This window comes from Benincasa hispida, chromosome 1 (genome assembly GCF_027475165.1).
Source record: "Benincasa hispida cultivar pf3 chromosome 1, pf3_genome.v1.1, whole genome shotgun sequence".
NCBI classification, from domain to species: domain Eukaryota; kingdom Viridiplantae; phylum Streptophyta; class Magnoliopsida; order Cucurbitales; family Cucurbitaceae; genus Benincasa; species Benincasa hispida.
Window position 1 is genome coordinate 59,321,198 of NC_143478.1, and position 72,089 is coordinate 59,393,286.

General features: G+C 37.4%; 1 protein-coding gene across 11 annotated transcripts; it reads right to left on the reverse strand.

The window, feature by feature from the left end:
• Window positions 1–8,864: 8,864 nt before the first annotated feature.
• Window positions 8,865–23,356, reverse strand: LOC120072248 (Sept9 (DUF616)). Of its 11 annotated transcripts, none has more exons than XM_090316886.1 (12): window positions 22,539–23,344; window positions 21,734–21,847; window positions 17,279–17,351; window positions 17,115–17,185; window positions 16,933–17,003; window positions 11,727–11,960; window positions 11,283–11,462; window positions 11,090–11,161; window positions 10,761–10,960; window positions 10,230–10,645; window positions 9,735–9,919; window positions 8,865–9,426 (listed from the first exon to the last, which is right to left on the reverse strand). In XM_090316886.1, exons 6-12 carry the CDS (start codon window positions 11,806–11,808, stop codon window positions 9,008–9,010), a joined length of 1,554 nt encoding a protein of 517 aa, XP_090173012.1. In that variant the 5' UTR covers window positions 11,809–11,960; window positions 16,933–17,003; window positions 17,115–17,185; window positions 17,279–17,351; window positions 21,734–21,847; window positions 22,539–23,344; the 3' UTR covers window positions 8,865–9,007. The 11 variants fall into 11 exon arrangements, with proteins under 11 accessions (XP_090173012.1, XP_090173017.1, XP_038880627.1 ...); XM_090316891.1 differs by having other exon boundaries at window positions 22,569–23,243; XM_039024699.2 differs by lacking the exons at window positions 21,734–21,847; window positions 22,539–23,344 and adding exons at window positions 17,429–17,456; window positions 17,545–19,002.
• Window positions 23,357–72,089: the final 48,733 nt, after the last annotated feature.

Consider the following 72,089-nt stretch of genomic DNA (forward strand, 5'->3'; position numbering starts at 1 on the left):
TTCGAATGAGGCGTTCAGGCTACTCTCACTCTCCCCGCTCTCGCTCTCTCCCACTTTCTCACTGGTCTCGCTCTTTCCACTCTCGCTCTCTCCCACTCTCGCTCAATCTCGCTCTCTCTAACTTTCTCGCTCAAACTCTCGCTCTCTCCCACTTTCTCCCTCACAATCTCGCTCTCTCCACTCTCGCTCTCTCCAACTTTCTCGTTCAAACTCTCGCTCTCTCCAAAAACTCTCGCTCTCTCCACTCTCGCTCAAACTCTCAACTTTCTCGCTCAAACTACTCTCTCCAATCTCATTCTTTTCAATCTCGCCAGTGTCGCTCTCTCCTTCTTTCTCTCCACCCTTTCTCTCCAACTTCGTCCTCTCCCAGTCTCTTGCTCAGCCAATCTCGCTCTCTCCCATTCTCTCACTGCTCCACTCTCCTGGTCTCGCTCTCTCCACTCTCATTCTCTCTCGTTAGCTACTGTGAATATGGTTTATCTCCGTGCAACTTCCACTTTTCCCAAATAATTTTCTATATTTTCCTCAGTTCTTCAATCCTTTCTTCACTATTCAAGATTTAAGTCTTTAAGGTTTTCTCTTCTTTTTATCCTTTTAGGGTCCTCTCTACTCGTACTCCAGAATCAAATATGGTTATCGTAACTATAATACCTAACCATTATAGTTTACATTCACTCTTACTAATTGTTGATCCACAGAAGGTGACAATTATTACAGTTATTATGAAAATTTTAAAATTATTAGATTATTTACATAACATAGGATTTAACTTTCTCCTAATTAACCCCTTAATCACTTACTTAAGTAGGAAAATGGAGATCCGAGTTTCACAATTACTTCCCCCTTAAGAAATTTCGTCCTCGAAATTTACTCGAACTAACTCCGGTTTAAATTTCATAACAACCACTGTTGTAACCTCCTATACCCTCGTCTATTACCACGCTTCCACTGCGCTACTCTAATATCAACTTTCTCAGTTTGTCCAACAATACCTCACCTAGCCATCTCTAAGCTAGATGTTGAACCAAATTATTTACAACATAAACATTTCTATCTCAATTACAAAATAAGAATAACTTAATTTCATACTTACCTTCCTCGGTAGGTCTTCAGGTAGCGTTGTGAGTTCAAACTCCGGTTGCCTGCTAGGTCATGCCACATCTACCATTCTTCTTAGTCCCACTTCGACTAATTTTTAGGTTTCTCTTTTCACACTTCCCTCTGGTTTTACTAAACTCAACCCTCATGTTTTTTTTTTCAAGACCATATACTTTGATACCAAACTAGTATCAACTCACCTATAACTTTCCCAGAAACTTATACTCTAGTACTTAACTCAAACCTTCCCCAGGTTTACGATACACCTATGTTCTGATACCACTCTGGTATTAGCTAACTCTTTAACCTTTCCTAAAACTTATACTGGATACTAAACTGGTATAAACTAATTCCTCAATTATCCCAGGACTTATGTTCTCGACTTAAACTTTATACTCAACCTCCTCCCAGATTTTACGTATACCTATGCTCTGATACCACTCTGTCACACCCCGCCCCCAGACCACCTTCTTAACCATTATAGTTTACATTCACTCTTACTAATTGTTGATCCACAGAAGGTGACAATTATTACAATTATTATGACAATTGTAAAATTATTAGATTATTTACATAACATAGGATTTAACTTTCTCCTAATTAACCCCTTAATCACTTAATTAAGTAGGAAAATGGAGATCCAGGTTTCACAAATATTCACTCCACCATTTCAGGAACTGCCTTAACAGTAAAGTGAGGACCATAAAGTAGGGAATCAAAGTTGAGCCTATAAATAGCTCTGGAAATTCCACTGAAAGGATATATAGGATGCTTGAATACAGAAAAACGTGTATATACTGATCTGAGAGAGAGACTGGTTGAGCGACTAATCAGAGTAGATCCGAGAAGAATTAAGAGATAAGGCCGTGAGGTGATTCTCCAGGAAAAGAATCCTTCCGATCCCTACCATCAAAGCTCTATACGAAGGTCACCTCTACCAGACAAACAAGCCTGAGAGGGAAGCTCTTCTGTTCATCCATTCCACACGCCGGTAAGCAAAACCTCTGTTCAGATCTGTGTCAAGGCGTTGACACTCTTATGTATTTGTTTCTATCTCTTTATCATCACTTGTACTCATCTTCTTAGTCTATCATTCACACCATGTATCAGACGCTTAATCTTAGTATTGAATGTTATGATCATTTCCTATCATTTCTCTATCTATTTCCGTTCACCCATAATCCATTTTCTCCATGACGTTTCCTTAATCCCGTGTGTAATTAGCAAGAATTAAGCAAGTAAATTAATTGGGTTAAATAAATAATTAAGTTTAGTCAAGGCATGCTAGACGACATCTTCACCTGTGAGAGCAGAAGTGAAGATGCCATTCCGCCTATCGAGAGAGGGTTGGAAGAATGTGTTAACTCAAGCAAGAAGTACTTCTAGAGATGGAAGCAACCTTGCATTCACCACGTTCATCCCTGTTTCACCATAGAGATATGGGAACGCGGCCGATCACCGAGAGGTGTACGCCAAGGGAAAGCGGAACCTTAGTTACATCTTCAACGCAATTAACAAACTTGCGACGTTATCCTTTCCCCTTCTGATTCATCCATAAAGACTTGTTCTCGCAAACCACGATCCTTTGTATAAACTTCACAGTCATCCTCGAATTCAGCATCATGTATATCATGTATCTTGTATCTTGTATCACATTAGCTTAGGTTTATTTTCATCGCAGTTTATTTTATTAATGCAACTTTAGTTTATTTGCACAATTTTACTTTACCGTAATTTACTTCCTATACAAACACACAATCTTTATTAATTGTAAAAATTGGTCGCATATATCACGAATGTAACACATTGACGACAATAATCCCTATGTTCGACCTCAGATTAATTGTAAAAATCGGTCGCATATATCAATAGATGGTGGATCCATTGGCTAAAGAGTTTAGTCAGTTATTCACATACTGTTAGAGCTTCAAGCTATAGGTCCATAAGGTTCCCTTGGTAACTCAATGGATTCAAATTGAGAATCAATTCTTGGGGTTGATTTGAAATGTTCAAATTGACAAGAGGAAATTCAATTATGTATGATATAATCCGTGTGATGTATGAGATACATCAAGTGGAGTATTAATGTATATATGATTTACATTAAGTAAAACTAGTCATAAATGACTTTCTCTTTAAAGTAAAACTAGTCATAAATGACTTTCTCTTTAAAGCATGTAAAGTATAACTCATATAAAAAACATGGCTTTAAAGGTACTAATGCATGCTGAGTATATTTAACACATATAAATCGTTTTTCAACAATTTCTCACACATGCATACATTTAAAACATAACTCATGATTTGCTTGGAATTCACTTTGTAAAACTAGCTAGCATGAGAATAATCTTCTTTAAAACATGCTTTTTATAACACGTTGTAATCAAACATTTTAAGCAAATGTTTTAGTCAAAACGTTTTAGCCACTCACCTTGATTGCTTAGGAGCTTTTCACTCTAGTAGCTCTTTTTTCTACCTCGGGCTCCCTTTTCATCCTTAGAATTCATATTCAAATTACAGCTTAAATTACTCATAGTTCTAAATCTTATTTTGAGATTCTTCCTTCTACAAACATATTCTAAAATGTCTCAGGAAGCTTACCCTAAAATTTGAGCTAGAACTCCTCGTGGTTTGGCCGGAATCACGGAATCTTCAAGACTGGCCCAAACTGATCCAACAACCTGACCCTTCTATTTTCTTCTCAGTTTCCATCCCGATCTCTTCGAGCTTTTCTTTTGGCAGCCCTACCCTGAAAACTAGACTTTCAGAGATTTCAGGTGGCTTTAAAATCACTCCAAACGCACGAGTAAATTGGGAGAACTCCTCGTCCCAAGTTGATGTGTCCTCTTCAGACCTCATTGTCCAATGTGTCCTCTATGACTAACGCATGGATTTGGCTCCAACACAAGGTTTGCTTCACTCTCCCACTCTTTTTACGGTATTTCTGAATTGTGATCTAAAAATGAAGTCTCATGGCTCTATTTATAGGCGTCCAAACCTTCTCCGGAGTTGACATCACCTACTTGGCTGCATGGCCAAGTGTCTTCTTCTCACCTCATCAACGCAATGATGTGATCATCGCAAGCTAAGTGTCTTACTCCCATGTTGCCAACACATGAGCCTCCAATCTGATGCCACCACCTCAAATTCTTAAGGCTTAAGGCTTTCCTCCCAAGAAGACATATGGTTTTGATGATGTTTTCTATGTGACCTCACCCTTGTATGCGTCCAACTCTTGGATGCTCAACGCCTAGTCCATAAACAATGCATAGCCTCTACTCAACGCATAGCAAGCCAATTCACTATCATTATAATTCAACTTAGCTATCGCAAGGAGCTAACCATCACCAACGCATAGGGTGACCGTCCATCCCCGACGCATGGCTCACTCGCACGACTTGCTTGGCATGGGCGCATGGTGCTAGCCACCAATGCATAGGCGCGCTGCATGAGCTGGCCACTCGACGCATGGGCGTGCTGGCCGCTCGATGCATGGGCGTGCTACTTCGACGCATGGGCGTGCAGCGTGTGCTGGCCATCGCTTGCTCGCTCGACTGCATGGGCGCATGGCATGGGTTGAGCACTTGGCTGCATGGCAGGGACCTCTACAAACGGCATAGCTACTCAGCAGGGCGCTCAATGCATGGGCGTGCCCGCTTGATGCATTGGCAAGGTGTCCGGCTGAGGCTGCTCGATGCATGGGCAGGGCATTTGGCCAAGGCTGCTCGACGCATGGCATGGGTGCTGGCCGAGGCTGCTCGACACATGGCTAAGCATTTGGCTGAGGTTGCTTGACGCATACCACCTTCTAGCCCTCGTGCCATCCCAATGCCTCACTCCTATTTTCCTTCCTTCACCAACTCATCCATCATCCAATGCATCCAATGTAAAATTCTATACTTAGCCAAATTTTCCAAATTTTCCCCAAGAGTTAAACTTCCAAATTTCCTCTTTTCTTCAAATCTCCACTTTTTCCTCTACCATTACACACTAGTTTCCACATCAACCTACTCATCACACTAGTCTTAGTAGGAAACATACTCAAGTAGAGAAATTAGGATTCAGGGTTCACAAGCCCTATGCGCGCCAGCTGTCGACAAAGTATCCAACCCAGTTTGCCCGCGCGCCTCCCGTCACTCGCAACCCGTGCATCCATGCATCGACCCGATTCGCCACCCGCCTGCGTGCGCCCACGATTTTCGTTCGACCTGACCCACCCGCGCTTTCTTTGACTGCACCAACGCGCATTGACCAGCCGGTCCAGACAGTCTGGACCGGTCTATTTGACCTGATTGAGCCGGTTTGACCGGTTCAACTTGGTTTTTGGTGTTTTTGGGCCGATTCAAGTGGTTTCTGATCGGTTCCAGATAGTTTAAAGTGTTTGAAGCCGGTTCTAGGAAGCTGATTGCTGATTTTTGCAATAAATTAGTTATTTGTTTGTTTTTAATGCCAAAATCGGTCCACTTTAGTGTTGTTTACCTATTATGCATGTGATGTATAATGTTGTTTGATTATGTGTGCATATAGTATACCATATAGTTTTAAAACCCCATCATAGGAAAAGTATGTGACATGCATTTGTTAATGTTATAAGTGTTATAAAATATATACTATGCATGCTTAGTTTTAATATAAGTGTTATATTAAAGCATCTTTGTTTGAAGGAAGAATGTTATAGATGAATGCTCTAAGGTTATAATTGTTATAATTTATTTTATAATTATTATAAAATAACCTAGACTTCTAAAATCTATAATAAAGATAAGATGCATGCTCACTTAGGGTTAACCATCGAGCAATCCCAATTTTCATAAAAAATAGGTCGATATCTTGTAAAACCGAAGTTACAAGAAAACTTATCCGGCAAGATCTTGGCAAAAATTCAGATAAGATGACTAAGGTTGAAGGTTTTTAAGTTGACGGTTCATGGAACACCTACTACCTGGAGATCGAGCCGACGTCTAAGTTAGGTTAAACCGATTTTATGAGCATGCGTGAGCAGTGTGAGGCAATAAAATTTGTTTATCACCTAGACATCGTAGGTTAAAAATCCAGTATAAAAGTTATACTCAGATGAATCACCTAGACTTAGGCCATCGTCATGACCCTTCCTCAACACTTTGAGTAATGTTGCCGCAGCATTGCAATGCTCTTCCTAGTGTTATGATGTTGCGACAAACCTATAAATTGGTGATCTTGGTTCCATCAAAGGTGTGAAGAAAATTCTGATCTAAGTACGGTTTTGAGAGCCAATTGAGTCGATTTTTTGTGAAATTTTCATCATAGTCAGCCTCGTTTCTATATCTTTGATTGTATTGTCGATATGCCTATGTGAGGCTAGGTAAATATTCTTGGGATTAATTGTATGTCTTAATTCTTGAAGGATATCTAGTTAATTGTGCTTAATTGTTGTGAACTCTTTGGGTGGATTTGATTGAGTCTCAATCGAATTTTTATGAATGGATCTGACAAATTAGTTTATCAAAATTCTTGTTTGTAAAATCGTCATAGCCTATGCAATGTTGATTGATTTAGTTACGTATATTAGGATCGCATGTGTAGGGCCTAGACTTTTTCTGACCAAACTCGTGTATGCCCTAATATAATCTTTTCCAATAAATCATGCTATGAGATATGGCTTTTCCTGTTTGTAGTATGTCTCAACAATTGAACCCTTCGTAATGCAATTCAATTTTAACTTGTATGTCGCTAAGAAGGAAAAGTTGTAAAGTGAATTAGGGCTCATTTGGTTTATTATCAAATTTGGCTAATTGGGCTATTAGATTCTTTAATAGGTTGAGGGGTTCATAGAAGTAGTACGATTAACTAGTGTCTGATGATAGAAATATAAAACATACATACTAATCCCATGGTTTTTCCATCGATTTAATTCAACCCTTTTTTCTGCCCTCATTCTTGTTTCTCTATTTTTCTTGTCATTTGTTTCACAAAACCAACCAACCCCCCACTACATAGAATTTTTAAATTAACTTGGCTAGCCATTAGTCTCTCTGTGGATTCGGCCCCATTCTTACTGCTTTACTGCGTTTGTGGTATAAGTATTGGATCGGTGACTCTATTTCTTTGTACATATATGGATATATATATTTATATACATATATATACGTATATGTACATATATAGATATATGTATTTATATGTGTGTGTGTATATGTACATATATGTGTGTGTCAACTGTCACAATTGCACTTTCGAAAGCTTTACTAAACGATTGTGCAACACTTGTTTCCACTCACGAACAAGTCAACCAATTCGAATACCGTACGCTAATGGCACACCGGGTACCTCTTGCAACCTCTACCCCCATTTTAGATAAAACGGTTTTAGAAAACGGGTTTAGAGAAAAGATTTTCGCAAACGTTTGAGTATATGAATAGAGAAGAGAAAGATTATAGTAGACTAGAAAACAATAAGCAACGAAGACTTTATAGCATACCACTCTAGATATGAGGAAGTGATGGTTATACATGTGTGTGCGTGTGCGTGTGTGCGTGTGCGTGTGCGTGTGTGTGTGAACACCCCTTTTCCTTTCCTTTCCTTTTCTAATTTCCAAAAAAAAAAACTCCAAATTAAATTTCAAAAATCAAATCTCAACCATCTCCCAATTAAAAAAATAATTCTATTCCAATTGTTCAATTCCAAATATAATTTCACCAATTGATTTAAATAAAAAAAAAAAATCAATTGTCATACTAATTTACAATTGAATTATTTAAGCACAATAACTCCATTTTTAAGCACAATAAAATTTTCCTAAAAACTTGCCACATATTTTTGCATCAACCATGTAATATGACATTAATAGAACCATTATAATACAATTACATTTTGAGAATATTTCACTTGCAATGTAAATCTAAATTTGTTGCCCTAATGAATCCAATATAATTTTTTCCAACTTAACTAGAAATATTACATGCACAAAATTGTAAAATGATGGCTTAAAATAAAAAGACTGAAATGCATGATGCACAAAAGTAAACTCTAAACCCCATTTTTCAAAACCCTATGCAATATGTGTATTTAAAAAAAAAAAAAAAAATTAGTGTAATCCATAGTTTATTAAAAAAATATATAGAATTATTGAATTAAAAAATATCCAAACAAAAATAATCATTATAAAAACAGATTTTGTCAGAAAAAACTACATCAAGTACTCCAGACATGAACTTAACTCAACATTTGAAATACCCAAAATACAGACATGAACTCCAATCATATCTCATCTCAATACCCCATCACAATCCCTAATATCAAATTATCAACAATACATGTACATCAATTATATGAATGAACTAAGTGTCACTATTGCATTTTTTACAATGATCATCATATATCAATGGTAGGTAAATCAATGATATATAAATTATGGATATACCAATTAATTTTATTTGCCTATTAATGATAGTCTAAGTCAATCGAGATGTAACTGGTGTATATCATGAGTTGTATTAAATTGTTAATGTATACAAGTAGCCTACACATTAATTCTAGGCTTTATCTTTTTCTTACCATTCAAATTGATGCAACCAAATTGATGAAAATATGCCACAATCATAGATGGCAATTATTTCTAATTCCATTGACCTGACACTACATGATTCCTCAAAATCTTTTGATATTCCACAAAATGGGTGCAGAATATCAACCTTCTTCAGTAGTTGACCTCAAAGGTTGTGAATCATGAGAGATTAGATTAGAATAGACCTTCAAAGTTAAACTGAAAAAGTTCACTCAGCCACAAATAGAGGTAGCAAGTCTATAAATATATGGGAAGGAACTATCATGACAAAATTTCTTCATCCTTTCCTTGAGAATAGTCAGGTAAATAATACAGAGAAGTGGAAGATGCTTTTCCAGGAAGGATTGCACAATTTAAAAGCAATGTTCAGCCTGCTTTTGATGATCTTACTACAGTTGGAAGGACAACTGAATCAAGGTTTCCAGGGTAAGGAGTCCACAGACCTAATCCTCCCTTAGTCTCTATCAAACTAGTCGACGAATTACGCTTCTTCCATTGTTTATACTCTTTCATATCGCTCATATTCCCCTTGAGTTGATCCCAATCTTTAACCCACTCTATGAGAGAAGAATGCTCTCTTGTATGTGGGTGCAAAATAAAAAGTGAGTAATACTCGCAATTTGGAAACATGAAAAACTTGAAAGAATCCCCTAGCCTGTATACCACATAGCCAAAACTCAATTGGTCTCTTGGTGTGAACATGTGGACTTCATTGAACCACAAGCAGCTAAACAAATTACTCATTGCTGTATGCTCCCTTATAATGATGGCTCCCTCTGGAACATCTGCATTTTTTCATGAAGTTTGATCAATACAACATTTTATGCACATAAACGTCGAGTTAAAAAGCATGATCCGGTGGAAACACCCACAATTCTAGAGTTAAGTAGTTCATTTTAGGAATTATTAAAATGGAACCGTGTGACAACAATTAGAACTCTTCCAAATCTTGTCACAGAGTTCTCTCATTTAATATATGTCAAGAATGGTGATTATTGAGGAACTGAAGTTTTTCAGATGCACAATTTCACATATTATATAAGAAGGCATGCATCGACAATAATAAAATCTGATAAAGATAACCTTGGCTTACCACTGACAGTTTTCTTCTCTGGACTCCATGGCTCCATTCCTTCATATCGGTAAATTTTCATGTGAAGATCAATAAGAGGACGGGCATATCGTTTCCTTCGCTTATTAGAATCGGCCTCTTCATAGATACTACGGTGATGCTTATGTTGAGCAATGGCAAAGGTATGCTTCCCACGCCACAAGTATCTGCAGGTTAGCAAGAAAAAGTAATTACCAAGAACATTGAGAAGATTTTAGAAGGTATTTGCAGAAGTTCGATCACCCTGATCATCAACAGAATCCGTGAAAATTAGCACAACATCTCACAGTCCCAGTTGGAATATAGACTCCCCTCCCCTCACTGACAGTAACTAGAAAAAACTGGCTTCACCTAGTTAAGTCAAATGATACCTTCGTAGGTATATTTTGCAAAGAAATGGGAAGATATTTTTTAACTATAATTAAAAATTACATATATGTGGAATCATAAGGCTAACAAGTTCATAAAAAGTAATACCTTTCTAAAATGAGCAAAGGGTCTACTATCAACTCCATTTTACCATCAATCCAGATACTATATTGTGCTTGAGGGAATAACCGATGAGTTAATATCTTTGGAACCTTTCCATTTCTTCTTGGCTCATCATAGGGTGGATACTTCAGTAAAACAAGGCGCCAGATACCAACCCATTTTCCTCCATCATTATCCTCCTCAATAGTAACATTTTCTCTTATAAATTGCATTGATATCTCATCCACCACCATAAGAAAACAGAATAGATCCTTAGAGCGGACGCTTATATTCGAAGGCTGACGAGGAACATCATATCCATCGAAAATTCCTGAGGCAACCACAAACCTGCACTTCTTGACATACTTGATATCAGCAGGAATCATTTCAGCCCCACCATTTCGCATAAAACCACAATGCACCTGATTCGAAAACAAAAATAGTGACAAACTAGCTTACAATCAACTCTGAAAAACCCAGGAAAAACATTCAAGCTAACTGGGTGAGGATATGGACAAAAAAGACATTTTGTCCCACCTTCATGGTTGGTTTTAGTTTAAAGCTTTCCTCTCTTTGAGTCCAGTTCTGATGTCCTCCAAACAGTGGGGATGTTTGAGATCCATTTAATGAGTACTCCGCTTCAGTGATGTAGACAAGTCTTTTGACAATTTTATCTGGAGTTCTTCCTTTCGGAATGACTACTCTATCGGCTTCATCCATCAACGGAATTGAACAACCTAAGTAAATAACAAGATAAATATCAGTATCTAAACACTACACTAAAGTTTTCTCCACTTCATCTTTAGTTATGACAACTACAAACCAAGTTCAAAACTATAAAAGAAAGGTCGAAAGAATAATCTTACGGTGTTGTGCCTTTGCCATTAATCCCATTGAGTTTAAGATCGTGAAAACCTTACTTTCTTTATTACAAATAGCTGTATATCAAGAAAACAAAAGAAATCACATTCAACATCGAGTCACAAATTAAATGATCTTGAAACAAGACTCAAAAACACTAAAGACATAAATACAGGATAATGTTTTCTCTACAAATACCGGAGAAAAAAGTGATAGAAGAGCGGCAAGACCAAACATGAAAGAGGGAGGCAATGAGAATCAGCAACATCCATAAAATTCCACCCACAAGAAATAATCGAATGAACCCCTTCTTCCAAACAATCTTCATTGGGTAATCGGAAGGCAACTTTTCAGATGAAACGAAACCTCCTTCAACATCTGCAACCATAACAACCAAATATCTTCATTTTTCTTGAATAATATCAATTTTATCTATCATGCAACAGAAAATATCCCATACAAGACATTCAAAATCTCTGAAACGAACAGAAAGAAAGAAAAATAAATAAAAAAAAAAAAAAAAACCAAGAGACAAAAATCTTAATCTTCAACAAAACCCCAACCCCAACCCCAATCCATAACGTAGCTGGCAGGTCAAATTGCATAAAGTAGACCAGAAAAGGTCTAAACGTTTCCAAGTACCTTTAGCAGGCTGATTTTGAATATTTCGCTCTCCCCTACGATTTACTCGTGAAGAAAATGATCTCTGTAAATCCCTATCCATAAGTACTATCTCAACTTCCCATTTGTGGAATAACAAGACAAGCAGCAAGAAGAAAAATCAACATTTATATAGCGTCCTCAAAATGAAGATCTCTCCGTTCAACTAATCTTCTGGTCCAATATCTATCATGTCTTCTGTGCTATCATCTCATTCTGAAAATCAAAGCATACAATGAAATAAAACTCAGATTTGGGGAACACATGGAATTAACAAAAAGTGACAGTGCTGAATGTCGAGTAGCAAGTGCCACCATCTCAAATCTGAAGCACAGAAAAGAAGTAGGAATTTGAAGAAAACATTACTCACTAGATTGACATAGTGAAATGAATTGAAAAGGTACACCAGAGAGAATTAAAAAAGGCTAGGCCATTGGGATATGAGCGTGGATAAATTGTAGTTACAAAAAGGTTGTTTTAATTTGCTCCATGACAAACCTAAAATAGTACTACTAAGAAGCACAAACACTTTAATCTGGCTAGCATGTAAGCGTCTAACATGCATCAGGTACTTGGACACTTATTAGTGCAAAAGATGTGTTGGACATTAGTTGTACAAAGTCAAAGTAGGTCCAACATTCGCAAACATGCATCAAACACTCGTTATGTATGCTCAAATGGACACATGGGAAAAATAATAAATGTTGCTGCTGCTTCTGCCACATAGACTGACACAAGACCGTTCATGACTTGCCCTTACTCTTATGGAATATGGGTATATTTTCAATCAGCTTAAAAAAAAACAATAAGTCTCTTTGATGAAATAAAAAGAGTTTAATACTCAAAGTACAATGAAACAAAACCAGCAATATAAAGCAAATACAACGAAATGTAGCCCTTAACTGGACTAAGCCAGAAAGTCCAGAAAAATAAAGCAAGTACGATTAAAAATTACCCATAACATAACAACTTTGTGTGAGACCTATCATGAAAGTCTATGAGAGGAAGAAGGGCAAGAAAGGAATTATGCAAACAAGAGAGGGGGAGGGGACCAGTAGTGAGACCATTTGATCACCTGACCGTTGGGAGAGGCGCGTTTTGAAGGAAATGGTGGAACGGGGACCCGCTGAAGGGCATTAGTAGGGTTTTGGGAATGAAGGAAGGGTAGGATGATTTTTGAGAGCAATAGCTCATATAGGAGATACTACTCTCTCAAACAGCTGGAGTATCTTTCTTTGCTATTTTTCTTCCTCAGTTATTCTTCTTTTATTTCTCTGAACTTGTGACCTCTGTTGGCTTTGTAATATCCTTGAGACTTTGGGATATTTGTTTATATATAATAGTCACCTTGGGGGAGAAGGGTATACTCTATTTTGGCTTGGTTATTTAGAAGGAAGAGATTGAACGTTTGGTGAACGATATGTTGACGTCCGGGATAATCCGACCAAGTAACAGCCTGTTCTCTAGTCCAGTCCTATTGGTTAGAAAGAAGGATGGAGGATGGTGATTCTGCGTGGATTATAGACGTATGAATAATGCCACCATACCAGACAAGTTCCCGATACCGATTATTGAAAAGTTGATAGATGAGTTATATGGTTAGACAGTGTACTCTAAGCTGGATTTGAGGTCGGGTTATCATCGAATTAGAATGGAGGAAGATGTGCCCAAAACTGCTTTTCGTACACACGAGGGACACTATGAATTCCTGGTCATGCCTTGGATTAACGAACGCCTCAACCACATTCCAAGCGCTGATGAATCAAGTATCCAAACCTTTCCTTAGGAGATGCATCCTGGTATTCTTCTATGACATCCTGGTTTATGGTTCAGATCGGGATACTCACATTAAACATTTGAGAATGGTTTTTAATGTGCTCAGAGACAACAAGTTGTTCGCAAACAACAAGTGTGTCTTCGGCCAAACCAAGATCCAATATTTGGATCATTGGATTTCCAAACAAGGAGTCGAGGCAAAGCAAGAGAATATTCAAGCGGTGGTCAATTGGGGTAAGCCTAAAAACCCAAGGAAACTTCGGGGTTTTCTAGGGCTCACCAGATATTATCGAAGATTTGTGGAAAATTATGGCAGGATTACACAACCCCTTCACCAATTTGGTTTTTAATGTGCTCGGAGACAACCAAGTTGTTCGCAAACAACAAGTGTGTCTTCGGCCAAGCCAAGATCCAATATTTGGATCATTGGATTTCCGAAGGAATCGAGGCAAAGCAAGAGAAAATTCAGGCGATGGTCAATTGGGGCAAGCCTAAAAACCCAAGGAACCTTCAGGGTTTTCTAGGGCTCACCGGATATTATCGAAGGTTCGTGGAAAATTATGGCAAGATTACACAACCCCTTCACCAATTACTGCACAAAAACGCTTTTCAATGGAATTTGGAAGCCGATCAAGCATTTGAAACACTCAAGAAGATAATGACCACTCTACCCGTCCTTGCCTTACCTTATTTTAACCAACCATTTGTAATTGAAACTGATGCATCAGGCACAGGATTGAGGGCAGTGTTAACACAGAACAACCGTCTCATTGTGTATTTCAATCAACCCTTATCTTTAAGACACAAGCTAATCAGTGTATGAGAGGGAACTGATGGCAGTGGTGTTAGCAATGCAAAAGTGGAGACATTATCTATTGGGGAGGCGTTTCCGATCAGCAAGCATTGAAATATTTACTACAACAGAGGGAGGTTTAATCGAATTTTCAGCGGTGGTTGACCAAACTAATGGGGTAAGACTTCAAAATTTTATATCAACCAGGCTTGAACAAGAAAGCGGCAGATGCCTTATCTAGAATGCCCGAACCTAAAGAACAGAGCACGGAAGAAGTTACAAGCTTGAATATGTTGTCAACTCATAGCATCTTAGACGTGGACCTCATTCAGAAGTATAACAAGATCAAACCCTGTAGAAGATTATTCAAGACTTGAAACCAGATACGGATAGCCACCCCAAATACTCATGGATGCAGGGGAAGTTGTTATATAAAAATCGGCTCGTAAATTCAAAATCCTTTACTCTGATACCCACTCTATTACATATTTTTCATGAATATGTGATGGGAGGGACACTCTAGATTCCTACGAGCATATAAGCGAATAATAGGAGAACTATATTGGCAAGGCATGAAGCAAGATGTAAAAGGTTACGTGGAGAAGTACGTAATCGGCCAAAAGAACAAGTACAAAGCAATGATACCCGCTGGTTTGCTACAACCCCTACCAATTCTGGATCGAGTATGGGAAGATTTATCAATGGATTTTATTGAGGGTCTACCTAAATCGACAGGGAAGGATGTGATTGTTGTGGTCATGGATCGATTAAGTATAGTCACTTCATAGCTCTAAGTCATCTATTCTCAGCAAAACAAGTGGCAATGGAATTTATCAAAGAAGTCATTTGGCACCATGGGTTTCCAAGATCGATCATTTCTGACACGGACAAAATTTTTGTGAGCTTATTATGGTGTGAATGTTTGCAACTCAAGGAACCAAATTAAGGAAAGCACCGCGTTCCACCCCCAAATTGATGGTCTGACAGAAATCATTAACAAATGTCTCAAAACCTACTTAAGATGTTTCTGCAATCAACAACCAAGGAAATGGGAGAAGTAGTTGCCCAGGGCAGAGTTATGGTATAACACCAACTTTCATATATCGATCAACACTATCCCGTTCAGCATAGTTTTTGGGCACACTCCCCCCTCCCCCCCATCATTTCGTATAGTGACTGGAAAACCGTGCACAACACGTTGGAACAACAACTAATCGAACAGGATCAAGCTCTCTTGAAATTAAAAGACCAGCTGGTAATGGCTCAGAATCGAATGCATAAGTTCGCGAATAGATAAAGAAAGGAAGTGGGATTTGAAACAGGAGACTTTGTATACCTTAAGATCAGGCCTTACAGACAGAAATCTCTAGCAAAAAAAGATGTGAAAAGCTATCACCACGGTTCAATGGTCCCTACAAAGTGGTGGAAAAGATTGGGACAGTGGCATATGGTCTGGAGCTTCCTTCCTGAGCCACGATATATGGTGTTTTTCACGTCTCACAATTAAAGAAAGCAATGTCTTATGAGCGCATAGTACAAACGGAAGCACCACAGTTGTCAGAAGATTTTCGATGGGAAGCAAAACCGAAACAGGTATTGGGAGTTAGGTGGAATGCTGAAACGAATTGTCAAGAATGACAGATTCAATGGGATAAACAACCAGAATCAGAGGCTACTTGGGAACTAGTGGAAGTCATGAAGAGGCAACTTCCAAATGCTCACCTTGAGGACAAGGTGATTCAACAAGGGAGTAACGTGAGACTTCCTATCGTGAAAGTCTATGAGAGGAAGAAAGGCAAGAAAGAAATTATGTAAACAAGAGAGAGGGAGGGGATCAGCTGTAACGACCCAACTTTCTATTCTACTTCTAGGACGCTACTATATGCATGCATACGCTTGACAATAAATTTCTCGAGAAAAACTAAACAAAAGAAATAAAAAAAAATTGCATTAAGTAAAGCTCAAATAACAAAATCCTGAAAACTCCGTTTAGGGTTCCCCAATGTTAATTTAAAAATAAATTGAATAAATAAATAAATTAGCAAATGAATAAATGAAATAACCAAGAGTTTTAAATACTAGACTCCTAAACCAAAACATATCACATAAATAAAAACATGAGTTGATGTGATGTCCCAATGGCCAGGTTTTGAATTCCTCCGGTCATTTGCCGATCTATCCCACTATTGGGCCCACAAGGTGAATTGTTAGTCTTCCTATTGGGACTTGAGTGCAAAAAACGCATCGTAGGCATAGGCATAGGCATAAGCATAAGGGGTGAACCCGAAGGCATGCTTTCATAGGTAGTGACCCTGGAGGGCACAGTCATAAACATAAGTGGTGATCCCAAGGGAACACCGTACATAGGCCTAAGGTGTGCGCCCAAAGGCTCACAACATGTGATGTGCATAGCCCGATAGAAGTGCTCACAGTCATTATCAATCTCACATAGGCATAAGCATACAATCAAAGTCTTAAATCATGATGGCATAACATATTAGGCTTGGCTTCCAAAATTCCAACTGACCAACAAGGATGTCATAATATTCCAAGCCAACATAGGAACCAATACTTAACACATACTTGGGTTCGAGGGCGAACCCACGATAGGTAACTTACCTTTATAATAAGCCCAAGTATGTTCAAGGAAACCTATATCTTGTAAGTCCAGTAAGATCTTGAATCAAGTCCTATCACATCAGCCAGATTTAAAATTAACCATCAAGGCCAAAACTTAGTGGGTAATCAAGATTAAATGAAACCCACACCAAACATCTACAACATCTTGCCCAGAAGTATACCAAAAAGGCCCAAAACCACCATTGAAGCTGCTGGACAGTGACGACAAATGCCTCCAAAACGCCAAACTAACCTTCAAATGCCAAGAAAAAAATATTATTATAAAATCCAACATTATTGGGCATTCAAGAACCAGCCAAGAACTTAACCAAAAACTCAACCTTACCCACACTGAAACTCCGACGAGTGGTGGCAACCAAAACACGATGCAGAGGCAGTGGAAGCTTCACAGGTTGGGTCTGTTGCAAACAGCTAGATGTGAGAGAGAGAGACTGAGATCGAAGGAAAGATGCTAGAGAGAGAAAGAAACACCCACCGACAGCACCACTGTCAACTTCCCTTTCCTACCAAACCTCAGAACACCTTTCATAAGTGCTACTATATACAAAAAAAAAAAAAAAAAAAAAAAAAAAAAAACATGTTATCACCCACCTCAAACTCCAAATCTTTGCTTCTAACATCGGCGTAGCTTTTCTGTCTACTCTATGCTATTTGCATACGTGCTCTGATCTTCTGGATTGCCTCGACCCAACAATTTTTGTTCTCTAACTCTAATCCAGTAGACAAGAGACCTATAACTCTTCCAATATAGAACTTCAAACGATGTCATGCCAATAGTAATTTGGTAACTGTTGTTATAAGCAAATTCCATAAGATGCAAATAGGGTCTCAACTGCCTGCAAAAGTATATCCCACAAGCGCATAACATGTCCTCTAATGTTTGGTTCCAACACTCGGTTTGACCATCAATACGCAAATGAAAAGTTGTACTGAACTGTAGTCACACTCGGTTTGACCTCAATATGCGAGTGAAAAGTTGTACTGAAATGTAGTCGAATACCTTATGCTTTCTCATGAAGTGTGATAATGTCTTCCATATATATAACTATGAAACTTTGAGATGTTGAAAATCAACAATGCTTTACATGTGGTAGAGCAACTGTCCATATACATCATAACCCAATATAAATAGCAGAGCATATCTGAACAACTGGAAATTGCTTCTACAATTGATGCCCCATTTAGTAGCTATATGCCTGAGAAACAACTTTGTCCAATTAAATCTCATATCATTAGAAACTTAGCATCCTATTGCCAAGGGATGTAAAACTTACTCGAGCCCAAACATCATGTTACTCTTTAGTCTTAAAACAATCGCATTTCATTATTCAGACCCTGCACGAATGAGTCTAGAAATCTATTTCATAATAAGGTTTATGAAGTTATTAGATACTATAGAGTATCAGTCCATCTAAAACACATCACCATAACCCCATAATAACTATATCTATTCCTTGAAGATAGTTTGTAAGATGGAAACCTTCTTGATTCATAAGTCTACCTCGAGCGTATCCATCTCCCTGAAGTTGATCAACTCGTCGTCCATATTAGAAGGACATACTACTTGTGGCGCTCGAAGTCCAAGATTCGGAATTCGGATTCACACCTAACGGCACGGGCATTCCCCTGTGTCCCCTGCAACCTGGCGACACTACCATACTCAACTCTTAATGGTTGATGCATAGTTGCATGGATCCACCTTTCTTCTTGACAACCAAAACTGATGTTCTCAAAGGCACAACATTAGGGCATAACACGAACTTTGTTGAATAGTTCATGTTTCTGGGACTTGAGCTACTTCATCCCATCTACAACAATTTCTTGCTATCAACTCAAGCTCTACTCTCAAGTCCACCTCTTGTACTAGTGATGATCTTAGAAAATCTAACTTTCTTACTTTAATACATATATAACTTTCTATCTTCTTCAAACTAGATCAGTTTCCCCTTTCAATCAAATTAACGGCTTCATTAGTTTCTATATAAATTGTTCCCAAAATCAAAATCTCCTACTCCTTGCTAACACTTTCAATTATGTACCTGTTGACTAATAAAGTCTCGATATCCCATGTCAATAGTTTCAAAACAATCCTTGCTACTAACAACTCCACCTTAGATTATATCTCTTTAACCTTTTATTTTGGAAAAGACTTTGATGTTGGAATTGAGCTTTACAACCAACACTTTACGCAATTTCCTTCAACCACACATAGTAAGGTCCAAAGTTCCAAATGGTAATTAGGGACTCTTCCTTTACACCAAAGCCTACACCTTGTAACCAATTATACCACATCTTAACATCCAAACCACACTCAAATACTTGGGAATCTTGAACATATTAATTTCTTTTATCTTCCCAAAATATTAAAACCTTTCTTAGATGCTTTTATTTTCCTCACACTTATCCTTGTTAAGGCCGATAAATTCAAGGTGTACTTTTCACTTTTTAAGTGAAAAATAATCTCTATACCAAGACATGTGACCATTAATAACCCCTCCAAAATCTACAATTTAATTCAAAACTTTAAACTATGGCAGGGTACTCTCCACAATTTAGCTTTTTTTTCCCAAAAAAAAAAAAAAAAAAAAATCTAAATGCTTTACCATTCCTCTTGTTATAGTTTAGTTCTTCCATCACAACAAGAAGATAAAAAAAATCCAAGTACCTAAAGAACGATAACTCAATCCAACTTTTTTCCCCTATTTTTTAAGCCAAAGCTATTTTCAACCATCTTGGCTTCCTTGCCAAACTCATTTTATCAAGGTCCTATATGGAGGTCTTCATATTATCACCTACACGTACTAATTTTTTTCCCCTTTTTAGGCACGATACATAAAGAAACAAAACATGATACCTTACCCAATCCACCAATCTTCAATAATACAAAAGCGACTATGACCTATTAATCCTTTCTCAATTCCTCTCGGAAACATTTGACTTTAATATCCAATAACCCTAATAAAACTAGTCTCTTCTTCTTTTCCTTATCTATAAAGAAATTTTAATCTCATACCTATGTACGTGACTTGTTTTCATAGAGTTTCTTGTAGTTTCACTAATCTCATTCTCCATTACAAAACGTAACATTGTTCCTTGGTGAATTCTCAACTTGACTACTTTATTCTATGGCTTAGACAGATAAATACTTTACTATTTTCACTGTCATATCATAACACGACCTAGCTTCATTAGGTTTTAAATATCTTTGAACTATCTATTCTTTCTTAACAGTCCGTTCATAAGATAAAATAGTGTCAGGTGACTTTTGACATCCATCTATTTTTCATTAAATCATAGTTGCATATCCAATCCATTATAACTTCCATAAAGACATTAACCAAGCAGTAAAACATAATTTGTGCTATTAAATTGATCAAATACTTGCATGTCTTTTACTTATCAAACGTACCTAGCGATGACAAGGAATTCGTTGATGGGCCATAAGGGACATTTTGGTCTTATGATGTAAGTTAGTCTACAGAACCTAAAAACTTAGGCTCTGATACCAATTGTAACGACCCAACTTTCTATTATACTTCTAGGACACTACTATATGCATGCATAGGCATGACAATAAATTTCTCGAGTAAAATTAAACAAAAGAAATAAAATTTTTATTTCATTAAATAAAGCTCAAATGACAAAATCCTGAAAACTCCGTTCGGGGTTCCTCGATGCTAATTTAAAAATAAATTGAGTAAATAAATAAATTAACAAATAAATAAATGAAATAACCAAGAGTTTTAAATACTAGACTCCTAAACCAAAACATATCACATAACTTTATACTACCAATTACATCTTGGATGTGTCTTACGATGATAGAAGAAAATAAAGATGGTATAAAAATGGAAGAAACAAACCTACTAATATCTAAAAGCAAAATCCGTAAAGTAATTTTCAACCAATTTCAAGTGCATAATATCTATCTAAACAAATCATAAATATAGTTACAACATAACAGTATCCTTAAGTCATTTTTAACCAAATACACCTATTATATAATCAAAAGATCACAAAAGTGTCATATAAGATCTTGCACACCTCTTGAAATTCGTGAACTAAAATGATAGAAAGAAATTTGTTGTAGTGTTACTTACATTAACCAAACAAATAAAGATTAGAAAATAAATGATAGAAAGAAATCATATAAGATCTTGCACACCTATTGAAACTCATGGAGTAAAATGAAACCCATAGAAACCACAAAATTCACAAAGGCTAGCATCTGAAAGGGGATGGGCAAAGTGAAAGAACAAAACCATATGAAAATTGAAAAACGTACAAAGGTCAAGAATCCATTCAATATAACATATAAATTTAAATTGGGTGGGGGTAACTCCACAGCTATACAAAAACAAGAATTTAACATTATAATCAATCAAATAGTAAATTAATTAACTGTATACTTCTATTAAAGTGTATCCCTTCATCGAAAATCACTAAAAATCAATGACATGTGCACAACTCTTGACCTCTTCTATTTGCGGAAGATCACAAGAACACAACAATGCTATCAAGTCACCTAATTTATTATAAGCAAATTAATTAAGCAAAACATCTTCAAGAAGAAAAATAACAACTACACAAATATTTATTAATAGAATCAACAAACAAAAGAATCAACACTCGTTAAAAGAGGAAAAGACAATAAGTAAAAGATGGTAAGTAATGAAATATTAAAGAAAAGAATATCGGCTACATTACAATTAATCACAAAGACACAATCCAATTATACTTTTCTATATACCATAGCTCCCATGAGAATTGAAGAACTTACCACTCTTAAATCATGGCGCATGTGTAAGGTAGAAAATACCATAACAATTGGTTTTACTTTTGGAGTCCTTTGTATTGCAACTATCTTACCATTGTGATTGTTAAAGACAAGCCCCTGTAAGAGTTTGTAAGCAATAAATTGGAAATGATATATAGAATGAGGTAATGTATGTGATTAAGTTGTTAACCAACAAAGAAAAAAAATTAAAATGGTTGTCCCCCATCCACACAAGTAACTGCATGCAAACTAGAGAAAAACCAGAAGATGAAAAACATATACTTGGCTTCCTAGTGAACTCAAAAATTCACATCTCATAGTGCATAAAATAATCGTCTCCAATTGAATTAAGAAAAATTAATAAATTGATGAGCAAAACATGTACATCTCATAGTGCATAAAATAACTCATGCCTACACGAAAGCTTATGACACACACATATATATCACTAATTATTGCTACTGATATTAGTGCAATAACTAGAGGGCATTATTTGATACTCGGCTTAAAATGGAATGATTATGTAAAAAAACATAAAGAGCTTGCAGAGATTTGGGGTTTGGGGTTTGTGGTGATCAACAACTAATATGGTAAAAGAAACACACCCCACACCCCCCTACCAATACACTTTTCTATAACTTCAAACTAGTTCAAAAACATGAGAATAAGATATTGTATTACACATACAATAGATTTGTTTACGTATCTGATACAAATAGGCAGAGTCGGTGCACATATCTAAAATAGCTTATAACAGAATAACAAACTGATAAAAGGTTAAAAATATGTATAGAAAATTAATCATTACCTGATATAATAGAAAACTTATCTAACTCACCAGAACACATCAAACTCTAAAATCTGGCAATTTAAAGCGATGATTCAGTGACAGCGACCAGCGGCCGGCGGTAATGAACACGACGAATCGAACGGCGGATGTTGCAGCGAACGGACGACTCGACAAAAACCCACACGCATGGCCACGCTGAGCACCGGCTACGGACGCCTGTGGACGGCGGCGCGGCTTCAGATCTGGCGGCTAGACTCCAGCGGCGGCGGCGGCAAGCGAGCGAGACGGCAGGAGATCGTGGCTAGAGATCAGGTGGGCTGCAGCTGGATCACGACGCGATCTGAAGCTCTAGCGGAATGAGCGGCGCTGAGTCACGGCTGAGAGAACCAGCAGTTGGCGTGGTCAGAGTGGCGCGGGACGGGCGGATTTGGAGCTTCTCGTGTGGGCGTCGGATCTGGCGGCGGAGGATTGCGCACGATTGCGAACGGGAGAGAAGAAAAAGTTGTGGATTGGAGGGAGGGGAGATTCACGGCTGCAGGCGTGGAGAAGAGGGACAGAAAACTAAATTTCTTTCTTTTTTTTTTATAATCGAGTTTGGAAGGCTCTTCTTGAGCAATGACTCTTAAGGATGTGCATGGAATTTCTCTTTGCTCTCATATTCCTGAACCGACATCTGACCCATTTTAGGACCAGCTCTTTGTCTTCTCTGCCTCTTCTTATACTAATGATGTTCCCAGGGTTTTCAAAAGAATTTCCCATTCTTCCATCAAATATTCTGCTAGCTGCCTAAACTCAACAGCCAAGAACAGAAAACTAAATTTCTTTCTTTTTTTTTTCAACCTTATTTATATATATATATATATAAAAGATTAGTTTAAATCCTAATTTGACTAGTCAACACCCAATATACATATATATATTTTCCCTTTTCTTTTAACCTCTCAATCTCCCAAAAAAAAAAATATCCATAAATCCAAATCAACAAATATAACCTTAATAATCTTATCACATTTAGTTCCATGTCCAACTCCAAAAATCAAAAATATATTTCAAATAGTTTGAGATAATTAATTAAAAATCATTCAAAAATTCGGGATGTTACATTTTCTTCCTCTGCTATTCTTCTTTAATTTCTCTAAACTTGTGACCTATGTTACTTTATAATATCCTCGAGACTTTGTGATATTTATTTATATATAATAGCCACCTCAAGGGAGAAGGTTATACTATGTTTTGGCCTGGTTATTGGATCTGGTTAGGTGTTCTTGTGTGTCTTTCTATGTGGAGGGATTTTGATACCTAACACTTTGCTCTTGGACAAAACCACTAAACATGAATTTATAAGAACAAACAACCATGTAATGAACACAAATAACAAGTGACAAACCAGAGAGAAAACTAAGTCCTACTTTGAAAATTCTGATAAGAAATCTAACAACCCATAAAATCAAAACCATATAAGGAACCCAACTTGACTTGTAAACCAGCAAAATCATTAAATTAGATGTAGCCAAAAACTTGGAGTGGGAGCAAAAACAGAAAAACCAGAACAATCCATCCACCAACTTTGACAGCATGGAAATAAGGCCACTCTTAATCTGAAACTATCAGATTTGTCACCAACTAAAGACACCACGTCAACAAACTGAGAATGATCCAAAATTCCATATTTTTAGCAAAATTCACCCACCCAAAAGAAACAAACTCAAACCCACATGGAGCTATCCTTGAAATGAAGGAAAAAGAATTTGGAAGAAGCCTTTACCAGGGGAGACAACACAAACCATACACCCAACAACAACACTTCTCAAAGCCAAAGTGCCAATTACATTTTTGGCTCTCACTCCAGATACCCCAATCACCTTAATAGACTTGGACTTCATGGGCTTTCAAAAATTGGTGTTGGGTGAAAATTTAGATTTCAAAATAAAAGGGAACCAACCTTTGGTTGCAGAATCCCACATTAGAAAATTTTGATTTGGAAGTCTCCCCTTTGTACTCTAACCTTGGGCTTTGGGTTTGGGCCCCAAGGGGTACCCATGTTTTGGAGGAAGTGAAGAGATAGACCAATGTGGGTTTGATGGACGTCCCACACGCGCGCCGCCGTCGTCCGTCTAGTCAGGCGAGTGTGCGATTATTATTATTCTCTTTAATAAAAATATTATTTTTTATTTTATTTTAAAACCAAAAAAAAAAAAAGTCTTCAGCAGATCATTCACTCCTCCCGGCGTGGCAGTATTCCTGATCTACTTACACACTTGGGCAGAGTCACGAAACGTCTTAAAGAGAACGAGCTCCACAATTCAGCCTATAATGAGTTTCTGTTTTGAAGGTTTTCTTCTTTGCTTGACTGTTTGCTATTCTTCGTCTGAGGGTCTTGCCATTTCCAACAATTTTAAGACGGGTTTACTGCCACATCACTAATGGCCCTCACTAACAACAACGACGTTATGACATCTGACCTCAACTATCCATTCTGGTTCGAAGGAGAGAATTTCAAATGGTGGAAGTAAAAGATGTTGTTCTTTCTCACCATCAAGAAAGTTTCCGAAACTTGTACCAGAGATAAGTCGATTGTCCCTTTAGAAGAACCAATTGAACAACAGATAAAAGAAGTTACTAACTGAGAGGAGAAAGACTTTCTTTGTTAGAACTTTATTTTAAATGGTTTGAATGATGATCTATATGACTACTACAATATAATGAAGACAACGAATGAGGTCTATGATGCCCTGCAAAAGAAGTACAACACCAAAGAGGCCAGGTCGAAGAAATATGTTGTTAGCCGTTATCTCAAGTTCCAGATGACGGATGAAAAATCCATGGAGGCCCAGTCCCATGAACTCCAGAAGATAGTCCACGAGATAATTACTGAAGGTATGCCTCTAAATGAACAATTCCAAGTTGCTGTTTTTATTGATAAACTACCCCCTTTGTGGAAGGATTTTAAGAACACTTTGAGGCATAAGACCAAGGAATTCTCCTTGGAGAGTCTTATCACCTAGCTAAGGATTGAGGAGGAAGCTCGAAAGCAGGACCAGAGGGAAGAGGTGAACCTAGTACCTGGGAAATCCCTTCTGCCGTGGTAAAACCTGACAAAAAATCTAAGAGGACAAAGTGGAAAAGTCAGAACCATGGCTCTAGCAACCAGAACCAATAGAAAAAATAGAAGACCCTTTCAGGAGAAACGGTACAGTTCCTCTATTTTAATTGTAATAAACCTGGGCACATGACTAGAAACTGTAGGAATAGGCGTCGTCCTGCTGGTCAGGCGAATCTGACAGAAGAACTGTTAGTCACCATGATCATGAAAGTAAATTTGATCGGTGGTTATGAAGGGTGGTGGATAGACACTGGCGCTTTGTCGCGACCTTAGTCTATTTAAAACTTGTATTGAAACTAAGAATAAGAATATTTTGTTGAGGGATCACCATTCCACGAAAGTTGCTGGAACCGGCAAGGTGGAACTGAAGTTTACCTTTGGAAAGACCCTCACGTTGAAGGACGTCCTACACACTCCAGAGATAAGAAAGAATTTGGTCTCGAGCTATCTCCTCAACAAAGTCGGGTTTACTCAAACTATAGGGGCAGACCTATATACCCTTACCAAAAATAATGTATTTGTAGGGAAAGAATATGCAACTTAGGGAATGTTCAAATTAAATTTATACCTCAATAAAATGAAATCTTCTATGTATATATTGTGTTCTATGAATTTTTGGCATGCTAGACTCTGTCATGTGAATAAGAATTTAATTAGTAACATGATTAGGTTGGAAATGATATCTAAAGTTATCCATGAATGATTTTAATAAATGCGAGTATTGTAGTCAGGCTAAAATTACTAAAACTCCACATAAATCTATACTTAGGATTTCTGAGCCTCTAGATTTAATTCATTCTGATTTATGTGAATTTGATGGCATCTTGACTACGAACAGTAAAATATATTTCATAACTTTTATTGACGACTACTTTGATTTTACTTTTGTATATTTGCTGAAAAACAAAAGTGATGCTTTTGATACCTTCAAACTTTTTGTTTCTGAATTAGAGAATCAGTTTAATAGAAAGGTTAAAAGACTTTGTAGTGATAGAGGAATCGAGTACGACTCTGACAGTTTTAATGAGTTCTTTAACTCACATGGAATAATACATGAAAAGATCACACCTTATTCTCTTGAAATGAACGGAAAAGCCGAAAGGAAAAATAGAACTTTAGCTGAGCTAGTAGTTACTATTTTACTTAGTTCAGGAGCCGCATCATATTGGTGGAGTGAAATCATCCTTACCGTGTGTTATGTCCTAAATAGAATCCCAAAGTCTAGAAATAAAACTTCACCTTACAAAATTCTCAAGAATAAGAAACCAAACTTGTCCTACTTTAGAACATGGGGTTGTCTAGTCTTTGTGAGGATTCCAGACCCAAAAAGGAGAAAGTTGGCTAGTAGAGCTTACGAGTGCGTCTTTATAGGTTATGCCTTAAATAGTAAAGCCTATAGGTTCTATGATCTAGTGAACCAAATGATCATTGAGTCAAATGATGATGACTTCTTTGAAGATAGATTTCCTTTTAAATCAAGAAATAGTGGGAGCTCAGGATCAAGTGGTCAAACCCTAGTTAGAAATCCTAACACTAGAGAGGAAACCGACCTAGAACCTAGAAGAAGCAAAAAAAGCTAGATGTAAACCCTGTACTCCATACATAAGTGAGTAACAGGCGTGCTAAGTAAAGTTGTGAAAGGAGGTAAAGAAAGTAGGAAGATGGAGGAAAAAAATTCTAAATGTTAGAAATACCTAGTCATGGGTGAGTTTTAGATAGTATAACAAGTGAAAATTGGTTAAGTATGGAAGCCAAGTGTAAGCATGCGTTGATGGAAAAGTGTGGACGCATGAGGTTGCGTGTGTAGCAACCAAGGCTGGTAAAAGCTAAGTGTTAAAGACAAGAATAAACTATGTGTTGGTACTAAGAAAGAACGAATGAGTTGAAAGGCATGATGCATTGATAAGGCTTGCGACATCCAAGAGGCTTGCGAGGTTATTTGGGTGTTGAAGAAAGCCAAAGTGTGGCCAGGAGAAAAGCTATGCATAACAAAGCATACGACAACCTCCTCAAGTGTGCGCGAGCATGGGTGTTGGGTATTGGAGATGCACACTTTGGACGATCATGTAGCAAATGAGTGGCGCTATCACTTTCAGTTGATGATAACCCGATCTCAAGTATATCTTCGAAAACATCGTGGCTCCTCTTAGCTGATCAAACAAATCATCAATGTGTGGTAACGGATATTTATTCTTAATCGTTACCTTATTCAGCTGCCTATAGTCGATACACAATCTAAGTGTAATGTCTTTCTTCCTCACAAACAATACCGAAGCTCTCTAAGGCGATACACTAGGTTGAATGTATCCCTTGTCAATTAACTCTTGTAACTGAACCTTTAATTCTTTCAACTCAGTCGGCGCCATTCTATACAGTGCCTGCGATATGGGAGTTATTCCTAGAACTAAGTCAATAGTAAACTCCACCTCCCTGTTGAGTGGTAATCTCGATAGTTCTTCAGGAAATACATCCCGAAATTCATTTACCACTAGGACATCTTCTAGATTCAACTCTTTCCCTTGAGCAACCATCACATGAGCCAGATAGGCTTTACATCCTTTGCTCAATAGCTTCTGAGCTTTCACCGTCGATATCAAATTCCCCGCGACTAATCATTTGCTTTCTGTCAACATTGCATCTTGGCCATTTGATTTTCTGAGCACTACCTCCCTCTTGTAACAATCTATTGAAGTATGATACTTACTTAGAAAATCCATCCCCAGGATAACATCAAACTCCAATAGTTCTAAAGGAAGTAAATCAGCATAGAAGTTCTGACTATTGATCAGTATCTCACAATGATTATAGCATCTATCTACTACTATCACATCTCCCAAAGGGGTAGAGATAAATAATTCTTCAGGCATAGGTTCAACTAACCTATCTATACCAGATGTATACATATTAGATATAAATAAATGTGTGGCACCAGAATCAAATAAAACATAAGCAGACTGCCCACATAACGTAACATTACCGTTCACAATATCTGGAGACTCCGCTGCCTCCTAGTGTGTCACGGCATGCACTTGCCCCTGCTGCTGGGGTCGACCTACGACATTCTTCTGCTTGGCACCACTTGACCCTTCGCCCCGATTTCTAACACTCTTTGATTGGTTAACTGTCTGGGAGGTTGGTTGTTGTGCTGTTAGAACGTCCCTGTTCATCTGGGGACAGTCCCTCTCGAAATGCCCTGTTTGTCTGCATTGGAAACATGCACCTCTGCCACTATAGCATGCCCCAAAATGCCTCTTGCCATAACTAGGGCATGTCGGTCTCCTGTCTATGTTGGATACCGACCAGCTCATGGCATCTCAGATCGGCTAACTGCACCGGTCGAGGGTCTCGTTTTCCTTTTCTTGGATCCCTGCCATCTGGTTCCCCTGAAATGGCTTCCACTAGTCTGGGTTGCCACTGAAGATCAGAATCCCTTGTCTCTAGGCCCTACTACGGTCTCACTGCCTCTTGGCAACTGCTCAACATCTGCCAAACTCCACTCGACTCGTATTACTGTTTCTACTAACTGGTTAAAATCTAGCCAATTAGCCATAGACGTCACCAGAGTTCTGATTTCCTTCTTCAAACCTTGTTCAAATTTCTTGCATCTATCTCTTTCCTCAGCAATAATCGGTAGGGCATACTGTGATAACTCTGTAAATTTCTGCTCATATTCTGCCACCGACATCGTTCCCTATGTTAATCTGAGGAACTCATCCCTTTTTGCATCCCGAAACAAGCTGGGGTAATACTTATCCTCAAAGGCCTTCCTAAACTCGGGCCATAACATCACATCTGTACTGGCTCGTCTTGCGGATATCACTTTCCACCATTTCTCTGTTCCTTTCTGTAGTAGAAAGATGGCTAATCCTACTTTCCTGTCCTCTGGACAACTCATAATGAAACATTTTTCAACTACATCCAACCACAACTCAGCTTCAGCTGGATCTGTTGTACCTTCAAATGTCACAGCCCTTAGGGATTTAAACCTCCCAATACCATATTTCTTTTCTGGGTCGGCTCGTGCAGAGCCCACACTGGCTGCTAACCTCTGCATTATCATGTCAAACACTACATCTTCTAGTTGCGAATCTGCCCTTGCTTGGGGAGTACTAGACTCTCCCTCGGACATCGTTTCCTGACCCACTAGATCATTCACCTTCTTTTTGCCACCCGATAGGTTCTCCCCAACCTCCAGGCCCCTATTGGTAGGGTCAGTGTTCCTGCTACCTGTCTGTTTACCCGGTCTGCCACGTTGCCTTGGCATTTCACCTAATACAATGTACACATGTTAGGGACTCACACTTCGGGACTTAGACTTATGCATAAACTTCCCTCTCATTCCCAAAACTTTATGCTCTGATACCAACTTGTCAAACCCCCTCCCAAATTACCCTTTTATTCTGGAAAAGGATATGACCGTGGTAGTTACTAACCCTACCGCCATAACCTAATCTAAATACCAACCTATTCAACTCATTAGTAATATACGCAAACAGCTAACCTCCCTTAAGGTTCTACAAAGATTACATAAATACATGCATACAGCCAAGACATTACTTTTATAGAAAAATATTCTCAGGTGGCCCAAACATTCCTACAGAAGCCCTAGTCCCTCACAAAATATGTGTACATGAATAGATCATCAACCTAAGTCTTTTAATAAGCCGAGTCTTTCGGTGGCAAGCACCAGCAGGATCAACCTTGAGAAAACTAACCGCTACCTGAGAAGGGAAAACACATAAATTCTGTGAGCTAGAAGCTTAGTGAGTGACTATAGAATCGTAAAGCAACAAGCGTAGCATCACTATAAACATGTAAATATACCAATGAGTAAACTCAAGCAATTGTCTCTAAATGTAGTTGTTCCATTGCCACTCATTTACACAAGAACTCACCCTCTCATAGCCTTCCTCTAAGAAGCATATATCAAAATCAGAAACATAGCTTTTGTAATGGTTACATGACATACCTTGGCCTGTGTTAGACACATACAAATCGGGAAACATACATTAAGTTATTCTCCAACCATTTGTTGCTTGAGGAAGTATAAATACATCATTAATGTCACTGTGCTTTACTTGATTATATATGCATGAGTATTGGAAACCTTAAGTTTACTTAGTCACTCACAGTTCGTCAGGCTTTTATTGGTTTATACGCTTCCCCTAGCTCTTCTTGGCCTGAAAAGATATAATTCCCTATTAAACTACTTAGAATTCCTAGTAAAATACCTCAAATAATTCATTTATTAAAGGAACTTTCATCAATACAGACAGCTTTACTGGCGAGATCCCCTTGAGTGATGCTAGCAAGATCCCCCTAGCGAGATCCTCTAGAACGATGCCAGCGAGATCAAGCTTTTCCTATCAAATCTTAGCGATACTCATCTCAATTCCTAGCAAGATTTCCCCCTAAAGCGAGATCCTCCTTACAAAATCAGCGAGATTTCCTTTATAAGCGAGATCCTCATGCCCAACTCTCACTATAATTCTCCACGATGAACTGCTTGCTTGTTCTTCACAAGCAGCTGTCTGTTTATGCACCAATTCCCTGTTATAACTTCAAAAATTCATAACTCAAAATCCATAGCTCTTTTCAAGAAACTTCCTTCTACAAACTTGTTTAGATTTGAGCTACTTTTTTACTTTAAAATTTCAGCCCAAAATTCTTTATAGTTTGGCTTAGAACTTCCAAATTTCACCTCGAGCCTTGATTAATCTGTGGTTCTGCCTCTTCTGTAAATTCTCCACTTTTGTTCTTCTCCTCTTGCAATCTTTCTCCAGAAGGACAACCTTCAAAACTAGATTCTCCCAGCTTTCAAATGGCACCGAATTCGCTAAATTTATTCTTGCCAATTGCCGGAACCATATTTTGAAGTTTCACTTCCCCTTTTAATCTTTCTGCCGCTTCTTGAGTTCAAAGAGTAGATTTCCACGTCACCCCACACTTAGTGCCTCCAGCCAGACTAATGATTGAGTTTCTTCATTTAATATATTTTCCTTCTCTTCCTTCATAATCCCTATAAACAACATGAATTTCTACTTAATAAATATGTAATATAACATCCCTTTGGTCAAACATGCTTATCTAGGGAACCTAATTTCGGGGTTTACAGGCAACTAACAGAAAAATATTGTTTGACATTTTTTGTTGAAAAATAAACAAGTTGATCTACATTAGATTTTAGCATAACTCTAAAATATTCAATCAGTTTTAGCAAAATCTAAATGAACCCTAATACCATCTAGAATTGCAGCTCACAGGGCACCTCAAGGCCAAGCATGAGTCTCATGGTGTGAACATTAAGAGAGAAACGTGAGTGGAAAAATTGACGTTTCATATATATCTTTTTCCTCCCACTGAGTATTTTAATAACCTAGGGTTTGATTTACTAGGAAAAAATCGGCTAATTGTTTTTACTAAGTGATTGATTAAGCTTGCCAAAAAGTAACACTTACTTTGGAAAGTTAAACGATTTTGATTAATTTTCATTTAAACACTTTAACAAACCTTAATCAACAATTTCATGCTTCTAGCAAATCTATTTAATTCATCTTTCTAGGTCAGTTCCCAAGTAGGTGTGTTTCGTTTCTGTCAATTTAAATACCCCAACCTAGACAGAAGTAGCCTTAGACAAAAGGTCCCTTATAGATACGCTTGCTACAAATTTAATCTTTTATTAAAACCAATTTAGTCCTATTAAATTGATTAAAAAGATTAAACTAACTTCTAATCTCATTACAAATTTGTGATCTTAGGTCTATGTCAATCATATTTTAAAACTATTTTAAAAAATGATTTTACCTAAGTTTGCATGCAATTCTAAGTTATTGATTTTAATTTATAATTTCATTTAGTTATAACTATTATAAAATAAATGAAACAAATTAAAAGCAAACATACATTGCATCGTATGACATACTTTTAAAAATTATAACGTTTATAAGATTATCTAAAGTAATGTCATGCGTCATGCAAATCTCATATCATTACTAGCATACATAACAATTATAGATAAAAGTAATGAAATAAATAACATACATCGCATGCATACATTCAAACTATATATTATAACTATTATAATATCAATGATGCATGGCTATGTTATTTATGCATGCTAGCATATAGTATAACACTTATATTATATGATGCATGAGCATACTATAAAATTAAATCATGCAAACATATATTATAACATTTATAATATAAATGATGCATGAATAATGCATAACCTTGGGATTTTACTATATGACATACTTTATGACATATAAAACATAATTAAATCATACATCAAGTGCATAATTTAAACAGCAATTATGGATCGAGATTGGACTCCTAAAACCATTAATTAAATTAATATAACGTTTATATTAATTTAATTAATAAAAACTTACCTATTACATTAATAAATAGGTCAACCGATTCGAAAGAAGTGAACCAATCTTGAAACAAATCGAACTAGACCATCCAGAAACTGAACCGCCCTTGAACCGCTCGAACCAAATGAAATGGACTCGAACCAGCTCCAAATCGAACCAAACCGTGCACGAATTGGTACTAAAACATGCTTCTTCTCCGTCTCGGAGCGTTGCGAAACTGTGCCCTAGTGTCGTGGCACTATGAAGAAATACTCTGTTTGTCGCTTCGTAGCGTCATGATGCTAGTGTTGGGATTTATGTCCTAAAACTCGTGGTTTGTAAACAATAAACTTATTCTGTAAATCAATAAAGTTTTTATTGAAGTTTTGATTCAACAAAGTTGTTATTGAATATATGAATTGCTTATTTCTTTTAGAAATAAATCCAATAAACTAAAAGATCTATGACTATTACACGAGTACTTAAACTTTATGTGGAGGTATAAGAGTCGATCAGGTTCGGGTAAATAGTCAAAATGATCTATAGTACACGAATAAGGTTAGGTACCTTATTCTAGTAACACTATTGGATGCGGCTCACTGTGTAGTTGTTACAATGAGTTGTAAAGTGCTACAAACGAAGTGATCTTGATTCATTCATGTGGTGACATGAAGAGTAGGGGTGATCTATGCAATGAAATTGCATAAGATCGGACGAGAAAATAAGTCACTCTTACTTTATAACGTTGTTTACTGTTTAAGATTGACTATTTCATAGTGATGACCTAGGTAAATTGACTTTAATCCTGAGTTAGCTATGAACTTCTATTTATTTGGGATCATCCTTAGATTTGCATAGGTGAGGGTTGGCTCAACAACACCGACTCAATAAGCCTCTCAGTTCAGGGGTAAGATCGGGTAGATAGCTGGAGACATAGGGAGCATGATGGAGTTCAGTCCTACCCGCTTTCAGGGATAGTAGAGAGGTTGTTCCCTTAAGTGTTGAACTCCGGATCTTGAACAAGGGGCCCCACCCTCTCATTAGCCCGAGAGGGATACGGTTTGTTAATTAGATCACAAATAAATTGTTCATTAAAGGATTAGTGAAACTTAAGGAACGAGAGGTAATTTCGTGGGTAAAACAACTATTGACCCAACAGTTATTACGAACAACCTGTGAAAGGTTAACTTACTAATCATGGTTATATCGGGTGGACACAATATATCTACAATGAGGGGAGTGCAACTACTGGGCTTTAGTGGAGAGACCCGATAAGTTAATGAATGGGGGTTAATTCGGTGTAAAGAGTTTAGCCAATTAATCTCGGATTGTTGGAGCCCATGATCTATAGGTCCATTAGGTCCCCCTACTAGCTCATAAACGGAATTAACCTTAGAATAGCATGGTAAGTTAATTTGAATCGTTCAAATTTGATATAATGAAATTAGTAATTATATGTGATATAATTACACGTTTGATTATGGAATTATACAAAATTGGAGAATCGATTAATTTTTAAATATGATTTAAATATTAAGTTCATGAATGAGGATTCATGGTGGTGGAATTGGTGAAATTAATTTTATAATTGATATTAAATTAATAGAATTAATGAACATTTTAAATTAATTATTTATTATTAATTTTATTAGAAAACTTAATGATTGAATTAATTTTTTGAAAATTAACAAATTTTTTGAGTTTTAATTAAAAAAATAAAATTGATTTTTTTTTATTTGAAAATTAGTTTCAAAATGGAAATAAAATAAATAAATTTTTTTAAAAAAGGAAAAATCTCAAATGTGATATTGAATCCATTATTTTCAAGCAACCATCTTACTCACACTTCAACTTAAAATTCCACCCAAAAATCTAAGTAGATGCTGGCCAATTTTTGAGGCAATGTGATTGCATGGTAAAGCTTAATAAAAACACACTGAACCTCAGCTGAAATGGGTATGCAATCTCTGATTTTGTTGAGAAATCTGGAGGTTGAAGAAGGTTCTTCAACAATGTTAAACCAGTGACCTTATCCTCTTATTTCCCTTAAATCCAACTTATTTTGAGTCCCAAAACTCAATGTAAGGCTTCTAGAGGATAGCAAGGAAGCTCTAATGGTGGTCCACAGCAAGAACTCGGAGGATTGTAGCTGAATTTTGTTAAAGAAGAAGATTTTCAAAGGTATGTTTGAAACCCTTTTGTCCTTTGATGAACATGCTATCTTTAGAGCTAAAATTGATGAATTATACAGCTTAATGATTATGTTTTCTTTCACTGCATGCTTTTAGAAACTAACAATTGGTATCAGAGGATGATTTAAACACTCAATTCGTGTTAATTTTAGCTTGGTGGGTGTTTTTCATAAGTTGTATGAAAATGGTGAACTGATATGGGTTTTCTGAGTTTTGACATCTTTTTCTCTTCAATTATGTTGTAATTCTCATAATTGGCTCTTAACTGCTGGGTCTTAATGTGTGTTTAAGCATCTGTAATTCGTTTGAAGTCACTAGAGTTGAAATTAGGATGTAATTGAAGAAAGAAGTGAAGAAGGTCAGCAACAGAATTCAACAGCAGTAGCCACTGTCAGGCAGCATTTCAACGCTACCCTTAAAATGTTGCAACGCTGCTCATCTAAACCGGTGGCATCGCAAGCTGGGCTGAGAGCATTGCAACACTGCTCATCCTAGCCCAAAACACACGTGCGAATCTGAACTGACGGTCCAAGTGAATCGGTCTAGTCAGTTCAGGTCTGGGAGATCCAGTTCGACCAATTGGGGTCTGATTCAGCCACTTTTGAAGCTTTAGAGGTTTGTTTCAAGCAGCTAGGGTCTGGTTCGGGTGGTTTATGCAGTCCAGAAAGGTTTTAGAGCCTCTTTTGCTGATTTATGTAATAATTTATGTCACACCCCCTCTCGAGCCTACCTCTAGAACCCAAAGGAGGCATGAGGACGACATATACCACACTTTTGTGATACCTACAACCCATCTAAACCTTTTGCACTCATTAACTTTTAAGCCAAGGATATAAACAACAAATGTTTGGCTAAACTCATTTTATTAGAAATAGTATAATGTTTATACAATTCCCAAACTTAACTACAAAGTTTACATCAACAACTTTAAACTGAAATATGGCTGTGGTGTGGCAGACCTTGACCTTAGCAGCACCTTGGAACTCCTCATCTTTCGCTACCTGGAAAGGAAAACATGAAAGAAAAGAACGAGCTTCAAGAAGCTCAGTGAGTGGTAAACAACTTATAAAGTCTCTTTCAGCTCATATTAATACAAGAATATCACAATTATGAGGTTAACATCCAAACCACAGTCTCGAATGAGTCTGTTTTCAACCCTACCTACACACAGGGTAGATAGTTAAACTAATATTAATATTAAACACATACTCTCCTATGTTCCCTATATGCACATAGATCCTCATTTATGGGCTCAGAAGCTAGGCCCGTCGGTCCTCTAACCATCTCATACGAGATTCCTCTCATAGGCTCAGGAACAAGGCCTTATAGCCCCCTGACCATCTCGACCACATACTCTCATGCTCATTCTGGCTACTCATTCATAACATAAACATATACATGAAATATATGCTTAAGACCTTAAAAGAAATACTACTCACCTTGATTGGCAGGAACCTTTCTCTTTCCAAGTTCCTTCGTCTCCTTTGGCTTCCTTTTGAACCCTAAATTCCAGATTCATTTTGAAGCTCAGATTACTTATCATTATAGGACTAATTTTGAGAACTTCCTTCTACAAAAATGTTCTAAATTGTCTTTGGAGGCTTACCTTAAAATCTCAGCTCAGAACTCCTCGTGGTTTGGCTGGAATCTTCAAAACATCAAGATTGGCTCAAGCTTACCCGAGAGCTCGACCCTTCTATATTTTCCTCACTTTCCAGCCCTATTCCTTTGAGCTTCTTCCCTAGCATCCCTGCCTTGAAAACTAGACACTTAGAGCTTTCAAGTGGCTTTGGAATCACTCAAAATGCACGAGTAGTTTGGGAGAACTCCTCGTTCCAAGTTGATGCTACTTCATGACCTCACTGTCCGATAGAATCTCCATCTCTCGGAACCATTTGATCGACACATGGTCTTGCTATCAACACATTCTCTTCATGATCAACGTAAAGCTTCTTCTGAGTCTGCCCTCAAATACTCTTCCTAATGTCCTTTGAAGAGAATTTGTGTTATAAATTGAAGAGTTGTGGTGGTATTTATAGGCCTTAGGCAACCGATCCTCATCATCTCTTAAGGCCCCAATGCATGACCCCTCTTACTAAGGGACTTTTGGAGTGTCTTCATCTTGCTTTGCCACCATCTACTTCCATGCCACTTTCTACTTGCATGAAGCTGCGTTGTCCTCCTCATGCATAAGTCTCCTTTGCATGAAATCCTATTTGTCCACCTCCTTCTAACTTAAGCTCAACCTCTTCTCAGTTTAGCAACTTGTCCAAATGAATCTATCAGCTCATAGCTCTTCTTATCATCGCATCCTTCCAATTACATGGTTGCATGCTTACTTGATCGCATGCCTTGATCATCACATCACCCTTCTTTGTGCCACATTAACCTCAAGTCATCACAAGTACTTGCTTGTCCGCATACTCCTTTCCCCGTATGGCTTACCCTTGGCACATGCATTCAACTAGGACTATAACCATCGCATGCTGCTAGCCTTGTCATATGCGTCTATATGCCCTCAGATGTCCTTGGTGCATAATTCAGCCTTAGCGCATAGCACACCACCATTGCATACCAACCCTTGGGTCAAGCTAGGTCTCAACTCAACACCTTATGGTTTGTCTTATCGCATGATCTCACCCGCATGCCTACTACCAATGTGCCTTTGCATCAACGTCCAAGGCTTGCCTTGCCATCTGATTCTTGATAACGGGCAGAAATGCATGTTATTACAGTGGTAAGTTATTAAACAATGAAGGTTTGCGTTGGTAAAAATATGTTAGATTGCGTCCAAAAAGCATTAAGTTCATAACATTGCGGTCGCATGCGTCCATCGCATAAAAACAGTTAACTTTTGTATTCTTATGCAGAATATGCATTGACGCAAGGCGAAAAGTGCGATCACAAGAAATCAACGGACGAGCGTAGCGTTACTGCAAGGCTTTGTGGTGATTTATGCTTGCAAACATCTGCTCAAGAGGGATTGCCACATAGAGCTAGCGCAACTTGGTGGGCACATCTGAGTGAAAAGCATAATTAATCATGATGGGACAAAAGGCTGATGATGATTGAATCCGAATTAAGTTGACAAGTCGCTAACGATAACAAGTACACTCAACTTTTAGGTGACAAATATTCAATGCATCAGTTAGAGAATTAAAGCCATCCCATCTGTGCAATCATAAGAGAGAAGCCGCCTTTCACCCTGGAGCTCTATAAATATCGAAGGCAACCTTCAATTCAGGAGTTCGGCGTTCAGCAAGTTGGAACACTTAGAGAATTTTCCCTTAGAATAGCCTTGTTCTTAGTTTTTCTTTTATTTTAAGGCGGAGTGAGAGAAGGGAAGAGACGCCGGAAGATCTCTCAGGGCAACTCAAGAAAGAACCCGAAGGCATGGAAAAGCAGAGAGCGGGCCGACTCTCGTGAGAGCGAGACTATCTTTTGAATAGAGTAGAAAAGACAGTGTAAAAGCCTTGGGAAGCAATAGATTGCTACCAGGTTCTTTATTCTTATCTTGCATTGTTATTTTGTATTTTAACTCTATATCTATACAATGGAATTTCTTTATCTACATCTGTTCACTCTCTTGAAAGCATGCATGAGTTGCTAAACTAATCGAATGGGTTGAGAAGAACTAAACTAATATGACCTAAGATCTTCATCGCATGCGATTATCTTGTTTTATGTTGTGCCCAACACTTCTTTAGAGCTACTCGAGAGAGAGTCTAAAGAAAGAACCTAAGACTTGAGAGAGCTAGGTTAGAATCTAGACTCGAGAGAGTAAGATTAGATCTGCATAAGTAAGAGATCGGGACTTAGAGATAAGCTCTGTTTGCTAACCTGCATCGCATGCACCCTAGAGATAGGTATGATATTATATGGTCGCCTTATTTGTGTGTGTATCATTTTGTCATCGCATAAATGAGAATAGAGGCTTATGTGTAGGTTCTATAGACTTATTACATATATCGCATGCATTTTAGTACTAAAAGCCGTAGCATCTGCGTCGAGAGATGGTTTTCTATTGTATGTGTGTTACATGATCGCATAACATGAACGCATCCTAGGAAGTGTTCGCCGAACCCCTTCTCAACCCGTTCACCGTATACTCATCACATCTTCCGTATTATCAACTCTTTTCGAAACTCTGCCACATTCGTTTATTTCATTACTGCAAACAACAACACCAAACAACTATTTAAGTTATCAGTTACCACAAAGACTTCCTAAAAATTACCACTGCATATCATTTTCCCAAGTCCTTGAGTTCGACCCTGGACTTACCAGGAAACTCAGTGGGGTTTATACTTGGATTTCACTGAGAAAACTTGTTGCTCAACGCAATTCCATCACCGCATTTCATTCCATAATTTCACATCATAAAATAACGCATCAATAACTGGTAGAAATACAAGTTATTATAGCTCAAATAAGTAAAACAATGAGAGAATGCGATGGAAAAATAAGCAATATCATGTCCGAAAGTGCTAAATGAAAGGTATTACGATCACAAGCGCTCATCGCATAAAAGCAGTTAATTTACCTATTTTGTGCAGGAAGAATGCGATGGCGCATATGAAATTGCGATTCAAAGGAACAAGGCGTTAGTGCGGTTGAAGATTGCGATCGCAAGACATGTGATCATGAGAAGCTTCTTAAAAATGTGGCCGTATAAAGACTGCGCATCAAGATGATAGCATAATAAATCATGATGGGACGAAAAGCTAATAACAATCGAATCTGAATTTAGTTGACAAGCCGTTAAAAGCCACATTGTAGCAAGTACACTCAACTTTCGATGACTATTAATCGGCGCATCAGAGCAGGGGGATTAATGCCGCCCATCATTGCAATCATTAGCAAGAAAGGCTGCTTCACCTTGAAATCTATAAATACCGAAGGCCACAAGTGTAAAAGGGAGCTTAGCAAGTTAGAGAGTTAGAGAGTTAGTTAGTCTGTTCACATACATACTCATACATATACTTAGAAAATGAAGAAGAGCAAGGAGACGATGAAGCCGAGAGATCATTCCCGATCAGATCGAAAGACTGTCGAAAAGCAACACAAAGAAGAGAGGGCCAACACTTGCGAGAGCAAGAATACACATCTAGAACAGAGTTAGAGTGAAAAAGAGCAGTGTAAAAGGCCACGGGAAGCAAGACATTGCTTACCGGGCTTCTTATCTCTCAAACCGTTTTGTTATTTTGTATTCAGAACTTTATTTACAGAAAATGGAAATCACATTTCAATCTATGTTCAATCTCTCCATATCTCACATGAGTAGCTAAATTTCTAAATGGGTTGAGAAGTACTTAGCAAGCATGACTTAAGATTTATATTTTATGCGATCATCTTGTCTTATGTATGCATCATTCACCATTTGGACATACTTGAGAGAGTAGTCTAAAGATAGAATCTAGGCTTGAAAGAGTCAGATTAGAATCTAGGCTTGAGAGAGTCGGATTAGAATCGCATAAGCAAGAAATAGAAACCTAGACATAAATTCTATTGCTATTTATACATCGCATGCGCCCTAGAAATAGGAATGATTGTATGCGGTCACCTTGTTTTATGTATGCATCATTCATCATCACATAGACAAGAGTAGAGGCTTAGAAATAAGTCCTATCGATTGTTTCGTATACACATCGCATGTGTCCTAGAAATAGGAATAATGGCATTCTACATTGAGAAATGTAGTACTAATATTTATGTGTAGCATGATCGCATAACTTGTGCACAATCTTAAGAAGTGTTAGCTAAACCCCTTCTCAACCCCTTCATCGCATACTCATTGTAACTCTACGCTTTCATCAACGTTGCGTTCAACTCCATCGCATAGGAAAAATCTCAATCAAAATACTATCCAGTTCATTTGTTTTTACTACCGCAATAGAATCAAAGAGTCTATCGCATATTTACTTAGTAGTCCTTGTGTTCGACCTTGGACTTACCAGGAAACCTAGGAAGATTTATACTTGGGCCTTGTTAGGAAAACTTGCATGTTCACCGCATAACATACATCACCGCAACTCACACCATAACGCATCATAATTTTCCCCCATCAAGTTTTTGGTGCCGTTGCTAGGGACTACGGTATATATTGCGCTAACAGCAAATCTCTTTTTCTTTGCAGTTTTTGACCTCTATGCATTGCCATTCCTTCGTTAAGGGAAGAAGCAAGCATCGCATGAGCGAAGGACACGCTCCTAAGCCTAATTACAACCCAGAGATCGAAAGAACATTTTAAAGAAGATAGAGAAATAGACACCAACAACAAGAAAGAACTCCCAGATTGGCAGAACAATTGGAAGAAAGAGCCGCGAATGCAAACAACATAATGGCAAATCCTATCTTGCTAGCGAATGATCGTAATAGACTCATCCGGGACTATGCGTTACCAACTTATATGATTTCTCCCCAGGAATCATGAGGCCAACTTTGGATGAATCGAGGTTCGAGATGAAACCAGTAATGTTACAAATGATCCAGACAGCCGAACAGTTTGGTGAACGGTGTGGCAAAGATCCGCATGCCCATCTTCGGAGCTTCATTGAAATTTGTAACACTTTTGTGTTCTCTAATATCTCCGCTGAAGAAGTTCAACTCACGTTATTTCCATTTTCGTTATGTGATAAAGCAAGAAAATGGGCATACTCCCTCGAACCAGGAGAGATAACTTCATGGGAACATGTTGTCGAAGAGTTTATGAAGAAATATTTCCCTCCTACCGAGAATGCTAGACGGAGGAAGTTAATCACAAATTTTGAACAAGAAGAAAACAAATCACTCAGTGATACGTGGGCGAGGTTCAAGAGATTAGTGCGAGATTGCACGTACAACGGATTACCAAACTGCCTACAAATGGAAATCTTCTATCATGGATTAAATCCTGCATCGCAGACAGCTGCCAATGCAATAGCAGCAGGCGGTCTACTAGATAAGACTTATGATGAGGCAAAGAACATTCTTGGTCGCATATCGAAAAACCATGAAGATTGGCAGGAAAGCGATCAAGAGTAAAACCCAGAGAAGGTAACGCAAATAATGGTGCCATCGCATCTTTGCAAAATCAGATGAATGTGATGATAAATTTGTTACAGGCCATCACAATCAACAATCTTGGAACACAAAGAGGACAAGTCAATGCAATAGAACAGATGAGCACAAGTTGTGCTACATATGGAGAATCGCATTCGATTGAAGAGTGTCCATGGAACCCGCAGTCAATCTACTTTGTCAAGAACAACCCTTTCTCAAATACATACAACCTCAGGTGGAGAAACCACCCTAATTTTGCTTGGAAAAATAACCAACAACAAGGATATCAACCTATGACGCAAAAAGAAGGACCACCAGGATTTTTCCAATGAACTAACGGTCAACAGCAACAACAAGCCAACAACTTTCAAGCGCCACCATCTTCCTTTCTGGAGAACCTGTTAAAACAGTACATTGAAAAGAATGAGACGGTCTTCCAGAACCAGGCGACTTCCATCCGCAATCTAGAATCCAAATAGTACAGATTGCGGAAGAGTTGAAAAATAGACCGTAGGGGATGCTGCTGAGCTCAACTGAGCTCCCACGTAACCCGGGGAACACAGGGAAAGAACACTGCCAAGCAGTTACTTGCAAAGTGGAAAGACGACAGCGGAAGTTAGGAAAGAGCCCAGTAGGACCGATTCGAATGCAATAGAATCAAAGAAACCGTTGGCGCAAGATGAATCAGAAGAGTCCGAGATGATGGAACCTGAAGTTGCGACCAGCTCTAAGCCTACCAAGGAACAGTGAAAGTGTAGCTACCGCCATTCCCACAAAGATTGAAAAAGAAGCAAAACAATGAAGGTCAGTATGATCGCTTCATGAAAATATTAAAACAACTACACATCAATATTCCATTTATAGAAGTGATAGAGTAGATGCCAAAATATGCCAAGTTTTTGAAGGATATAGTGTCGAAGAAAAGAAGCACAGGAAAATTCGCTACGGTGGCATTAACACAAAAATCAAACACGATAATCCCACCGAAGATGCGCGACCTAGGCAGCTTTACGATACCCTACTCAATTGGAGAGATCTACATTCGTCAAGTATTATGCGATCTTAGGGAAAGTATAAATTTAATGCCTCTTTCAATCTTCAAACAATTGAATGTGGGACAACTGACGCCCACAACGGTCTCTCCAGCTTGCAGATAGGTCTCTAGTTCATCCTGAAGGAAAGTTGAAGGATGTCATGGTCACAATCAATAAATTTATTCTACTAGCAGACTTCATCATTCTAGATTATAAGGCGGACAAAGATGTGCCAATCATATTGAGACGACCATTTTTATCTACTAGTCGTGCTCAAATAGATGTGCACAAAGAAGAGATCATGATGGGCATCAATGGAAAAAAGCTCAGGTTTAACATCATCAAGGTGATGAAATTTCCAAAAGATGAAGGCCTATCAGATTCTGACAATGAACACAATTGCGATGAAGAATTGGAGTCCGAAGAAGAAGATGAAGGAGAGGATGCGACAACATCCGTAGAAACCTGCCATGTAATAACGGAGACAGTGAACAAAGACGAAAATTTGAATTTAAATGAAGAGAGAAAAACATAGAAACCTTCCTTAGAGCAACCACCTACCTTGGAGCTAAAAACTCTGCCAAGCCATTTGAAGTATGTTTTCCTTGGCCAAAATGAAACCCTGCTAGTAATAATATCCTCTGCATTACGGGAAGAGAAAGAAAATGCGCTGCTCAGTATTCTAAAGAAGTATATTAAAGTAATCGGATGGATGCCTGCGATATCAGAGGAATTAGCCTGACATACTACATGCACAGAATTTGGCTCGAAGAAAACCAGAAAGGCTCTATCGAACCTCAACGCAGACTGAAACCTACGATGAAGGGGGTTGTAAAAAAGGAGATCATTAAATGGTTAGACGCAAGCATCATATACCCTATCGCCGATAGCATGTGGGTTAGCCCCATGCAATGCGTTCCCAAGAAGCGTGGAATGACAGTAGTCCCGAACACAAACAACGAGTTAATGTTGGGTTTAATGTCCTATAAACTCGTAGTTTGTAAATCATTAAACATATTCTATTTCCAATAAAGACATTATTGAGGTTATTCAGTAAAAGATGTTATTGAATAAGTAAGTTGTGAATATCTAACCTAAATCCAATAAATTAAGATCCTTGGCTATAACATGAATACTCGAACTATATGTAGAGATATATCATAGGATCAAGTTCAAGTATATAGCCAAAACTATCTATAGTAAAGGATAGGGTTGGGTAACTTATCCTGGGGACACTATGGACGTGACCCACTTTGTATTAAGTACAAACGATGAGATCCTAAATCGTTCGTGTAAAGACATGTAAGTGAAAGTGTCCTATGCAATGAATTTGCATAAGACAGGACCGCAAAATTAGTCACTTGCTCTTTATAACGCCATTTACTGAAAAAACTGACTATTTCACAAGATGACCTAGGTAACTCGATTTTAATCTCGAGCTAACAATGAACTCCTGTTTATACGAGATTATCCTTTGATCTACATGGGTGAGAGTGGCCAGACATCACCGACTAAACAAGCCTACCATTTTAAGGATAAGATTAGATAGATAGCTGAGGACATAGTCTCGTAAGACGAAATTCACTCCTACCCATTTCAGGGATAGTAGAGAGGTTGTTCTCTTAAGTACTAACTCTAGGACTGGAACAAGGGGCCCCACCCTTTACTTGGCCTGAGAGGGACTTAGGTTTGATGGTTGGACCACAAACCGATTGTTCATTAGAGGATTAGTAGAACTTAAGGAACAAGAAGTACTATAGGGGTAAAATAGACATTTGACTTGGCTATAGCTACGAAAAACCTGTAAAGGATCGACTTACTGAACATGGCTATATCAAGTGGACGAAAATATATCTACAGTGAGGGGAGTGCAGCTACTGGGCTATAGTGGAGTGTCCCGGTAGTTACGAATGTTGGTTAGCTTGGTTAATGAGATTAGTAGGTTAACCTTGAATCGTTGGAGCCCATAATTTGTAGGTCCATTAGGTCCCCCTACTAGCTCATATCGGAATAAAGCCTAGAACAATTAGATAGGAAACTTTGAATCGTTCAAAATCGAGAAAGGGTATTATCGTCAATTGTGTTTGACACAATAATTTAATTATGAATTAAATTATTAAATGAGAGATAAAGTATTTATAAATGTTTTAAATACTATATACATGAATAAGGATTCATATATAATGGATTGCACAAGGTTAGAATGATTAATTGGATTAATCATATGAAATTAATTTGAAACTTTTCCAATTAGTTTCATATGAATAATCCAATTAATCATTCTAACCTTATGTAATCCATTATATAAGGCTGATGCATACATTAAACTACATGGCATACAGTATATGTCGGGTGTGGTACACAGCATGCCATACATTAAACTACCAACTGCTGATGCATAGGGAATGCGTCTCATTTCCTCAACTTCTTGAGGTGTCTTAGGACTTTATTCCTTTGACAGGTGAACCCCGTGCCTAAAAGGTAATAACCCTTTTTTGGAGTTCTGCATCGAATATCGTACCAACATTTTGTCGATATATGATGCTTGAGACAGTGCTAGCGTTTTGTTCTTTCTATTTCTAATGATTTGAATGCCCAGAAAAAATTGAGCCTCACCCAAATCTTTCATTTGGAATTGAGTCGCTAGCCATTGTTTTACGTTAGACAGGAATCCTACATTATTCCCAATAAGTAGGATACCATCTACATACAGAACCAGAAAAGCTACAGTAGATTTGACGATTTTCTTGTAAACACAAGGTTCGTCAATATTCTGCTCAAAGCCATACGTTTTGATCGCAGTGTCAAAATGTATATTCCAGGATCTTGATGCTTGTTTTAACCCATAAATGGATCGTTTAAGTTTGCAAACTTTTTGCTCATCACCCTGGACTATGAATCCCTTTGGTTGAGCCATATAGATAGTCTCTTCAAGATTGCCGTTATGAACGTTGCCGTCTTGACATCCATTTGCCATATTTCATAATCATAAAATGTGGCAATAGATAAGAGTATTCTAATCGACTTAAACATAGTAATAAGGGAAAAGGTTTCTTCAAAATCCACTTTTTCCCGCTAGGTAAAACCCTTTGCCACAAGTCGAGCCTTAAAGGTTTGGACCTTACCGGCTTGGTCTCGTTTTCTTTTGTATATCCATTTGCAATCAATAGGTTTTACCCTATCCGGATGCTCTACAAGTTCCCAGACCGAATTGAAGTACATTGACTCCATGTCGAGATCCATGGCTTTAATCCACTAGTCTTTATCTACATCATTCATTGCCTGATTAAAGGTCAATGGATCCTCTATACTGTCATCAGGTATGATGACTTGTGTTTCTGTTAAACCCAAGTAACGGTCAGGCTGATGAACAACCCTCCCACTACGTCGAGGCATTCTTAACTCTTGAGAAGGATGTCACTGACCAGATGTACTAGTTTTATCTGCTGCTTTAGTAGATGAACTAGCTCTATCTGTAGCATTTTTGGAAATTTCATTCAATACTAGTCTACTGCGAGGTTGATGACTTCTTATGTGGTCTTCCTCTAAGAATGTGGTATTTGTCGATACAAATACCTTATTCTCTTGAGGATCGTAAAATAGACCACCTTTTGTTTCTTTTGGATAACCTACAATAGGCATAGTTTTGAACGACGTTCCAATTTTTTAGGATTTTACACCAACACGTGTGCCGGGCATCCCTAAATCCTAAAGTGATGTAAACTGCCTTTACGCCCTTTCCATAGCTTATAAGGTGTTTCTGAAACACTTTTAGAAGGAACGTTATTCAAAATATAGACAGCAGTCTCTAATGCATGTCCCCAAAAGGTATCAGGTAACTCAGCAAAACTCATCATTGAGCGAACCATGTCCAATAAGGTTCTGTTTCTTCTTTCAGATACACCGTTCTACTAAGGCATATTTGGTGCAGAGAGTTGTGACTTGATTCTATGTTCTGTCATATAGTCTTGGAATCTTAAGTCCATGTACTCCCCACCTCGATCTGATCGTAGTGTGTTAATTGTTTTACCTAACTGGTTCTCAACTTCAGCCTTATATTCTTTGAACTTTTCAAAAGAATCAGACTTGTGATGCATTAGGTAAATATGACCATACCTTGAATAATCATTAATAAAACTGATGATATATTCATACCCACCTCGAGCTTTGACATTCATCGGTCCACAGAGGTCCGAATGTACGAGCTCTAAGGGTATTGTGGCTTTGAGACCTTTTCCAGTAAAAGATCTCTTAGCCATTTTTCCCTCAAGACAAGACTCACATGGAGGTAAAGAATTGTCTTCTAACTGATTTAGGAGTCCATTCTTAACCAATCTCTCAACCCTTTTGAGTTTTATGTGGCCAAGTCTTAGGTGCCATAGATAGGCATTAGAAGAAACTTTTTGTCTTATATTCTGAGTTTTTACTATTCTAAACATCTCAGTATTTAAGACAAATTTTGCTTTAGTTGGTCTTAACTTATATAAGTTGTTTTCAAATATAGCAGAACAAATTTGAATACCTTTTCTGAAAATGAATGCTTCATTAACTTTAAAAGATATTTTGTACATTTGTTCCATAATACAAGCGATAGATATTAAATTCCTCTTCATAAGAGGTGCATATAAAACATCTTTAAGTATGATATATCTATCGTTGAAAAACAACTTTAAATCTCCCACTGCTTCGACCGAGACAACCTATCCTGTTCCAACCTTGAGGGTGATCTCACCTTCTTCAAGCTTTTTCCAGGAACTGGTTTCCTGAAAAGAGAAGCAAATATGATTAGTGGCTTCTGAATCCAATATCCAGGTTGAGGTATCATCCTCCACTAAACATGTTTCAGCAACTAGTAAATCATATTTACCTTGTGCTTCTTTCGAGGTAGGAGCCTGAGGACATTCCTCAGTTAAGACAAATCTCAGGTCATCTATTACTAGTGTTAAATTCATATTGTTTTTCCATGTTGAGTAATTATCGTCGTTTAGTTTCTCGGAAGCTAAGAGTTGATCTAAAGAGCTAGTCATGCTGAAAAGAAAAACATATTTTTTTTAGTAAAAAACATTAATCTTTTAAATCCAATCAAGTTAGCAAAAACAACTAATAGTGTACCCTTCATTATTATATTTTGCAACATATTTCAATGGTTTAGAATAACCTCCACCGAGGGGTGATCGACTATTCCTCCGTTGAACCAAGACTATCTTGACTAGATACTATCACCAGAATAACTCTTATTCCTATAGTAACTCATTATCACTACTTTGGTCAAGAATTTACTAACACTTAGTAATTCTCGTAAGTGTGACCTTCTCTTTTCAGACCTTAAAGATCGAAATCATTATGCTTCCGAAGTTGGAAAGACAAGAATGAAAACGAACCTGAGAGACCTTATCTATTTCTAGAGTTTGCGAAGTTCAGAATCCTATAATACAACCATCCGATTAGTAAGGTCGCTTCAGGGAAGACATGCAGGTGCATTATAGGAATCTCACGGTGCGACCTAATGGAAGAGACCGTAGGATGTGTTCACACACTTCCTTCTCCCACTTACTATGAACAACTTCCCTTATTGGTATTGACTCATGCAAACACTCTCCGAATGGAGTCCGCTCCCAGGGCGGCCCAAAGCCAAGCATGAATCTCACGATGTGAACTCTCAGGGACGCTAGAGCTAAAAGTACATTACTTCTCTCTAGTTGAAGTGTTCTAGACGATTAGGGTAAAAAAAAAACTTAGTGATACATTTCAGTTAACTAAACATATCCTAAGTCTAGGTGATTCATCCGAGTATAACTTTTATACTGGATTTTTAACCTATGATGTCTAGGTGATAAACAAATTTTATTATCTCAAACCGCTCACGCATGCTCATAAAACCAGTTTAACCTAACTCAGACGCCGGCTCGATCTCAAGGTAGTTGGTATTCCGTGAACCGTCAACTTAAATACCTTCAACCTTAGTCATTTTATTTGACATTTTGCCAAGATCTTGTCGGGTGAGTTTTTTTGTAACTTTGGTTTTACAAGATATCGACCTATTCAAATCTAATTGAAATCGATCGAAATTTGGATTCAAATTAACCCTATGTGAGCATGCACCTTATCTTTGTTATAAATTTTAGATTTCTATCTCATTTATAACAATTATAAAAACAATCTAACAAGCCTAATTTGAATATAACATTTATAATCAAACAAAAGAAGTTTCATGCTTCATGCTTTGTATATTTTCTCTTTTAATTAATATAACTTTTATACCAATTAATCAATTTTGAAAATAACCATTCAAGCATGCATCTCCCTAAATTAATACAACATTTATATTAATTTCATGAAAATTTATATATGCATTTAATTAATATCATAACTCTTATAACATATTAATTTATGCATGATTCATGTTTTCCTATGGTGGGATTTTAAATCTAAATGACATACATTATGCACATAAAATACTATTTAATTAAAACATACATTCAATAATGCACAATTAATTAAGTTAAGTGAATTGGTTTCGGAATTTTTAATCAAGCAAAAAGAAAAACTAAAATTATTACAATAATAATTTCAAATAGGGCTTGGACCGCTCCTGAACCATTCAAACCGACCCGAACTACCCTTGGATTGCCTCAACTGGACCATTTTGCCTTTAAGTGAAGAACACACTTGGGCTGGAACTAAAAAACAGCATGCTGGAATTTTCGGCCAGCTTTGAAGAGTCTCCAAATTTCTTCAAATTGACGGTCTAAATGGATTCTATTGACTCTCAAAATTTACAGACTCCATATGAACACATTAATGCCCATAAAAATGTAGTCAATTACAATTAATTCCAATGAATTGAATGAGAATTAAATTCAATCCCAAAACCAATTTTCTTTAGTTTCTACACAGTTTCATCGTATGGAAAGCTACCCACCAAGCTAAAATTAATGTATGTTAGGTGACTTAATCATGCTCTGATACCAATTGTAGGTGTTCATATAATACATGCGGAAGCAATTTTAGGATCGGAGGCACTTAACTACATCAATTTTAGAAAATGAAAGCATGCTGTCCAAATACCGTAAACAGAGAGCAGAATTTGTACCAACCTTTTTGGAGACCGATTCAACAATCCCTTTTATTCCTTTGCTCACGAACGGTGTGTGGACCACCTCTAGTGTCTTCTCTACTATTCTCCGGGCCAAGAACAACTTGTGGGAGTGTAGAGAGATAGGGAATGGGAAGGGAATGCTTGAAGGTTCAAGCTCTAGAGAGGTATATAAAGGTAGGTGAGTTTGAGACCAAATTCCAGCAGCATAACAGTAGGGAAAATGGTTATCTTCAGCTCTCAATCTGATTCTACCTCTACTTATAGAGTGAATCCATGCATCAAGAAGCCTTAAGATGCAAGCAATAGTGGATTCTAGGTGTTCACGTAACATTACATGCAAGAATGCATGGATGAGTTGTTTTTCCACTTTGAATCACCATGCATAAGTGGGATTCCAACAAAATCCACTATCCTTGATCCAAAATATAATTTTAGCTTGCATTTTAATTTTAATTTCAATTCTAAATTGAAATTAATTTTTGGTAATTAATTTGAAACTTTTCCAATTAATTTCATATGATTAATCCAATTAATCATTCTAACCTTGTGCAATCCATTATATATGAATCCTATTCATGTATATAGTATTTAAAACACTTTTAAATACTTTATCTCTCGTTTAATAATTTAATTCATAATTAAATTATTGTGTCAAACACAATTGACGATAATACCCTTTCCCGATTTTGAACGATTCAAAGTTTCCTATCTAATTGTTCTAGACTTTATTCTGATATGAGCTAATAGGGGGACCTAATGGACCTACAGATCATGGGCTCCAACGATTCGAGGTTAACCAACTAATCTCATTAACCAAGCTAACCAATATTCGTTAACTACCGGGACACTCCACTATAGTCCAGTAGCTGCACTCCCCTTATCGTAGATATATTTCTGTCCACTTGATATAACCATGTTCAGTAAGTCGATCCTTCACAGGTTGTTCGTAGCTATAGCCGGGTCAAATGAATGTTTTACCTCTATAGTACTTTTTGTTCCTTTAGTTCCACTAATCCTCTGATGAATAATCGGTTTGTGGTCCAACCATCAAACCTAAGTCCCTCTCAGGCCAAGGAAAGGGTGGGGCACCTTGTTCAAGTCATAGAGTTAGTACTTAAGGGAACAACTTCTCTACTATCCCTGAAATGGGTAGGAGCGAATTCTGTCTTGTGTGACTATGTCCCCAGCTATCTATCCGATCTTATCCCTAAAATGGTAGACTTGTTGAGTCGGCGATGTCTGGCCACTCTCACCCATGCAGATCAAAGGATAATCTTGTATAAACAGGAGTTTATAGTTAGCTTAGGATTAAGATCGAGCTACCTAGGTCATCTTATGAAATAGCCAGTTTCTTCAGTAAACGACGTTATAAAGAGAAAGTGACTAATTTCGCTGTCCGGTCTTATGCAAACTCATTACATAGGACGCCTCCACTCACATGTCTCTACACGAAGGATTTAGGATCTCATTGTTTGTACTTAATACAAAGTGGGCCTCGTCCATAGTGTCCCTAGGATAAGGTACCCAACCCTATCCTTATACTATAGAATGTTTTGGCTATATACTTGAACTTGATCCTATGATATGTCTCTACATATAGTTCGAGTATTCATGTTATAGCCAAGGATCTTAGTTTATTAGATTTAGGTTAGATATTCGCAAATTACATATTCAATAACATCTTTTATTGAATAACCTCAATAACGTCTTTATTGGAAATAGAATATGTTTAATGATTTACAAACTACGAGTTTATAGGACATTAAACCCAACAAAATTAAATCATATAAAATTAATTGGAAAAGTTTTAAATTAATTACCAAAAATTAATTTCAATTTAGAATTGAAATTAAAATTAAAATGCAAGCTAAAATCAGATTTTGGATCAAGGATAGTGGATTTTGTTGGAATCCCACTTATACATGGTGATTCAAAGTGGAAAAATAACTCATCCATGCACTCTTGCATGTAATGTTACATGAACACCTAGAATCCACTATTGCTTGCATCTTCACCATGTGCCTTGCATCTTGAGGCTTCTTGATGCATGGATTCACTCTATAAGTAGAAGTAGAATCAGATTGAGAGCTGAAGACAACCATTTTCCATACTGTTATGCTGCTGGAATTTGGTCTCAAACTCACCTACCTTCATATATCTTTCTAGAGCTTGAACCTTCAAGCATTCCCTTCCCATTCCCTATCTCTATAGACTCCCACAAGTCGTTCTTGGCTTGGAGAATAGTAGGGAAGACACTAGAGGTGGTCCACACACCATTCGTGAGCAAAGGAATTAAAGGGAGTTGCTGAATCGGTCTCCAAAAGTTTGGTACAAATTCTGCTCTCTGTTTACGGTATTTGGATAGCATGCTTTCATTTTCTAAAATTGATGTAGTTAAGTGCCTCCGATCTTAAAATTGCTTCCGCATGTGTTATTTAAACACCAATACTCATGAGGACCATCACTGGCTGACGAATTTGTATGTACTACCGGAAGCTTAATGCAGCGACGAAGAAGGATCATTTCCCTTTACCTTTAATTGATCAAATGCTAGACTGACTAGCAGGGAATGAGCACTTCTATTTTCTTGATGGGTATGTGGGCTACAACCAGATAATGATTGCACCTGAAGACCAAGAAAAGACTACATTCACCTACCCATAGTTTGCTTTTCGTTGCAAGCCGTTTGGATTATGCAATGCGTCGAGCACGTTTCAGAGGTGCATGATGGCAATATTCTTTGAGTATCTCGAGGACTCAGTGGAAATCTTTATGGATGATTTCTCAGTTTATGGGCAAACGTAAGAAGTCTGTCTGAAACTTGGAAAGGATACTAAAAAGATGCGAAGAGACCAATCTAGTGTTGAATTGGGAGAAATGTCATTTCATGGTTAACAAAGGAATTGTGCTCGGGCACAAGGTTTCAAAGGAGGGGCTAGGGGTGGATAAAGCAAAAATTGAGGCCATTGAAAAACTTCCACCTCCAGCAAATGTGAAGGCGTTAAGGAGTTTCTTAGGACATGCAGGGTTCTACCGACGATTTGTGAAGGACTTCTCTAAAATAGCTCGACCGTTGAGTGCATTGCTAGAGGCTGACAGAAATTTTGACTTTGATTCACAATGCCTCAATGCATTCAAAGTATTAAAGGACGCATTGATTACAATGCCTATTTTTATTGCACCCGACTAGACAAAGCCATTCGAGCTAATGTGCGATGCCAGGGATTATGCGATGGGGGCAGTGTTGGCACAGAAGGAAAACACAATGTTACACCCCATCGCATGTGTGAGCATAACATTGAACTCCGCCCAGGCGAACTACACCTAGCGGTAATCTTTACGATTGAAAAATTTAGACCTTACTTATTGGGATCCAAAGTTATAGTTCATACCGACCACTCGACAATAAGATATTTAATGACCAAAAGAGATGCAAAGTCGAGGCTAATTCGATGGGTTCTCCTCCTCCAAGAATTCAATATGGAGATAATCGACCATAAGGGAATGGAAAACCAGGTCACTGACCACTTATCGAGATTAGAGAATCCGGAAGTGGATCACATTCAGTTGAAGGTGAACGCATACTTTCCAAACGAGTAGTTGTTTAAACTTGAAGAATTACTGTGGTACGTAGATGTTGTCAATTTCTTGGTCTACAAAAATTTTTCGAAAAATTACACAGCCCACCAAAAGAAGCGGCTAATTCATGAATGTAAATCCTACTACTGGGACAAGTAGAATCTTTACAAAAGAGGACGACCAGATCTTGCGACTTTGTGTGCCAGATACTGCTTTTTAGTGCATACTTTTTCAATGTCATGACTCACCCTATGGCGGGCATTTCGGGGGACAACGCACAACAACAAAAGTCTTACAAAGCGGGTATTATTGGCCAACTCTATTTAAGGATTCGCGAGGCTATTCTATGAAATGCGATAAGTGCCAATGCACTGGAAACATTTCAGAGAAGAATGCGATGCAGATGAACATTATATTGGAATTGGAACTTTTGGACATTTGGGGCATAGACTTTGGGACCATTTCCACCATCAAATGGTCACAAATACATCTTATTGGCCGTCGTTTATGTCTCCAAGTGGATTGCAGTGGTATCATGCATCGCAGACGATGCAACAATCGTCTCCAAATTCTTACAGAGAAACATCTTCACTCATTTTGGCACCCCACGTGCCATAATCAGTGATGAAGGATCCCACTTTGTCAATCACATCATTAACAAACTGTTGCTCAAATACAATGTCCATCACAAGATCGCCACCGCATATCACCCCTAGACAAATGGACAAGCCGAGGTTTCTAATAGAGAAATCAAGCTAATTTTAAAAAAGGTGGTGAATCCCTCACGAAAGGACTGGGCCATGAAGCTTGACGATGCCTTATGGGAATATAGGACTGCCTATAAAACACCCATAGGCATGTCCCCGTATGCGCTGGTGTTTAGGAAGGCATGTCATCTACCGCTGGAACTAGAGCATAAAGCGCTGTGGATAGTGAAGAAGCTTAACTTTGATTTGAAGTCCGTAGGGGAGGAAAGGAAACTTCAGTTACTCGAGCTGGACGAATGGAGACTCCAGGCGTATGAAAATGCCAAAATCTACAAAGAATGTACAAAACATTGGCATGACAAGTGACTGTGTGAAAAGAATCTCCAGGTTGGTTAGAAGGTCTTGCTATTCAATTTTAGGCTACGATTATTTCCAGGAAAATTGAAATCATGTTGGTTTGGACCATTCATAATTAAAGAAGTATTCTCGCACGGTGCGGTCAAATTAACAAATGAAGAAGGGACCAACACATTTAAGGTAAATGGACAAAGAGTTAAGATGTATCATGGAGGAGATTTTCATCGCGAGAAAACCTCTGTGGACCTGAGGAATCTGGAATCAAGAAGAAAAGTGTAGTCCTTGCGTTGATAAGCAACACATTCATCAGGGATGAATCCTTTTTTTGAGTATCCTTTTGAAATTTTTCTTTTATGAATTTACCTTACTTTTTTTTTTGCATAACCACTACTCTTTTATGAACTCACCACTACTCTTTTATGAACTCTTTCTTTCATACTTTTTATCCTCTTGATATTTAGCACTGATCGTGGTAAACGATTGCGATGAAGCAACGCGATAACCTTAAAACACGCGACCAGTTCGATCAGCCCATCGCAATCAAGGAAACAGCCCACCACAAGAAAGGATGCGATAAAAAATGATGCGAGCGACAAAGTAAATTTGGGGGTTATATCTTTCCTTGACTCTTCTTATTTCAATTTTTCACTTCTCGCATTTTAATTTAATATTGCTAAATTCTACTATCGCATCCTCTTTAGTTTGACTCAATCTGGAATTTTTTATTACTTTATTTAGTCGTCGCATTCACCTCGTACCAATTATGACTTCAAGGACGATGAAATTCATGCCTTTATTTCTTACCGCATGTACTAAAGTCAAGTTAATTTCGGGATAATCAATTCATGAAACATTTCTAAAATTTAGCGGGCTACCAACTTTCCTTCAAAACGAGTTTTACGAAATTTCCTGAGTTCATCGCACGAGTTATTTAGCAATGGGGACATTGTTGTGTGTAAATTTGGGGGTGCTATTATTATTAGCCTTGTTACCTTTAGAAATTTCAATCTAAAAAAATAAATAAAAATAATAATTTTAAACGTTGAGATCGAAATCCTACTCGTAGTTGGATGTCTGCATGACACTCATGGGGGCAAGCCAAAACGAAGGTGGGAATCGTGATCAACGCATAAACCAAGTGATCGCAACTCCGCTACCAAATAAAGAAATGGGCATGAGTTTTGACTGAGAAAGAGCGCCTTGCTCGTAGTTGGATGCTTGCATGACACCCGTGGGGACAAGCCAGAACGAAGGCTGGGCACTTGGATCAGCGCAAGATCATAAAAAGAATATCTAAATCGCGTAAGGGTAAAAATCACTTGGAACACCTCAGTTGGAGAAAGCTTAAAATAAATCATGCGATGTCCTAGAAACGAGTAAAGTTTTTTGAAGGTTAAACTTGCAGTTCCTAAAGTTTAGAAATATTTTAGGAAGAGATCAGGATAGAAATTAAGAAGGCAGTGGTTCATGAAATTTGAATAAGGCACCTTGAGAAGTCAAGGTAGGGTATAGGCGGTTGACTTTTTAAAGAAAATCTTTAGTTTATGCTTGAGAACAAGCATTGTTTTAAATTTGGAGTGTGATAACTGGTAGAAATACAAGTTATTACAGCTCAAATAAGTAAAACAATGAGAGAATGCAATGGCAAAATAAGCAATATCATGTCCGAAAGCACTAAACTGAAAGGCATTGCGATCACAAGTGCTCATCACATAAAAGTATTTAATTTACCTATTTTGTGCAGGAACAATGCGATGGCGCATATGAAATTGCGATCCAAAGGAATAAGGTGTTAGTGTGCTAGAAGATTGCGATCGCAAGACATGTGATCGTGAGAAGCTTCTTAAAAAGGTGGCCGCATAAAGACTGTGCATCAAGATGACAACATAATAAATCATGATGGGACGGAAAGCTGATAACGGTTGAATCCGAATTTAGTTGACAAGCCGTTAAAAGCCACACTGTAGCAAGTACACTCAACTTTCGGTGACTATTAATCGATGCATCAGAGCAGGGGAATTAATGCCGCCCATCATTACAATCATTAGCAAGAAAGGCTGCTTCACCTTGAAATCTATAAATACCGAAGGCCACCAATGTAAAAGGGAGTTAGCGAGTTAGAGAGTTAAAGAGTTAGTTAGTCTATTCACACACATACTCATACATATACTTAGAAGACGAAGAAGAGCAAGGAGACGATAAAGTCGAGAGATCATTTCTGGACAGATCGAGAGATAGCTAGAAAGCAACACAAAGGAGAGAGGGCCAACACTTGCGTGAGCAAGAATACATATCTAGAACAAACTTGGAGTGAAAAAGAGCAGTGTAAAAGGCCATGGGAAGCAATTACCGGGCTTCTTATCTCTCAAACCATTTTGTTATTTTGTATTCAGTACTTTATTTACAGAAAATGGAAATTTCATTTCAATATATGTTCTATCTCTCCATATCTCGCATGAGTAGCTAAATTTCTGAATGGGTTGAGAAGTACTTAGCTAGCATGACTTAAAATTTATATTTTATGTGATCATCTTGTCTTATGTATGCATCATTCACCATTTGGACTGATGGAAAAGTCGGCATGTGCAGTGGAAATAAGAATCGATTTTACTCTAATTGCCTAAATTAAACATGCAACCCTAAATGAATTAACTAGAGTTATTTTGAAATAATACCTTTGAAGCTCCCGAAACTCCTCTATTGCCGCTCGAACACGAACCGGACAATTACTAGAGCTAACCTACTATCTTCTAGACTTAGAACCGGGTTGTGGGACCCGATGGATGAAGAACCCAAGAGAGAGAAAAAGAGATGGAAATAGTAGAGTGAATTTTTGGGTTGGGTTTAGTTTTTTCAGCCCAAATTTTAAAAACCAATTTTTGCAAAATATTCAAAAGTTTTTAATCCAAAATCATAAGCCCATATTTATATAAAAGGGCCATGCAAAATTGCATGAAATAACTTCATAAAATCCCAACACCTAGAATCCACTATCTAAGTGGGCTTAATGTCTCCACTATGAGCCAACATCTAGCCCACTATTTTGTTAGTGGAATTATCCAGCAAAAGTTTGGATTTTCCCACTAACTTTAGTCAAAGGGCAAAATAATCATTTGGTCAAAGTCAAACTTTGACTGAAAAGTCAACATTTTGACTTTTTATGATTTTTTTCTGTGTTGACTAATTTTGACCTCCCGAGCATGAATCCGCATTCATTTTCTTGAAATTCAAATCACATTTGAATATAAGGTCGGTCAAAGTTTGACTTTTCAAAGTCAAAAGTCAACTCTTTGACTTTTTACATCTCTGACCATTTCCATTATTTCCAAGCTTCTGAATATGAACGTATTCATATTCTTGATATTTAAATCACATTTAAATATTAAAGCCGCATCTTTAAATTGAAAAAATCGACCATTATATCACATATACCCATCGGCTTTTCTCTCTTCACCTATTTGAACAATTCGAATTATTCTATCATACTGTTCTAAGTTTATTCCATATGAGCTAGTAGGGGAACCTAATGGACCTATAGATATTCGGCTCTAACGATCAGAGATTAGCTGGTTAAACTCTTTAGATGAAGCTAATCAACATTTGTTAACTCACGGGTCATTCCACTATAGTCACGTAGTTGCACTCCCCTCACTATAGATATATTTGTGTCCATATGATATAACCATGATTAGTAAGCTAATCCTTCACAGGTTGTTCATAATCTCGGCTGGGTCATAAAAGCCGTTTTACCCCCGAGACTACATCTTATTCCTTAAGTTTCACTGATCCTCTAATGAACAATTGGTTTAAGGTCCAACCTATAAACTGAACCCCTCTCGAGCCAATGAGAGGGTGAGGCCCCTTGTTCAAGACCTGGATTCAGTACTAAAGAGAACAACCTATCTACTATCCCTATAACAGGTAGGAGTGAATTCCGTCTTGCACCCTATGTTCCCAGCTATCTACTTGATCTTACCCCTGAAATGGGAAGCTTATTGGGCCAACGATAATGAGCTGCCCTCACCTATGCAGATCTAAGGATAATTTCGAGTGAACAGAAGTTCATAGTTAGCTTAGGATTAAGATTAAGTTACCTAGGTCATCAATTAACAAAATAATCAGTTTTATACATTAAACGACATTTAGAACGTAAAAGTGACTATTTTATGGTTCAGTCTTATGTAAACTCTTTACATAGGATGCCCCCATTTTCATGTCTCCACATGAACGGTTTAGGATCACATCGTTTGTACTAACTACAAAATGAGCCGCATCCATAGTGTCCCCAGAATAAGGCGCCCAACCTTATTCATATACTATAGACCATTTTGGCTATATATATTTGAACTTGATCCACATTTATGTCACTACATAAAGTTCAAACTTAAACTTAATAGCCTCGGAACCTTAGTTTATTGGATTCATGAATATAAAATTTAAATTTACTAAAGATTTTCAATAACAGCTTTATTGAATAAGAATATAATATTACAAACTACGAGTTTTAGGACATAAAATCCAACATGGACATACTTGAGAGAGTAGTCTAAAGATAAAATCTAGGCTTGAAAGAGTTAGATTAGAATCTAGGCTTGAGAGAGTCGGATTAGAATCACATAAGCAAGAAATAGAAACTTAGATATAAGTTCTATTGCTATTTACACATCACATGTGCCCTAGAAATAGGAATGATTGTATGTGGTCACCTTGTTTTATGTATGCATCATTCATCATCGCATAGACAAGAGTAGAGGCTTAGAAATAAGTCCTATCAACTGTTTCATATACACATCGCATATGTCCTAGAAATAGGAATAATGGCATTTTGCATTGAGAAATATAGTACTAATATTTGTGTGTAGCATGATCGCATAACTTGTGCACAACCTTAAGAAGTGTTAGCTAAACCCCTTCTCAACCCGTTTATCGCATACTCATTGTAACTCTACGCTTTCATCAACGTTGTGTTCAACTCCGTCGCATAGGAAAAATCTCAATCAAAACACTATCCAGTTCATTTGTTTTTACTACCGCAATAGAATCAAAGCATCTATCGCATATTTACTTAGTAGTCCCTGTGTTCGACCCTGGACTTACCAGGAAACCTAGGAAGGTTTATACTTGGGCCTTGTTAGAAAAACTTGCATGTTCACCGCATAACATACATCACCACTCACCATAACGCATCATAATTTTCACGCATCACCATCGCCTAGCCTCTTGCTAACGCATCCCCTCATGACTAACACAAGCATGCCCTTGTTGCTTGCCAACGCCAATAGCCGCGTGCATAAAACCAACACATTCACCATCTAACCTCGCAAGCCTTGTGTGCCGCAAGCACCATCAATGCATTCAATATATATGCGCCCATTGTGGCTTGGTCTATCGCCTTGCTCCATCGCATAGCTCTAGCGCACACCGAGCAACCAGTGCCTTGCACTCAACGCCTATACTGTCCTGTACGCACACCTAGCCTCAACCATCTAGCTTTGTGCCCATCGCATAGCTCATCGTCTAGCGCTCACGCTGATCGTCTAGCGCTCTCACTCATCGTCTAGCACTTACGCTTATTGTCTAGCACCTAGCGTACAACCCCGCAAGCAGTTATGCGCTCGTCCGTGCGCAACGCATCAATGCCTAACACCCATACTTGCATGCAACCGAATGCATCTTTGCTCGCGCCTGGCCCATCATCATCACTCGATGGCTCTTCCTCGCTACTTGCTCACGCAACCTCTTATCATCTTAACACATGAGTAGCCTTTGTCATGCTAATGCCTAGTGTCTTCCACTCTTGGCTGCATATACTTCTCGGCCAACGCATGCTTTGCCATGCCTTGCGCCCAACACTTGGTGTCTTGATCGCATACTTGCACTAACAGTGTCCTTATGCATCCACCACTTAGCCCACAAGACTCCCTCTCCAAGGCCAGGATTAATGCATATACACCACATCATGTGTCCATACCTTACAAGCTCAAAGCATAGTTGTCCTTGGCTTCAATACTTAGCCAAATTTGTCCTAGTTAAGGCTCGACTCAAAACTACTTGAAAGTCTATTACAATACTTCGAATTTTTCTTCTCCTCTGCAACATAAGATTTAACTTATACTTGGTTAATTTCCTTAATTATTTGCTTAAGTAGGGAAATTGAGATCCGGTTTCACAATTACTTCCCCCTTAAGAAAATTTCATCCTCAAAGTTTGCTAGGACTAAGGTTTCACAACCTTTGTCGCAAAACTTTATAACTTTGTCTATTACTACGCTTCTGATGAACTACTCTGATATTAATTTCCTTAGTTTGTCCAAGGATACTTCTCCTAGTCGTCTTTTCGCTAGTCGTCGAAATAACTTTTCCTATCTCAAATAAAAGAAGGGGTGTTGATTTAAAATCCGGGTTTCACAATTTAGGCCTTAGTTTGCTTCAAAATGCCAAACTAAACCATATTAGTTTGTGTTTAATCATTTATGCATTTGATGTATGTTATAATTATATAAATCGGGTATGTCCATATGGTATGCCATGTAGATTTAAAATCCATCATAAGAAGCATGTTACATGCATTCAAAAGTATGTTATAAGGTGTTATAATATATAGTATGCATGTTTAGGGCTTCAATTGTTTTAATATAAATGTTATATTAAATCATGAGATATCTGATATATGTTATGGAAGCAAAGCATGTCTAAAGTTTTATAAGTTGTTATAAAATTGGGTTAGACATTTAAAATCCATAACAAAGATAAATTGCATGCTCACATAGGTTAACCACTTGTTTTAATAGTTAAAATAGGTCGTTATCTTATAAAACTTGGGTTACAAACTTAATCAGTATATAATCCTGTCTAAGGCTAGGGGTATTTAAGTTGATGGTATATGGAACACCCCCTACATGGGGATTATGGTCGAATAATTAAGCGTTGCTAATCAGTTTTATGAGTTCACATGAGCTGCATAAGGTTTTAAAACTGGTTTATCACCTAGATGTCGTAGGTTAAATTTAAATATAGATGTTATACTTGGTTAAACACCTAGACTTAGGTTATTTAATTAGTCGGAATAAACCTAAGTAAAATTATATACCAAACAAATGTTAGAACACTTCAGTGGGAGTTTAATAATATATATGATATGTTGTTAGAATGCTTCAATGGGAATTGAATAAAGTATATGATATGTTGTTAGAACACTTCAATGGGAGATTAATAACATGATATGTTGTTTTTAGCTCTTGCATACCTAAGAGTTCACATCGAGATTCATGCTTTGCTTCGTGTCGATTATACCTCGACTCCTCCATTCAAAAAGTGTTTGCATGAATCAAGATCTAGGTGAATAGGGGAAGTAGTTCACACTAAAATAAAAAACATGATGTTTTGATTTTAATTCTCACGTCCCTAGAGAGTTCACCCGTGAGGTCCATGCAAGATGTCGTGTCGATTATACCTGTAGGATTGTATCAACAGCAGCGAAAGCACAAGAATCATCTAAGCACTCAAATTCACTAATTTTGGCATACTATAAAGCATGCTTCTTTAGGAAAAATGGGTTTCAAGACATACCTTTTGTAGAACTTCTTCAAAGCTCCTTCTCCAGCTGCAATCTTCTCTACATCTTGTTGTAGACCACCTCAAGATCTTCCCCACTATTCTCTTGGTGCTCTAGATTGAGTAATGGGACTCAAAACAAGCTTGAATCAAGGGATGAAGGAGAAAAGCTCACTACAGCAACCTTGTTGAAGAACCATTCTTCAAACCAGTTTTTCTCTCAAAAACTCTATAGATTGCATGCCCGATTTTCACTCCAATATCTTCATTATATTGCAGATCAACATGCAAAGAGAAGAGTTGAATAAGTTGCAGCTCATACTTGGAGAAGACAAGGCCAAGATGTTGCTTCATGTGTGAGCTACTTCAAAGATGGATAATGGAAAAACTTCATTTTCCATTTAAGTGTGTTTTGTTTTCCAATTTTCCAATTTTATCTAAAAATCAAAATTTTATTTTATAAAATCTATTTTGATTTTAAAAATGAAAAATTAATTAATTTCATAAATTAATTATTAAATAAAACATAATTAATATTAAATTAATTTTAACACATATCCATCTTTATATATTTAAATCATATTTAAATATATAAATTCTCCTATGCCATTTAATTCTAAAATTAAACATGTAATTATATCTCATATAATTACTAATTCCCTTAATTCTAATTTGAACGTTTCAAATTAACTTATCACGCTATTCTAGAGCTAGTCCATTATGAGCTAGTAGGGGGACCTCGCAGATCTACAGATCATGGGCTCCAACGATCCGAGATTAATCGACTAAACTCATTAGACCAAATTAATCCCCATTCATTAACTAATGGATCACTGCACTAAAGCCCATAGTTGCACTCCCCTCACTATAGATATATTATGTCCACATGATTTAACCATAATCAGATAGTCGACCCTTCACAAGTTGTTCGTAATAATGGTTGGGTCAAATATCTATTTTACCCCCGAGATTATGTTTTATTCCTCAAGTCCCTACTAATCCTCTAATGAACAACTGGTTTATGATCCAATCACCAAACCAAACTGTCTCAGCTCAGTGAGAGAGTGGGGCCCTTTGTTCAAGACTTGGATTCAGTACTTGAGAGAACAACCTTTCTCCTATCCCTAAATCGGGTAGGTGTGAACTCCTTGCACCCTATGTCCTCAACTATCTATCTGGTCTTACCCCTGAAATGAGAGTCTTATTGAGCCGGCATTGTTGAGCCAACCCTCAACTATACAAATCTAAGGGCAATCCTGAATAAACAGGAGTTCATATTTAGCTCAGGATTAAGATCGAGTTACCTAGGTCATCTAGGTGAAATAGCCAGTCTTAAATAGTAAACAACATTATAAAGTAAGAGTGACTTATTTCTTGGTCCTGATCTTATGCAAACTCATTGCATAGGATGCTCCCACTCCTCATGTCATAACATGTACGAATTAGGATCACATCGTATGTAGCACTTTACAACTCTTTGTAACAACTCAATGGTGTTACCAAAATAAGGTACCCAACCTCATTCATGTATCATAGATCATTTTGACTATTTACTCGAACCCGATCCACTCTTATGTCTCCACATAAAGTTCAAGTACTCATATAATAGTCATTAGTTTATTAGATTTAGACTTTAATACAATTTATGAGTTCAATAACAAGTATATTGATTATAGAAAATGTTTATCATTTTACAAACTGCGGGTTTGTAGGACATAAAACCCAACAATACTCCCACTTGGACTAAAACTCCAGTGGATCAATATATTCAAATATATACAATGTTGAGTTTACACGGAGAGAATAAAATGTAAAAATACAATAAACTAGGGCATCACAATACCCATCAATTCCCCCACTTGCCCTAGTGATACAAAACTCGTAGACCTAGTCCTACTAGGTGACCCTTGAACACTTTAGCCGAGAGAGCCTTCGTAAATGGATCAACTATGTTTCTTTTGCTGATTCGCTTACAGCAACATACTCAACTTCTATTGTGGAGTCCGCAATACAACTCTGCTTGATGCTTCTCCACACAACTGCTCTTCTGTTCAGAGTGAATACTGACCCCGAAGTTGATTTCCTTGAATCAATATCGGTCTGAAAGTCAGAATCAGTATATCCAGTAAGGATCAAATCCTTAGAACCATACACGAGCATATAATCTTTCGTTCTCTGAAGATACTTGAGAATATTTTTAATAGCAGTCCAATGGTCATGACCAGGATTGGACTGAAATCTGTTGACAATTCTTACAGCATAACATACATATATCAGGACGAGTACACAACATTGCATACATAACACTCCCAACTGCAGATGCATATGGAATTCAATTAATTTCCTCAACCTCTTGAGGTGTCTTAGGACTTTGATCCTTAGACAAGTGAATTCCATGCCTAAAAGGTAAAGATTCTTTCTTGGAATTTTGTATTTTATACCTAGACAACATCTTGTCTATATAAGATGCTTGAGATAATGCTAATGTTATGTTCTTGTGATTCTGAACAATTTGGATTCCAAGAACATACTATGCTTCTCCCAAATCTTTCATTTGGAATTGTGAAGCCAACCATCTCTTAATGTCGGCTATATATTCTACCTCATTCCCAATGAGCAGAATATCATCAACATACAACACCAGAAAAGCGACAGTTTTGTTGATGATTTTCTTGTAGACACAGGGTTTGTCAATATTTTGTTCAAAGCCACAAGATTTGATTACAGCGTCAAATCTCATATTCTAGGATCTAGAAGCTTGTTTTAATCCATAAATGGATCGATTAAGCTTGCACACTTTTTGCTCTTGACCCTGCTGTATAACCCTTCTGGTTGAGACATATAGATTATCTCTTCAAGATAGCCATTCAAAAAATACGTCTTGACATCCATTTGCCATATTTCATAATCATAAAATGTTGCTATGGACAAGAGCATTCTAATAGACTTTATCATGACAATTGGAGAGAAGGTTTCTTCAAAATCTAACCCCTCTCTTTGGGTAAACCCTTTTGCTACAAGTCTAGCTTTGTAAGTCTGTACCTTACCAGCTTGGTCTCATTTTCTCTTGTAGATCCATTTGCAACCGATGGGTTTTACCCTTTCGGTTGATCTATAAGATCCCAGACAAAATTGAAATACATAGATTCCATTTCAAGGTTCATGGCTTTAATCCATTGGTCTTTGTCCACATCGTTCATTGCTTGATTAAAAGATAATGGATCTTCTAAACCATCATCTGATATGATGACTTGAGTTTTAGTTAAACCCATGTACCGGTCAGGTTGTTGCACAACCCTCACACTACGACGAGGCATTCTCAACTCTTGAGAAGGATGTGAAGTATCAGTTTCATCAACAACTCTTGTTGAAGGACCTGCTCGATCAACAACTCTTGTTGATACATTTGTTGTTTCTTTGGAAATTTCTTCTATTACTAGCTTACTGTGAGGTTGATGGTTCTTTATATAATCTTCCTCTAGAAAGGTTGCATTTGTCGATACAAATACTTTATCTTCCCGAGGATCATAAAAGAGAGCACCTCTTGTTTTGGGTAGCCTACAAATAGGCACACTTTTGAACGGTGTTCCAACTTTTTAGGATTTTGAACCAACACATGTGTTAGACAACCTCAAATCCTGAAGTGACGTAAATTTACTTTACATCCCATCTAGAGCTCATAAGGCGTTTCAAAAATGCTTTTCGAGGGAACTATATTCAAAATATACACTGTAGTCCCAACTGCGTGTCCCCAAAAAGAATTTGGTAACTGAGCGTAACTCATCATGGAACGAACCATGTCCAACAAGGTTCTATTTCTCCTCTCTGCCACACCGTTCTGTTGAGGTGTGCTAGGGGCTATGAGTTGAGACTGAATTTCATGTTCTATTAAATAGTTTTGGAATTCTATGTTTATATACTCACCACCTCGATTCGATCAAAGCGTTTTAATCTTTTTACCTAATTGGTTTTCAACTTCAGCCTTATACTCTTTGAACTTTTCAAAAGTTTCAGACTTTTGGTGTATTAGGTAAACATGCCCATACCTAGAATAATCATCTATAAAAGTAATAAAATATTCATACCCTCTTCTTGCTCTAACATTTAGAGGCCCACAAAGGTCTGAATGAATCAACTCTAGGGGTTTTTTGACTCTAAGATCTTTTCCAGAAAAAGATCTTTTTGTCATTTTACCCTAAAGACAAGACTCACATGGTGGTAGTGAACTGCCTTCCAACTTGTTTAAAAGACCGTTCTTAACCAATCTCTCAATCCTGTTGAGATTAATCTGACCTAGTCTCAAGTGCCAAAGATAGGCATTTAGAGAAATCTTCCTTTTCTTATGAGTCCCAGCAGTTTAAAACATCTCTATGTTCAAAACAACTTTGACCTCAGTTGGTTTTAACATATACAAGTTATTTTCTAATTTTACAGAGCAAATTTGTTTATTACCTATTTTGATGAACACTTCACCATTTTCGAAATAAACTTTATAATTTTGTTCTAGCAAACATGAGACAGATATTAGATTCCTTTTCATAGAAGGAATATAATATACTTTTTTCAAATAAATGTATTTATCTCCTATAAATAACTTCATATCTCCCACTACTTTGGCTGAAACAATCTCCCCGGTCCCTACCTTAAAGATTATTTCACCTTCTGTCAACTGTCTTCAGGAACTTGTTTCATGTGAGATAGTACATACATGATTAGCGGCACCTGAATCAATTATCCAGATTTTATCGTTTTTCACTAAACATGCTTCGATAACAAGTAAATCATATTTATCTTGTTGTTCGAATTCAACATTGTCATCTACATAATTCAAAATTTCAGATGAGTTGGGAGATAGAGGACAATTCTCTGTTCAATCTCTTTTGGTATAATCAACCGCTAGTAATTTGTTTGTTGATTTGATTTTACTGTTATGTATATCGGAAGCGAGTTCTAGAATTTGACATGTTGATAAAATTCAAACAAATTTTAATTAGCAAATTGTAACTAAATCCAAAATCAAATTTTAGCAAAAGTAATAATGTACCCATAACAATTATTTATTTGCAATGATATTTTAGTGAGTCAGAATATGTGCTACCAAGGGGCAGTCATACACTCCTTCGCTAAAACAAACAATTTTGACCAAACACTATCCTCGAAATAACTCTTATTCCTATAGTCGTTTTGTTATCATTTTCAGTCAAGATCTTTAATAACAACGTAGTAATTCTTGTAAGTGTGACCCGCCATTTTCAGATCCTATAGGACGGTATGAATTTGCCTCCGAAATAGAAGACAACATCCAAAATGAAACTATAAGACCCTATTCATTTTACTGAAGCCTGTGTTGTTCCGAATCCTACGTTACAAATCTCTGAAGGGATAGCCATCACTAAACGACTAGCAAAGAGCCGCCTAAAGCAAACCAGCAGGCGCAACATAAGAATCTCACGGTTTAGACTAATGGAGGAGACCGTAGGATATATTGACACATATCCTTCACCCACTTACTATGAACTACTTCCTCCATTTACCTTGATATTGACTCGTACAAAACACTTTCCGAATGGAGGCCACTTCTAGGGTGACTCGAAGCATCATATGAATCTCACGGTGTAAACTATGTGGAGACGTGGTAGTTGAAATCTATATATCGTATAATAGACTTATATTTGAACAACTTCCTCTTATTCACCAAAATCTAGATTTAAGCTAAAAAATACTTTCCGAATGGAGGTCACTTCCAGGGTGACATGAAGTACCGCTTAAATCTGGATTGTGAACTCTTAGAGACGTGAGAGTTAAAAATAACGTATCGTATATATTATTAATCTCCCATTGAAGTTTTCTAATAACTTTATCATATAGAAGTTATTAAACTGCCACTGAAGTTTCTATTTTGGGTAGATTTATACTTAGGTTCTTTTTGGCTAATAAAACAACCCTAAGTCTATGTAGTTTATCCAAGTATAACTCTTATAATTGGATTTTAACCTACGATGTCTAGGTGATAAACCATTTTATTACCTCACATCACTCACATATGCTTATAAAACCGGTTACCAATGCTCAATAGTTCGACCATAATCCCCAGGTAGGAGGTGTTCCGTAACCCGTCAACTTAAGTACCCCCAGCCTTAGACAGGATTATATACCGGTTGAGTTTGTAACCTAGGTTTTATAAGTTTTAAAATTAAAACAGGTGGTCAACCTATGTGAACATGCAGTTGTTGTTTATGGATTTTAAATGTCTAACCCCATTTTATAACAACTTATAAAACTTTAGACATGCTATTCATCCATAACATATATGAGGCATTCAAATTTAATATAACATTTATATTAAATACAAGAAACCCTAGCATGCATACTACATATTATAAAATTTATAACATACTTTCAATGCATGTTACATGCTTCCTATGGTGGGATTTTAAATCTAAATGGCATAGTATATGTACATACAAGATTTATTTAATTATAACATACATCAAATGCATAAATAAATAAACACAGACTGATATGGTTTTAGTTTTGCCAAAAAACAAGCAAACAAAAGCCTAATTATTACAAAACAGCTTTCGAACCGCTCACGGACCGCTCGAACCGCTCCAAAACAAACTCAAGTAGCTTGAACCAGACTCAAACCGTCTAAATCAGACCAGCCAAGAACCATTCGAAGCTGAACCGGACCAGACCACAAAAGAACCGGTCAAACCGACATCCCTTGCACATGTTCAACATTTCACTAAGTCTCATCATTTAGCAATGACAACCATCGTCTTGCATTTTGCCAGATCGTTTAGCATGCGAAAAGGTAAACGATCATTTAATGCCATCGCATAGCATTTAACACATCGCCCAGCTGCCGCACAAAGGTATGCGATCGTGTAGTGTTATCGCATAGCAACTCAACGTATCGCTTAGCTGCCGCATAAAGGTAAATGATCGTGTAGTGCTATATAATAGCAATTCAACGCATCGTTTAGCTCCTGATCAAAGATAAACAATCGTAGTAAGCGATCGCTCAGGGCTATCGTATAGCTCTTCATAATTATTGCTTAGTTCTATCGTATAGTACCAAACGATCGCTTAACACCATCGTCTAGCACTACATGTCATTGTTTAGTATCCGCCTTAGCTAAACGATCGCTTAGCTCCATCATATAGAACATCATCGCGTCATTCAGCATCGTAGGTAAACGATTTGTTTAGTTCCGTCGCATAGAAACTTCAACGCATCGCTTAGCACTTTGTCTACACGATCGCTTAGCTCCGCATCTGAATGATTACTCAGCGGTATCGTGTAGCACTTCATCGCATCGCTTAGAGTGCATCGTTGCTCAACGATCGCATAGTACCATCGTATAGTAAATTTAACGTATCGTTTAGTTCCTGCGCCAAAGCTAAACGATCACTTAATGCTATTGTATAGCAAATTGAACACATCGTTTAGCTCTCGCAGGTACACGATCGTCTAGCATTCAACATCACAACGACTAGTGCCCATTGCTATACGATCGTCTAGCTTTTCTTCACATCATGTAGCATCTGGAGCTAGACGATCATTTAGCAACTGGAACCACAGCGACGATAAGAATAGAGGCTGATTTTCTGGAACTGCAACTCGACCTCTTTGCTTGTTTCTTTGATTTACATCTTAATTTCAACTCTAATGACTCCAAATAAATTATAGACTCTTGAGAACAGATTAAATCTCATTAAGTAATAGCCAATTACAAATTTAAATGAGAAATTAAAGAGAATTAAACAGCCAAAACTCAGAAAACCATATCAGTGCATCAGTTTCATATTTCTCATATAAAACCATCCAAACCAAAATTAAACAGAATTGAATGCTTATTTGATGCTCTGATACCAATTGTAAGATTGTATCAATAGCAGTAGAAGCACAAGGATCATCTAAGCACTCAAATTCTCTAATTTTGGCATACTATAAAGCATGCTTCTGTAGGAAAAATGGGTTTCAAGACATACCTCTTGTAAAACTTCTTCAAAGCTCCTTCTCTAGCTACAATCTTCTCCATATCTTGTTGTAGACCACCTCAAGATCTTCCCCACTATTTTCTTGGTGCTCTAGATTGAGTTGTGGGACTCAAAACAGGCTTGAATCAAGGGATGAAGGAGAAAAGCTCACTGCAACAACCTTGTTGAAGAACCATTCTTCAAACCAGTTTTTCTCTAAAAAACTCTATAGATTGCATGCCCGATTTTCACTCCAATCTCTTCATTATATTGTAGATCAACATGCAAAGAGAAGAGTTGCATGAGTTGCAGCTCATTCTTGGAGAAGACAAGGCCAAGATATTGCTTCATGTGTGAGCTACTTCAAAGATGGATAATGGAAAAACTTCATTTTCCATTTAAGTGTATTTTGTTTTCCAGTTTTCCAATTTTATCTAAAAATCAAAATTTGATTTTATAAAATCTATTTGATTTTAAAAATGAAAAATTAATTAATTTCATAAATTAATTATTAAATAAAACTTAATTAATATTAAATTAATTTTAACACATATCCATCTTTATATATTTAAATCCTATTTAAATATATAAATTCTCCTATTCCATTTAATTCTAAAATTAAACATGTAATTATATCTCATATAATTACTAATTCCCTTAATTCTAATTTGAACGTTTATTCTAGAGCTAGTCCATTACGAGCTAGTAAGGAGACTTCACAGACCTACAGATCATGGGCTCCAACGATCCGAGATTAATCGGCTAAACTAGACCAAATTAATCCCCACGGGTCACTCCACTAAAGCCTATAGTTGCACTACCCTCACAGTAGATGTATTATGTCCACAAGATTTAATCATAATCAGCAAGTCGACCCTTCACAGGTTGTTCGTAATAACGGCTGGGTCAAATATCCGTTTTATCTTTGAGATTACGTCTTATTTCTCAAGTCCCTACTGATCCTCTAATGAACAACTGGTTTGTGATCCAATCACCAAACCAAACTCTCTCAGCCCAGTGAGAGAGTGGGGCCTCTTATTCAAGACCTGAATTTAGTACTTGAGAGAACAACCTTTCTCCTATCCCTAAATCGGGTAGGTGTGAACTCCTTCTTGCACCCTATGTCCCCAACTATCTATCCGGTCTTATCCCTAAAATGGGAGTCTTATTGAGTCGATGCTGTTGAGCCAACCCTCAACTATGCAAATCTAAGGGCAATCCCGAATAAATAGGTGTTCATAGTTAGCTCAGGATTAAGATCGAGTTACCTAGGTCATCTAGGTGAAATAGCCAGTCTCAAATAGTAAACAACGTTATAAAGTAAGAGTGACTTATTTCTTGGTCCTGATCTTATGCAAACTCATTGCATAGGACGCTCCCAGTCCTCATATCATAACATGTACAAATTAGGATCACATCGTATATAGCACTTTACAACTCTTTGTGACAACTATAGAGTAGGCCGCATCCAATGGTATTACCAGAATAAGGTACCCAACCTCATTCATGTACCATAGATCATTTTGACTATTTACTCGAACCCGATCCACTCTTATGTCT

Bases quoted from the DNA above. Each gene is read 5' to 3' on its own strand.
- LOC120072248 (XM_039024691.2), bottom strand. From the start codon at position 11,808: ATGGATAGGGATTTACAGAGATCATTTTCTTCACGAGTAAATCGTAGG. The intron at 11,162-11,282 runs GTATTTGTAGAG...CTTGATATACAG, and splicing joins TTCTATCACTTTTTTCTCCG to CTATTTGTAATAAAGAAAGT. The intron at 9,427-9,734 runs GTAAGCCAAGGT...GAAAAAATGCAG, and splicing joins AGAGAAGAAAACTGTCAGTG to ATGTTCCAGAGGGAGCCATC.